This window comes from Ambystoma mexicanum, chromosome 1q (assembly GCF_040938575.1).
Source record: "Ambystoma mexicanum isolate Mex_15411 chromosome 1q, UKY_AmexF1_1, whole genome shotgun sequence".
NCBI lineage: Eukaryota > Metazoa > Chordata > Amphibia > Caudata > Ambystomatidae > Ambystoma > Ambystoma mexicanum.
Genome location: NC_090922.1, coordinates 468,750,138 through 468,822,226, shown reverse-complemented (window position 1 = coordinate 468,822,226; position 72,089 = coordinate 468,750,138). Strand labels below are relative to the sequence as shown.

General features: G+C 49.5%; 1 long non-coding RNA gene across 1 annotated transcript; it reads right to left on the bottom strand.

Annotated features, from left to right (window-relative positions):
* Positions 1-20,354: 20,354 nt before the first annotated feature.
* On the bottom strand, positions 20,355-60,605 carry LOC138521504 (uncharacterized). Its single transcript, XR_011283065.1, has 2 exons — positions 60,504-60,605; positions 20,355-22,142 (listed from the first exon to the last, which is right to left on the bottom strand). It is a non-coding gene; the product is annotated as an uncharacterized lncRNA (long non-coding RNA).
* Between the last annotated feature and the right edge of the window lie 11,484 nt (positions 60,606-72,089).

Genomic DNA, 72,089 nt, shown 5'->3' with positions numbered 1-72,089 from the left:
CTCACCGCTCGACTCCAGACGGGTCTGCTTCTCTAGGACCTGGACGTGGAGCACTGGGGATATGCGTTCCAGGACCCCCATCTGTTCTTCCGACAAGTGGCCCCGGCGCCCCTTGGCATCCGCTGCCTTCAAGAGGCGCCGGGCCTTGTTCAGGGTCCTGGACCTGAAGTTCTCCCAGCGCTTCCTGACATGTTGTAAGTCCCGGACTGCCACCCCCTCCGCGTTGATGGCAGTCACGATGTCAGTCCAGATCCGAGTCCGTCCTTCCTTGTCGGCGCGGGAACATCCGAAGAGGGCATCATACTGCCCCAGGACTTGCTCCACCAGGACACCAACTTCGGTGGCACTGAAGCTGGTGCCCCTCTGCCTCTCTGGCCGGGGGTTGTCAGTGGTCACAGATGGTGTTTGCCCCGACATGACAACCCCAGAGGCAGGAGTGGGTGGGCAACTGGGTCCTGGGGCTGGGCTGTGGAGCGATGGAATTCCAGTCGTGAGTCTTCGGTTACAGCAGGGGTGGTCACAGCAACAGCACCCCTGGCTGATGTGCAGGCAGCAAATGGCAGTGCACGTGGGCAGCAGGCAGTCAGGCAGCAGCAGATGGCAGGTGGGAGCGTGCTCGGGGCTCTGGGGGGCAGTAGTTCGGCCTTCTGGGCAGGAGCGTGGTCTTCCGTGTGCTTACGCGTGGCCAGCTTGGTACGGAGTGATTTGGCACGTGAAAATCCTGCACGTCAGCGTGGAAATCGAGGAAAGGCCCTTAGTGCGTAAGCGCGTCAGCACGCATACGCGATTCTATTGGACCAAAGGCCCTCAGCGCGTAAGCGCGTCTGTGACGTGACCCGCACGGGTGTTTCCCACACTGCACGTGATGACAGAGCACACGTGGAAAGACTGCACGTCAGAGTGTCATCGCGTGTAATTGTACAGCACGTCAGAGTCTCATCGCGTGTGATTGGTGGAAATGGCCCTACACGCATAAGTGACAAAGCGTGTAATTGGTGGAAATGGCCCTAGCGCATACACGCCGCGTAAGTGACGCCGGACGTGTGGGCCTGTATAAAAGGTACGTGTAGAACACCATTTCCTTGTACGTGCTTTTCGTGGAGAGCGAGTGGGTGAATTCTGTACTTCTTGTCGTTTCACACGCGATTTACTTCACAGCGTTTCAAGTTCGTATTCCCTGTTACCTCTGACAGCTTTTTCTCTTTTTTCTCTTTTACTGGTTTACCTGGGCCTGTTCCCTCAAACAGTGTTCCCTTCTACTGTTGTCCTGTCTCCTCAGACAGCGTACAAATCTTCTTTTGGCGGGGGTGTTGCCAACCAAACGCGCTCCTTTTTCACGCTCTTTTACCTGGCAGACGGTGAGTCACGCACGTATCTAACATCTGTGCTTGCCCCGTGTGTAGCCTACCCCTTCAGAGGTCATTCTAGGCTGCGTGTGACACGCATACGTTCATTCTTGTGTTACTGGGTGCCACAGCGTAGTGCAGGTTTTTCTTTCTGCACACGTGGTCTAGGAGGGGTTGCGTGCACGTCATCTCCCTTTTTTGGGGCTCCTGTGCGTAGCGTGACCCGTCATCTTTCCCCAGGGGTTACAATCAGCCTTGCAAGAGCACTAGGGTACAATTACCATCTGGTACCCAACCCCTTTGACCCCCAATTGCCCAGGACAATAGTTTACAGCCACTCCCATACGCACATTTACATCAGTGCCATGGCTGGGAGGCGAGGATTCCGTAAGGGTGGCAAAGGTGGAAGAGCCACAAGTGGTGGCCGTGGTGGATCCGGTAGGGGACGTGGTCGTTACTTGCAGGGTGAGCCTGTCCCCCCATGTGTGGAGGACCAGTCAAGGGCACCCATAATCCCCCAACCGCCCCCTGTTGAGGCTGATGTGGCCGACACCATTCATGCTCAGCCCTTGTTGGACCAGCCCATTGTGGCACCAGACCTGGCTGACTCCAGGGCTGACTTCCAGGTCAGCAGGCCTATGACACGTGCGCTGGTGCACGTTGATGTCACCATGCCACGTGCATCTGGGGCAGCAAGGTCATCTGCTGCACCAAGTAGGCAGGGCGGAGAGGCTGCAGGGGCAGCTGCGGCTCCATCCACCCCAGCCCTCACACACCCAGCCAGGACAGTGTCGGTCCTAGTCCATGCTGCTGACATTCCCCCTGACACCATCACACTAGAGCCAATGCCTGCACCAACTCCCATGCTGAGTGTGCAATCCCACACTCCTGATACAGAGTCCACCAGGGCTCCTGCCCCTAGTGTCCAGAGCGGCGCAGAACACTCAGGATCACCACCACCTTCCAAGCGGAAGAGGAAGAGTGCTCGTCCGGCACAGGCTGATGCCCCAGACACGGCTACACAGTCCGGCCCGTCCAGGAAGCCCAGCTTCACGGATGACGAACTGAATGCACTTGTCGAGTATGTGTCCGCACATGACAACGAGATGGTCATTGTTGCAGGATCCAAGACCACACCTGCACAACGCCAGGCACACTGGCAGACCGTTGCGGACATCGTAAGTGCCCTTGGAATCGTGAGGCGCACAGCCAATGATTGCTATAAGCGCTGGAATGACCTAAAGCGCAGGGCAAAGAGTAAGCTGGCCTCAAGTCATGCCGCAACTCTAGTGACTGGAGGTGGGTCTCCAGTAGTAGACATGGAACTCACTCCACATGAGTCAGTCGCTGGGACCTACGTCACGGAGGAACAGATCCAAGGCGTGGGAGATCTGCCTGATTACGAGGCATTGTCCGGTGAGTGCACATGCATGTGTGTGTCATCCATGTGCATGGTGTGTGTGTGAGGGCTTCTGTTCGTGTGCCAGGTGAGAGTGTGTGCGCCTGAGTTGTATGGGTCAGCCATGTGCTTCATGCAATACATCCTGCGCAGCTGCATTTGGCCATAGCAGTATCCCTTCTGCCAACAGTAGACATCTAGCCCAACTGCACGCCAGTTGCCCTTGAAGTGTCACCTTGCCACAACATTGTTGCTTATTTTTCACTGTTCATTCAGTCAGATTGTTTGCATTCCACCACCTTTACTAGGCATGTTGCAGTCCACTAGTCACATGTCTGACATGGCTATGGTAAAGTGGAGTGACTTTGTTACCTGGATATCATTTGTTCACACATGTCCCTGTGCAATTGGACCATTTCAGACTGGCAGCTCCAGGTGAAAAATCTGACCTGTTAGAATTAGAAAAGCTATTACATGCGGGAACTGGACTGAATGAATAGGTGCTGCCCTCCTCTCCATCTTCACTCAATAGCAATGTTACATGCCATCTGTGTGATGGCATGTGTGTTTCACCTGGCAATCACAGGCCAATGTGTGATGCCACTGCCAGGCAGCATGCAGAAAATGTGTTCATCTTCCATCTTGGTGTCATCAGTGTGTGCCATTTGCGTGCCCTTCATATGCAGTGAGGGTGCATGCATGGGAGGGTTTTAGTCATGTGGGACATGTGTCAATCAAGTACTGGTTCTCTTGCTTCTCAGCCCTCATTGTGTGCCATGGTGCTAATGCCTGTTTCCATTTCTTTGTTTGTATGTCTTTGCAGGGGAAGACGCACCTGATACTGCTGGGGTTGTGGAGATGGTGCAGACCCAGGAGGGGTCCGAGGGCCGACCAACCACCAGTGAGGGACGTGGTGTGGTGGTGGGTGAGAACCCACAAGTGCTGCAGGTGGTGCTCTCAAGGGGTGTCTCTGGCTGCACCTCCCCCGAGCTGTACTCAGGTGTTGATTTGGATGAGACCTACGTGCCGTCGCAGGTGAGTGTTCCAGGGAGGGATTCTGTTCTGTCCCACCCACCTGCACCAGGGTCAGAACCCTCAATGGGGATGTCAGTGTTGGCAGCTACGCCTTTGGTGGTTACAGATGCAGGGTCACACTCTGCGACATCTGATCCTGTTCCTGGGCCAGCAGATCAGAGGGGGAATGCAGTCCTGCAGCCTCAGGCAGTGCCGGCACAGCAAGGCGCAGTTCGCCTTGCCCCAGACAGGTGTGGTGCCCGCCGACGTGGTGGCCGTACGCCACCTGGCAATACCGCATGGGAGCAATCCATTTACGGTATGGCAACACAACAGGCAGCATCATCCGAGATGATGGCTCAGGCCATGGATAGGGTGTCCACTTCCATTGTCCCCCCTGAAAGGCTGATGGAGCGACTAGAGCAGGCAACCGACTCCATCTGCCAGTCACACAGGGAGGACATGTTGGGGTCCAACAGGGACAGGCGGGCGGCACTGGCGACTCTGCAGGAGGCCATCTCCATTGAGTCCCAGGCCCACAGGGAAGCCCTGAGGCAGGAGCTCCTTCACCTCAGGACGACTCTTGTTGAGCTTGAGGCTTCAACACACCAAAGGACAGAACAGCAGCTGGAGCGTCTCACCCGTATGCTCTCAGCTGAGATGCAGGCAACGAGGGCGGAGGTCCGGGCATCCCGTGAGTTGTTGCATGGGGACCTCCGCACACTCATCCTCCAGAACCAGACCTACCACACCCGCATGCTTGCAGCCATGGAGGAGCAGACTAGGGCCTTGCGTGGGCTGCCTCCCATAGTGCAACCACCTCCGGATGCAGCTGCACAGGGTGATAATAGCGACAGCAGTGATACTCTCACAATAGGGTAGCCGTGTGGGCCATGAGCCCATGGAGGTGTTTTTTTTTCCCAGGACCCACACAGGTGGGTTTTGGTGTGCACCCTGTCCTCGGACCTCCTGGGTGGCCTCCCAAACCCCCCCGGGCCCATCAATGGCCATTTTTTATTTTTATTTTTATTTTTGATTTTTATTTTTATTTTTGATTTTTATTTATTTTTTTAATTTTTTATTTTTATTTTTAATTTTTATTTTTATTTTTGATTTTTATTTTTTTTAAAATTTTTTATTTTTATTTTTATTTTTATTTTTATTTTTAATTTCTAAATAATTTTTCCCAATTTTTTTGGGACAATTTGTTGGCTTCCATGGTTCCTGTGGGCATACGCAGCATTGTGGCTGGGCACATGCAGGCTTGTCATGTATTTGGTTCAGATGCTTGGGTTTGAGTCACACGCACCCCTCCTGCTTCCCGTTTCCATGGGCTTGCAAAGGGTGTGCCCAAGTGACATTGACGTACATGGTGACATTGGACTCCCACTACATGTGTGGGTAGTCTAGTCAATACTGTGTATACATTCCTAGTGCATATTGCTGTTGTGTTGTACACTGCATGTTGCATTGATGTGTAACTCATCATCTGTGTCTACCTCCCAATTTGCAGGTCCCTTCCTCATGTCTACACAAGGCCCTCTAGTCTGGAGATGGGGTCCATGTTGGCAGCAGTACACCTACAACTCTACATGGCGCCAACACTGCACAGTTGGTAGTGGTGGGAGTGCAGGCATTTCCAGGTGGTGAGACTACTAATATATAACATTTGTGATGTCATGTTAATGGTAGTACCTGCTCAAGTTTGTTGTTGGTCCTGCATTACTGTGAGCATTTCAGGTGTTGCAAGTTTCAATTAGGGACACTCTACATTGTGACACTAGTGTCATGTTGTGGGGATTACTTTGTTTACCTGCAAATAGCATGACATGGCACGGTGTGTCGTGTGGCGGTGCTGGGGATGGGTTGGCTGACATGGCACTGTCCTCTTGTTGCATTTTGCAAGTGGGTATTCATTTTAGCTGCTTGAATGTGTTACTTCACAAAACTGCATTGGTGGTGTCTGTGTGGGTAGGGATGCACACATTGTGACACTTCCAGGTGAACAATCTCAGGCTGATATGGTTTTCACGGTTCATTCTCCAGACATTCAGGATCAGTGTCAGGTTGAGTCATCATTGATTGTCAGATGGAATGTGCCAGGGCAGTGTGCACTCCACAGGGGTGTGATTTCTATGTGAAGTAATTAGCCACTAGCTGTGTACGGGCTGCCTCCCCCCGTGCCCTTTCCCCTCCCATGCGCAGCGGCTGTGCATGTGGTTGGGGATGTGGGGCCACCACCATGTCCACGGCCAGGCCCCGGCGTGTTGCAACGTTGTGCAGGACACATGCTGCCACTATGATCCTGCACACTACTGGGGGAGCGTACAACAGCTGCCCGCCAGAACGGTCAAGGGAGCGAAAGCGTGACTTTAGCACTCCGAATGTGCGCTCCACTATGCCCCGGGTTGTAATGTGGGCTGTGTTATATCTTACCTGGGGTGGCGTGGTGGGGTTCCGAATTGGCGTCATCATGTGGGGGCTGAGAGGGTAGGCACTGTCCCCTGTGGAGGTGGTGATTGGTATCATTGGTGGGGTTGTGACCTTGCTCAGTATCTGACATGCATGCATGTGCTGTGGCATTCATACTCACCAAGCAGTCATGTATCGCCATGCCGCCCAGCTTCTAGGTCCCGGCTTAGGGTGGACATTCGGTAAATGAAGCTGTCGTGGGTTGACCCGGGATAGTTGGCATATACTGAGGTGATGATTCCCTTGGCATTACATACTACCTGCACGTGATGGAATGCCAGTGCTTGCGGTTCCTATAGATGTGCTCAGATGCCCTGGGGGGACGTAGAGCCACATGGGTGCAGTCGATGGCACCTAGCACTTTGGGGAATCGTGCCACAGCGTAAAAATCCAGGGCGGCAGCATGCCTTTCTGCAGGTGTTCTGGGCAGGTATATGTGCCTGCGGACTGATGGGCGTGCAGTGATGATGTTCAAGACCTGGTGTAGGCAGCGTGACTGGGTGGCCTGTGATACACCACCCACAATGGCACTTGTCCGCTGAAATGATCCAGTGGCTAAGAAGTGCAGTACATTGAGGACCTTCTCCAGGGGGCTGAGTGCTTGGGAGCACAGGGTGGGTGATGTGAGGTCATCCTCCCACTCACTCACCAGGTCCAGTATAATGTGTGGTGGAAACCTGTACCTCCCATGCACCTGGTCATCAGGCATCCCGAAAAGGCTGGTTCTGGGTGTGAATATTCTGGCCCTGACTATCCTCCTCCTCCTCCTTTGGTAGGCCACGCCCACTGCTGCTAGGAACGGTATGTTCATCCTGGGTCTGAGCATGTTATTTTGTTAGCGCGCAAATTAATGCGTTGCGCGTGTTGTAGGTGAGCGTGTGACCCGCGCACCCCTGAAATCCAGTACCCAGTCCAATAGCGTGTGGAAATTCCCACGCACCCCGGGATACAGGTGCGCTGACGTACTTGCGTGTGTAAGTGGCCGCGCACCCCTGATATACACGTACATAGGCCAATCGCGTGTACGTGCACTTTTGTCCAATTACACGCGATGAGACTCTGATGTGCTGTCCAATTACACGCGATGACACTCTGACGTGCAGTCTTTCCACGTGTGATCTGTCATCACGTGCTGTGTGGGATACACCCGAGCGGGTCACGTCACAGACGCGTTTACGCGCTGAGGGCCTTTGGCCCAATAGAATCGCGTATGCGTGCTGACGCGCTTACGCGCTAAGGGCCTTTCCTCGATTTCCACGCTGACGTGCAGGATTTTCACGTGCCAAATCACTCCGTACCAGGCTGGCCACGCGTAAGCACACGGAAGACCACGCTCCTGCCCAGAAGGCCGAACTACTGCCCCCCAGAGCCCCGAGCACGCTCCCACCTGCCATCTGCTGCTGCCTGACTGCCTGCTGTTCACGTGCACTGCCATTTGCTGCCTGCACATCAGCCAGGGGTGCTGTTGCTGTGACCACCCCTGCTGGAACCGAAGACTCCCGACTGGAATTCCATCGCTCCACAGCCCAGCCCCAGGACCCAGTTGCCCACCCACTCCTGCCTCTGGGGTTGTCATGTCGGGGCAAACACCATCTGTGACCACTGACAACCCCCGGCCAGAGAGGCAGAGGGGCACCAGCTTCAGTGCCACCGAAGTTGGTGTCCTGGTGGAGCAAGTCCTGGGGCAGTATGATGCCCTCTTCGGAAGTTCCCGCGCTGACAAGGAAGGACGGACTCGGATCTGGACTGACATCGTGACTGCCATCAACGCGGAGGGGGTGGCAGTCCGGGACTTACAACATGTCAGGAAGCGCTGGGAGGACTTCAGGTCCAGGACCCTGAACAAGGCCCGGCGCCTCTTGAAGGCAGCGGATGCCAAGGGGCGCCGGGGCCACTTGTCGGAAGAACAGATGGGGGTCCTGGAACGCATATCCCCAGCGCTGCACGTCCAGGTCCTAGAGAAGCAGACCCGTCTGGAGTCGAGCGGTGAGTGTACATGCATCCTGATTGTGAGCAGTGCGTGTGGTGATTATTCGGTATTGTGCAGGTTGCACATCTGTTTGTATGGGGTCGAGTATGGGTGGGGGTGTACAGGGCCGTGGGGCTGACACATGCGAGGGCTGTAATGTGTGAGACATGGATGGTGCTTGTGTGTGTAGGCTTGCATGGCAAATGCAGTTGTGCGTGCACACATGTTTGGATGACTGTGTATGTAAGTAGACATGTCCGTGATGTCACGCATGTATGTTGTTTTCGGCTGCGTGTATGAGCACTGTGTACATGTGCATGTGTGTGTATTTGACAAGGGTGCAACAGTGATGCAACATGGATGCATGTGACAGCGGTATGTGGAAGCCTGATTGGCAGATGTGACATGGATGCCGTCTGAACAGTGCGACACTTGGCAGAGGTGTACACATGCATGCAAGTGTGGTGGTGTGTGTACATGTGTGGTGCACTTCCTGTGTTGCATGTGATGTCTGGCTCCCCTTTGGCTGCTGATGCTGTTGTATGTGTAGGGATGGTGCTGGTAGTTGCGATATGGCTGTGGTATGGCTCATGTGTGCGAGTTGCAATGACATGTGTGTTGGGGATTGTGATGACATGTCTGAGGTTTGCCAATGCCACACATGTGCAACTGTCATGTGTGTATGTGTCCATTGTACAGTGCCGTGATACCTGTGTTTTGTTTCTCCCTGTCTGCAGCGTCAACTGATGAAGAGGGCGGAGAAGGTGCTGTGGAGCACAGCGGCGGGGATCCGACCGCCAGCCGGAGACGCAAGGCCCGGCTCCCCTCCCGTGTTGTCATCTCGTCGGGGAGTGAGGAGTCCGGTGCCGCGTCCCAGGCCGCAGCTGCCGGGGGGAGGTCCAAGAGGCGGATGTTGCAGTTGGACTCCTCGGCAGCAGAAGGGGCAGCTGGGACCCCACAGGGCCCAACAGGGGAAGATGGCACGGAGTCATCCAGGTTGGTGGGGGGTTTGGTGGAGGAGGAGGCCGTGCAAGCATCAGAGAGGGGGTCTGGAGGTGGGGATCCCACTGGTGCTAGTGGTGCAGTGCAGGACCAGGGACAGGAGGCAGCACAGGCCGCCGCGGAGGTGCCTGTGTGCAATCCTGTCCCCGATCCTGTCCCTGCATCATCTTGCACCAGCAGGGATGCCTACGTCCAGACCCGTTTTCAGGCAGGGGATGAGCTGACGTCAACTGGCCTTCCTCTGCCTGCGGACGTGGCCATCCAGGTCCGGGTTGAGCCTGTCCTGGCTGGTGTGGCGTTGCGTCAACGGGCCATGCGAGGTGACCTGCAGTCTTTTCATGGAGAGATTGCACGTCATCTCGAATGGCTCGTTGACCATGTCAGCCTGCTGGGACAGGTCACCCAGGCCGGATTCCTCCGTCTGATGGGGCTTGCTCCGACCCCCTCCTCAACTGGACCCCCTACGCGCCAGTCGTCCTCTGTGCCAACCTCCCACCCATCAGTCACCTGGGTGCCCTGTGGAGCTGCCTCTGACGGTGCGGCCAGGCTGGTGGAGGAGGCATCCCTGCCACAGTCGGGAGTCGGAGGTCCAGCAGGGGTGGCCACATCAACAACTGCACCCCAGCCGGCGGAGGATGTGCAGGCAGCAGGAGGCAGTGCACGGGCAGAGGCAGAGCAGCAGCAGCAACATGGTGGGAGACATGAAGGCTCGGGGCTTTCGACATCGGAGGGGCAGGCATCGGCCGGAGGGCAGGGGGACCCAGGACAGAGAGTGTCTTCCGTGTGGCAGCGGTTGGGCCACGCCATAGGTGCGGAGCGGCGGCGGGCGGAAGAGGCGCGGCTCACAATGGTCAGGGTGGAGAACTCCATGCGGAGGGCCCTGAGGCGGGCCGAGTGCCTCGAGGCAATCCGCAGGGGGTTGGAGGAGGACACGGCGTCGTCCCTGCGGACCCTCGGGGCCATGGAACTGGACCACCTCCGGGACATCGAACAGAAGTTCGATGATGCCCTGGCCCGGGACACCACGGAGTGAGCCGCTGGACTTGCCCGCCGCCTTTGTATATAGTTCTTTAGTTTTAGGTTTCCTTTGTTTCTTATTATGATTTGGAGTCGACGGACACTGCTCCACTTTTTGTATATAGTTGATTTTTAGTTAGGATTTTTTAGTAGGTTTCCTTTGTTCAGTTGGGCTCATGGACCCTTGGTAGTTTTTTACATAGTTCTTTATTGCATAGAGATTTTTTTACATTTGACTTTGGACGACATTTTTTTGGATTCTGATTTGCAGTTTTTTTTTTTAATACGGACATGCAGCTTATTTTTTCTCATTCCCATTGTAGTTTGTTTCCTTTCTTTAGCATTCTTTATTTTTTTCAATACAATTTTGTTTTCATACTACACTGTGTGGTATCATCTCATTGGTTTCATGCATGTCATGTTGGGTGTTTTCCCATTCAATTGCAACCATTGTGTGTGACAGACATGGGTTCATTAGCTTCATGAACATTGGGGGTGTAACATGTGATTTCCATTTCCATGTGGGTGAATGGGTTACTTGGTAGGGCTTTTTGGCTGTGGAGGCTGACCATTACGCACATGATTGGGGATTGTGAGGACCTGGTGGAGGGTGCCCCTGGTGGCTGGGGGGTGGGGGTTGGGGAGACATGAGTGGGGGCCTGGTGGAGGGTGCCCCTGCACTGCTGGGGGGTGGGGGTGGTGGGAGACATGAGTGGGGGCCTGGTGGGGGCTGCCCATGGTGGCAGGGGGTGGGGGTGGTGGGAGACATGAGTGGGGGCCTGGTGGAGGGTGCCCCTGCACTGCTGGGGGGTGGGGGTGGTGGGAGACATGAGTGGGGCCCTGGTGGGGGCTGCCCATGGTGGCAGGGGGGTGGGGGTGGTGGGAGACATGAGTGGGGGCCTGGTGGAGGGTGCCCCTGGTGGCTGGGGGGTGGGGGTGGTGGGAGACATGGGTGGGGGCCTGGTGGAGGCTGCCCCTGCACTGCTGGGGGGTGGGGGCGGTGGGAGACATGAGTGGGGGCCTGGTGGAGGGTGCCCCTGCACTGCTGGGGGGTGGGGGTGGTGGGAGACATGAGTGGGGGCCTGGTGGGGGCTGCCCCTGCACTGCTGGGGGGTGGGGGTGGTGGGAGACATGAGTGGGGGCCTGGTGGGGGCTGCCCATGGTGGCAGGGGGGTGGGGGTGGTGGGAGACATGGGTGGGGGCCTGGTGGAGGCTGCCCCTGCACTGCTGGGGGGTGGGGGTGGTGGGAGACATGAGTGGGGGCCTGGTGGGGGCTGCCCATGGTGGCAGGGGGGTGGGGGTGGTGGGAGACATGGGTGGGGGCCTGGTGGAGGCTGCCCCTGCACTGCTGGGGGGTGGGGGTGGTGGGAGACATGAGTGGGGGCCTGGTGGAGGGTGACCCTGGATGCTGGGGGGTGGGGGTGCAGGGGGACATGAGTGGGGGCCTGGTGGAGGGTGCCCCTGCACTGCTGGGGGTCGGGGGTGGTGGGAGACATGGGTGGGGGCCTGGTGGGGGCTGCCCATGGTGGCAGGGGGGTGGGGGTGGTGGGAGACATGAGTGGGGGCCTGGTGGAGGGTGCCCCTGGTGGCTGGGGGGTGGGGGTGGTGGGAGACATGGGTGGGGGCCTGGTGGAGGCTGCCCCTGCACTGCAGGGGGGTGGGGGTGGTGGGAGACATGAGTGGGGGCCTGGTGGAGGGTGCCCCTGGTGGCTGGGGGGTGAGGGCGGGTGGGAGACATGGGTGGAGGCCTGGTGGAGGCTGCCCCTGCACTGCTGGGGGGTGGGGGTGGTGGGAGACATGAGTGGGGGCGTGGTGGGGGCTGCCCATGGTGTCTGGGGGGTGGGGGGGTGGGAGACATGGGTGGGGGCCTGGTGGAGGCTGCCCCTGGTGGCTGGGGGTGGGGGTGGTGGGAGACATGAGTGGGGGCCTGGTGGAGGCTGCCCCTGCACTGCTGGGGGGTGGGGGTGGTGGGAGACATGGGTGGGGGCCTGGTGGGGGCTGCCCATGGTGGCAGGGGGGTGGGGGTGGTGGGAGACATGAGTGGGGGCCTGGTGGAGGGTGCCCCTGCACTGCTGGGGGGTGGGGGTGGTGGGAGACATGAGTGGGGGCCTGGTGGGGGCTGCCCATGGTGGCAGGGGGGTGGGGGTGGTGAGAGCCATGAGTGGGGGCCTGGTGGAGGGTGCCCCTGCACTGCTGGGGGGTGGGGGTGGTGGGAGACATGAGTGGGGGCCTGGTGGGGGCTGCCCATGGTGGCAGGGGGGTGGGGGTGGTGGGAGACATGAGTGGGGGCCTGGTTGAGGGAGCCCCTGGTGGCTGGGGGGTGGGGGTGGTGGGAGACATGGGTGGGGGCCTGGTGGAGGCTGCCCCTGCACTGCTGGGGGGTGGGGGTGGTGGGAGACATGAGTGAGGGCCTGGTGGAGGGTGCCCCTGCACTGCTGGGGGGTGGGGGTGGTGGGAGACATGAGTGGGGGCCTGGTGGAGGGTGCCCCTGGTGGCTGGGGGGTGGGGGTGGTGGGAGACATGGGTGGGGGCCTGGTGGAGGCTGCCCCTGCACTGCTGGGGGGTGGGGGTGGTGGGAGACATGAGTGGGGGCCTGGTGGAGGGTGCCCCTGGTGGCTGGGGGGTGGGGGGGGGTGGGAGACATGAGTGGGGGCCTGGTGGAGGCTGCCCCTGCACTGCTGGGGGGTGGGGGTGGTGGGAGACATGGGTGGGGGCCTGTTGGGGGCTGCCCATGGTGGCAGGGGGGTGGGGGTGGTGGGAGACATGAGTGGGGGCCTGGTGGAGGCTGCCCCTGGTGGCTGGGGGGTGAGGGGGGAGGGAGACATGGGTGGGGGCCTAGTGGAGGCTGCCCCTGGTGGCTGGGGGGTGGGGGTGGTGGGAGACATGAGTGGGGGCCTGGTGGGGGCTGCCCATGGTGGCAGGGGGGTGGGGGTGGTGGGAGACATGAGTGGGGGCCTGGTGGAGGGTGCCCCTGCACTGCTGGGGGGTGGGGGTGGTGGGAGACATGAATGGGGGCCTGGTGGGGGCTGCCCATGGTGGCAGGGGGGTGGGGGTGGTGGGAGACATGAGTGGGGGCCTGGTGGAGGGTGCCCCTGGTGGCTGGGGGGTGGGGGTGGTTTGAGACATGGGTGGGGGCCTGGTGGAGGCTGCCCCTGCACTGCTGGGGGGTGGGGGTGGTGGGAGACATGAGTGGGGGCCTGGTGGAGGGTGCCCCTGGTGGCTGGGGGGTGGGGGGGGTGGGAGACATGGGTGGGGGCCTGGTGGAGGCTGCCCATGGTGGCAGGGGGGTGGGGGTGGTCGGAGACATGAGTGGGGGCCTGGTGGAGGGTGCCCCTGGTGGCTGGGGGGTGGGGGTGGTGGGAGACATGGGTGGGTGCCTGGTGGAGGATGCCCCTGCACTGCTGGGGGGTGGGGGTGGTGGGAGACATGAATGGGGGCCTGGTGGAGGGTGCCCCTGGTGGCTGGGGGGTGGGGGGGTGGGAGACATGGGTGGGGGCCTGGTGGAGGCTGCCCCTGCACTGCTGGGGGGTGGGGGTGGTGGGAGACATGAGTGGGGGCCTGGTGGGGGCTGCCCATGGTGGCTGGGGGGTGGGGGGGTGGGAGACATGAGTGGGGGCCTGGTGGAGGCTGCCCCTGGTGGCTGGGGGGTGGGGGTGGTGGGATACATGAGTGGGGGCCTGGTGGAGGCTGCCCCTGCACTGCTGGGGGGTGGGGGTGGTGGGAGACATGGGTGGGGGCCTGGTGGGGGCTGCCCATGGTGGCAGGGGGGTGGGGGTGGTGGGAGACATGAGTGGGGGCCTGGTGGAGGGTGCCCCTGCACTGCTGGGGGGTGGGGGTGGTGGGAGACATGAGTGGGGGCCTGGTGGGGGCTGCCTATGGTGGCAGGGGGGTGGGGGTGGTGGGAGACATGAGTGGGGGCCTGGTGGAGGGTGCCCCTGCACTACTGGGGGGTGGGGGTGGTGGGAGACATGAGTGGGGGCCTGGTGGGGGCTGCCCATGGTGGCAGGGGGGTGGGGGTGGTGGGAGACATGAGTGGGGGCCTGGTGGAGGGTGCCCCTGGTGGCTGGGGGATGGGGGTGGTGGGAGACATGGGTGCGGGCCTGGTGGAGGCTGCCCCTGCACTGCTGGGGGGTGGGGGTGGTGGGAGACATGAGTGGGGGCCTGGTGGAGGGTGCCCCTGCACTGCTGGGGGGTGGGGGTGGTGGGAGACATGAGAGGGGGCCTGGTGGAGGGTGCCCCTGGTGGCTGGGGGGTGGGGGTGGTGGGAGACATGGGTGGGGGCCTGGTGGAGGCTGCCCCTGCACTGCTGGGGGGGTGGGGGTGGTGGGAGACATGAGTGGGGGCCTGGTGGAGGGTACCCCTGGTGGCTGGGGGGTGGGGGGGTGGGAGACATGGGTGGGGGCCTGGTGGAGGCTGCCCCTGCACTGTTGGGGGGTGGGGGTGGTGGGAGACATGAGTGGGAGCCTTGGGGAGGATGCCCCTGCACTGCTGGGGGGTGGGGGTGGTGGGAGACATGAGTGGGGGCCTGGTGGGGGCTGCCCATGGTGGCTGGGGGGTGGGGGGGTGGGAGACATGGGTGGGGGCCTGGTGGAGGCTGCCCCTGGTGGCTGGGGGCTGGGGGTGGTGGGAGACATGAGTGGGGGCCTGGTGGAGGCTGCCCCTGCACTGCTGGGGGGTGGGGGTGGTGGGAGACATGGGTGGGGGCCTGGTGGGGGCTGCCCATGGTGGCAGGGGGGTGGGGGTGGTGGGAGACAGGAGTGGAGGCCTGGTGGAGGCTGCCCCTGGTGGCTGGGAGGTGGGGGGGGTGGGAGACATGGGTGGGGGCCTGGTGGAGGCTGCCCCTGGTGGCTGGGGGTGGGGGTGGTGGGAGACATGAGTGGGGGCCTGGTGGGGGCTGCCCATGGTGGCAGGGGGGTGGGGGTGGTGGGAGACATGAGTGGGGGCCTGGTGGAGGGTGCCCCTGCACTGCTGGGGGGTGGGGGTGGTTTGAGACATGGGTGGGGGCCTGGTGGAGGCTGCCCCTGCACTGCTGGGGGGTGGGGGTGATGGGAGACATGAGTGGGGGCCTGGTGGAGGGTGCCCCTGGTGGCTGGGGGGAGGGGGGGTGGGAGACATGGGTGGGGGCCTGGTGGAGGCTGCCCCTGCACTGTTGGGGGGTGGGGGTGGTGGGAGACATGAGTGGGAGCCTTGGGGAGGATGCCCCTGCACTGCTGGGGGGTGGGGGTGGTGGGAGACATGAGTGGGGGCCTGGTGGGGGCTGCCCATGGTGGCTGGGGGGTGGGGGGGTGGGAGACATGGGTGGGGGCCTGGTGGAGGCTGCCCCTGGTGGCTGGGGGGTGGGGGTGGTGGGAGACATGAGTGGGGGCCTGGTGGAGGCTGCCCCTGCACTGCTGGGGGGTGGGGGTGGTGGGAGACATGGGTGGGGGCCTGGTGGGGGCTGCCCATGGTGGCAGGGGGGTGGGGGTGGTGGGAGACAGGAGTGGAGGCCTGGTGGAGGCTGCCCCTGGTGGCTGGGAGGTGGGGGGGGTGGGAGACATGGGTGGGGGCCTGGTGGAGGCTGCCCCTGGTGGCTGGGGGTGGGGGTGGTGGGAGACATGAGTGGGGGCCTGGTGGGGGCTGCCCATGGTGGCAGGGGGGTGGGGGTGGTGGGAGACATGAGTGGGGGCCTGGTGGAGGGTGCCCCTGCACTGCTGGGGGGTGGGGGTGGTGGGAGACATGAGTGGGGTCTTGGTGGGGGCTGCCCATGGTGGCAGGGGGGTGGGGGTGGTGGGAGACATGAGTGGGGGCCTGGTGTAGGGTGCCCCTGGTGGCTGGGGGGAGGGGGGGTGGGAGACATGGGTGGGGGCCTGGTGGAGGCTGCCCCTGCACTGCTGGGGGGTGGGGGTGGTGGGGGACATGAGTGGGGGCCTGGTGGAGGCTGCCCCTGCACTGCTGGGGGGTGGAGGTGGTGGGAGACATGAGTGGGGGCCTGGTGGGGGCTGCCTATGGTGGCTGGGGGGTGGGGGGGGTGGTCGACATGGGTGGGGGCCTGGTGGAGGCTGCCCCTGGTGACTGGGGGGTGGGGGTGGTGGGAGACATGAGTGGGGGTCTGGTGGAGGTTGCCCCTGCACTGCTGGGGGGTGGGGGTGGTGGGAGACATGGGTGGGGGCCTGGTGGGGGCTGCCCATGGTGGCAGGGGGGTGGGGGTGGTGGGAGACATGAGTGGGGGCCTGGTGGAGGGTGCCCCTGCACTGCTGGGGGGTGGGGGTGGTGGGAGACATGAGTGGGGGCCTGGTGGGAGCTGCCCATGGTGGCAGGGGGGTGGGGGTGGTGGGAGACATGAGTGGGGGCCTGGTGGGGCTGCCCCTGGTGGCTGGGGGGTGGGGGTGGTGGGAGACATGAGTGGTGGCCTGGTGGAGGCTGACCCTGCACTGCTGGGGGGTGGGGGTGGTGGGAGACATGAGTGGGGGCCTGGTGGAGGGTGCCCCACAATGCTGGGGGGTGGGGGTGCAGGGGTACATGAGTTGGACATGGGTGGGGGCCTGCTGGCAGGTGCCCCACAGTGCAGGGGGGTGGGGGTGGTGGGAAACATGAGTTGGACATGAGTGGGGGCCTGCTGGCAGGTGCCCCACAGTGCTGGGGGGTGGGGGTGGTGGGAGACATGCATTGTTGATCAGTAGTGCAAGGTGACATGTGGGTTGGCTGGGGGGCATGCCCATGGTGGATGGGCTGCCTGCGGGACATGAGCAGGGGTGCAGGGTAGTCCCCCGTGGTGTGGGCTGCCTGCAGGGGCCGTCGAGGTTGTGGAGCGTACACCTGGGAGGACCCACACGGCCAATTCACGTGTAGTACTCCCCAGAACCCCTGAAATACACATTCCCTGCTGAAATCGCGTGTGGAACTTCCCGCGCACCCCTGAAATACACGTACCCTGCTCGCACTGGGACAATCGCGTGTGGAACTTCCCGCGCACCCCTGAAATACACGTACCCTGCTCGCACTGGGACAATCGCGTGTGGAACTTCCCGTGCACCCCTGAAATACACGTACCCTGCTCGCACTGGGACAATCGCGTGTGGAACTTCCCGCGCACCCCTGAAATACACGTACCCTGATGAAATCGCGTGTGGAACTTCCCGCGCACCCATGGAATACACGTACCCTGCTCGCACTGGCCCATTCGCGTGTGGAACTTCCCGCGCACCCCTGAAATACACGTACCCTGATGGAATCGCGTGTGGAACTTCCCGCGCACCCATGGAATAGACGTACCCTGCTCGCACTGGCCCATTCGCGTGTGGAACTTCCCGCGCACCCCTGAAATGCACGTACCCTGCTGAAATCGTGTGTGGAACTTCCCGCGCACCCCTGAAATACACGTACCCTGCTGAAATCGCGTGTGGAACTTCCCGCGCACCCCTGAAATACACGTACCCTGCTGAAATCGCGTGTGGAACTTCCCGCGCACCCCTGAAATACACGTACCCTGCTTGCACGGGGCCAGTCGCGTGTGGAACTTCCCGCGCACCCCTGCAATACACGTTCCCCGCTTGGCGTTTGCTGTTTGCCAGCCCGGTGAACTGTTCCAGGGTTAGCACAGCCCTTTGCGATGATTTAGCGATTTTGATGGCTTTTCCTTGCGCGAGGGCGTTCTTGGGGGCGTTACTGGCGCTGCTGCAGGGTCGCTGCGATTCTCTGCGCCACGGCTGGTTTGGAGGCCTAAAATCCATGAATACGCTGTGCGCGGAAATCGGTTTTAGCGCACGTGCCTGCCGCAGTCAATCGCACGCGGACACTCTGCCCCAGCCGCTTGCGACACTTTTCTGCGAAATTCTATGAATTACCCTCTCTGTTTCTTCTTCTTGATAGGACCCCATACATTCATGGTGCTACTTTCAGAGAGGTGTCTTTTGGCCTCATCATGAGTTGGGCTTTAGCTCCTAAATGCGGTGGTAACGCTATTACCGCTGCATTTACAGGCTGGCCCAATCACGAGTTGGGTGCTAAATGGGCTGTATTACCTACAGCTTCTTGCTGGAGGTAAAAATCCCATTTAGCGCCTGATTTCAGCACTAATAGCACAGGCTCAATTAGCGCTGTTGCTAATAGCGCCCTGCAGCCCCATTGGGGCCAGGCAAACCTAATGGGGAATGGGGATTTCGCGCCTTACTGCTACTTGTGATCTGGCACTATTAGCGCCGGACCGAGTAGCAGCAACGCTATCTGCATCGCACAGTATCCCAGCGGTTTTACTCCCAAGATACCGCCCAACTCGTGATCAGACCCATTTGTGTTTTGAAGTTGTAATACATCTACTACCGAGAGCATAGGGCTGACCAACATCTTTTGAAATAACCTCACTAAAATGGGCCTTTGTTGCTGTTTTGAGAAGTTCAGGTCCATTATAAGAAAATGGATGTCAAATGGATTTAAGATCAATATGCAATTTATTTATTGAAGTTTCCTCCCTGTTTACAGCTTCCTAACAACTGTAATAATATTTGTGTGAAGCTGCATGCTCTGGTATACATGACACGCTCAATGTCCGTGTAGGTACTTGGCCATACATATATGTATTAAAAATAATGTCTAAGTGCCCTGGGGTGTTGTGTTATGCCTACTATATGGCCAGTAAACCTCAAAACTTTCTGCTGATGTTTAAGTATTTGATCAGCTTTAAGAGCTGAGAATGGAGTATTTGTTTTCCCCCGGCCAGTTTCCTTTTTCAAACTCTTCCTGCATTGCAGGATCGGACTCTTTCAATCACTAATTTCTTCAAGATAGCATGTCATCAGCCAGAGTTCACCCAGTCGGTGGAGACTGGGGTCAGTGCAGAGAGATGACACTCTCTTAGGTCAATTGAACAAGTGCAGTGATGATGGGCCGAGTGCAGGGCCCAGAGGTGAGTGCGAGAAGACTGGCGGGGGTGCCATGGGCCTGTGAGACCCTGGGGTACACCAGGCGGCCAGTCAGCAAACTGTACGAAAAAGGAGGGAGAGGGAGAAAAAAGCAGAGGGATAGGTTAGCAGGGTAGAGGAAGAGAGAAGGAAGAGGAGAAGCGGGAAGTCTTCAGGAGTTTCCAGAATTTAAGGAGATCAGGCTCTAGATGGAGGGCGGCAAGGAGGCTATTCCAGAGGGAGGCCCCTGCTGAGGATAACGATCTCCCTCCAAATCTCTGCTTGTAGAACCGGCTTACTCGCAGAAGGTTGGAGGTAGATGAGAGGAGGGCTCGGGAGGGACAGTATTTAGGTAGGCATTGTTGCAGATAGGTAGGTAACAGGCCCCAGAAAGCCTTGTGGACAATGCAGAGGGTCTTAAACTTGATGCTTGCAGCCATGGGGAGCCAGTGGAGGCATTTCAGTGCCGGAGAGATGCAATCCCTGTGCTTGAGGCCAAGGGTAAGGCTTGCAGTTCTGTTCTGGATGAGTTGCAGAGGGCGCAGAGCAGAAGCAGGGAGGTTGAGGAAAAGGCTGTTGCAGTAGTCCAGCCTAGAGAGAACCAGAGCTCTGGAGACAGTGAGCTGCTGGGGGAAGGTGAGGAAAGGTAGAGTACCTCTGAGGAGGTGTAGCTGATAGTTGGACTTTTTAGAGATGTCCAAAATGTGAGAGGAGACGGAGAGAGTGGAGTCGAAGATGACCACAAGGTTTTTAGCCTCACCAGTGGGTGCGTGCGCAGGGCCAAGGGAGGCCAGCCAGAGTGAAAGTGGGAAAGCGGGAGCAGTGGTCCCAATGCAAATGATCTCAGTCTTACTGGCATTGAGGCAGAGGTTGTTTGCAGCACACCATGACTAGTAGCGGACAGACAGTCAGATATGAGCGAGGAAGAGGAGGCGGCTGAGGGTAGCCTGAAAGATAGTTGCGTGTCATCTGCATAACACTTCAAGTTAGAGGTGAAAGTGGCAATCACATGTGCAAAGGCAGCCATGTAGACGTTGAAGAACCAGGGGAATAGGTTAGATCCCTGGGGAACGCCAAAGGTTGAAAGAGCGATAGTAGAGAGAAAGGCTCTGAGTTCCACCTGGGATGGACGGTCGGAGGAAAAGGAGGTTAACCATGCCAGAGGCTGACCTGTGATTCCCAGGGAGTCACGGAGACGTGCGATCAGGATGTTTTAGTATCCTGTGGTAAATTATGAAAGTTGAATGTCACACAAGATGCAGACTTTGACACCTTTTATTGGACCCTTCTGCAAGAAGCATTTGCAGGAGTGTGGTAAATTGGTTGTCTCATCTCTTCCTGTTGGAGCAAATGCATTGGTATAGGATGGCTTAGCTGTAGATAATGGACCGTTTTGATGGTTGTATCCAGGAACTATATGTTGTTCTTGGAGTGTTCCCTGGTGAACCTTATGCATTAGTGAAAGCCATTCAGTGAGTCATGGAAATTTTTAAGAGTGTCTTCACCTTCTTTCCAAATCAAGAAGGTGTCATCAATATAACACAGGTATGTTTAGTGGTTTCAGGAATTGTTGTAAGAACTCTAGTAAGAGGTTCTCCATGAAAGAGGTTCACCATGAAAAGGTTAGCAGACTGAGTAGTCATTTTTGTGCAAATGGCTATTATGATCTCTTGTAGAAGGTGTCTTCCATTGACGCCAAATGTGTTGTGTGTGAATATAAATCTTGTGAGATCTTAGATAGATGTGATTGGGGTATATATATTGTTGTTTGCTTTTTGAAGGAATTTGTGGCATGAAGGAAGTCCATCTTAATTTTCAATGTTGTAGTAAAGTGCAGCAACATCCAAAGTGTATCTCTTGAATCTTTCTAAAGAAGTGTGTTGTGTCTTGTACAAAGCGTTCTGTGTCCATCACCAGAGGATTTCGGATTGGAATCAACATTATCCAGAAATGGCTTTGGTTAATGTATTTACTCCAGAGATGACCGGTGGCCCACATTACCTTGCTTGTGGATTTTTGGGAGCAAATAAATAGTCCCTGAAGTTGGATTGTTTGTTGTCAGATGCTGGAGGTGTTCCCCAATGCTACTCGGCATGGATTACTCTATGGTGGGGTCATCACTAAGTTCCTGCTAGTAGTTATTGTCAAGAAGTTGTCTTCATTATGGTTCTATTTTGTGTTTCTGTGTATCCATGACCACAACCCCACCAACTTTGTCAGCTGGTTTTATTATGATTTTCAGGTGTTTTTGGAGACTTCTTATTGCTCTTCCCTGCTGGGTTGTGAGACAGTAGGTGTATGCTTATGTTTTAAGCTACTGCCGCATGGCAGTGTCCAGTTTCAGCACTTTTTCCATGCCTTCATATTTTGGGCAGCACTTTGATCATTGTTTGGCCTGTGAAAGAATTCTTCAATTAACCTAGAGAGTTGGATTTTGTCTAGTTCCTGGATGGGGGCGTAGGTCAATCCCTTGGAGAGTGCAGAACGTTCAGAATTGGGAAGTGCAGAGGTTCATGACTGATAGTTGATTGGTGGAGAGGTCACGCGTGGGGCCCTCAGTGTTGCTCCTGTTTATTGATAGCTGACTGGTGGGATGCTCTCCAGTCGGATCTTCAGTGGTGGTCTTGTTTGGTGTGAGGATAACTGTGTCAGGGGGATCAGTGACCCTTCCACGTCCCTGAACAGTAGTTTGTCTCATTCCTTGTATATCCTGCAGTTTCTTGTTCTTTGAATTAGTAAATAATTCAGTGTCTTTGGATAGTTCTTTTGGAGCTCATGCTCAAGTTGTATTGCTGGGTCATGCATTTGCTCTTTCAGTCTTGTTGTAAAGATGTTTATCTCCTTCATCAGCCTTGTCTTGGAGTAGAGAAGGTGTACAAAGTTATTCCTTATTTGCTCGTGTTAATTCCTGCAAACCTGCTCCATATGTACCATGTTATGAATAGTCCTCAGTGGGTTTACAATCCTAAGACCTTTTGTTATCAGGTTTTGTCTGTTGCAGACAGTCAGGATGAAAGATCACTGTCCGGCACATTTTGGTATCCATTCTGAAATGCAAAGAAAAAAGTTCAATGCCATGTTAGTCCAGTTTTAATTTCACACAAGAGACAGGTTTTGATACCTTTTATTGGACTTTCACAGTCCCACAGACAGGCTTGGAATGCCGCAAAGGACAATATGAAAATGTGTGAAGTGCCAGCCCCTGATTCAAGGATGGGCCATTTTGTTTTACAGAATTAACCACTTTGTTGGCCACAGTGGGACAGTTTCATAAGTTACTACACTACTTTTAACCAATTTTACTAAGTAAATATGTTTTCAGATGCATCATTTGCAACATGTTTTACCAACCCACCCTTGCCCTGGATAGTCCCCAAACAGTTTGTTCTGGATATAAAAGACCATAACACTCTTGGAAGCAGGGAAAAGCTCTATCTAAAAGTTGAATTTAATTAAAAAAAGGAAAATCAAATCCTGTTCACATGTAATGGTGAGGTAGGCCAGGCAGTGTTAAAGTGGGCCCGGTAGTTACTTAAAATTACTGATGGTATTTTAAAAGGAATAATGAAATGAGAGATTTAAAAATACATAATTAACAAATACGGTTAGTATTGCATTTTCCCCACACTAAAAATGTGTTCTTAAGCCTCTGGTGTCAGGACATTGTAGTGATTCCACTGCAGCTTCTTATGTTCCCTGGCTGCAGAGGCGTTGCTGGGGGGGGGGCTGGGGAGGAGAGGGCTATAGCCCTGGGTCTTTTGGTTCTAGCCTCAGATAGAAGCTCTAGGGCTACAACCAAAAGGCTAGCTAGCCCCCAGTCCCGACAGTCCTGACATTAGACCTAGCAACACCCCTATCTGGCTGGCATAAAGTGTGCAAGAGCTACACGTTGATTGCTTCCATGGGGTGCATTTCATCCATCACATGTAACATAGGTTATTACTTGCAACAGTTTTACCAATGCCATGTAATCCCACTTTCTTTTCAAATGTTGGGTATGACTACCCTTGAACATTGTCATGGTCTTTCATTTTTCACACATATTGGATTTTTCAATGGTTGCTAACAGCTCTCGGATATTGCAGCTCTTGATACATTTTGCTTGTAATTCTTCTACTTTATTTAAGCAATAATCCTGCGTTCTGCAGGCTTCTGCCCAAGTTATAGACTGAAGCAAAGCGAGGGCTTTAACGCTGGGCCCCGGTGCTGTTACCGGGCCAGTGAAGCCTGTAGAACATAGGATTATTGCTATTAACACCTTGAGGTGCTAATAGCAATAGAAAAGAAAATGACTGCGCTCCTTTGTTCGCAGCAGTGGCTGGGGAGAGTCATGGTTGCCATGGAAATGGAAGGCAGGGCTCTGCTCGGAGCCCCTATTCCATTTCCATGGCTTCATCAGGAAGCCGTGCGGCCCGGGCAGAGAAGCGCTTAAGACAGTGGTCTGCAACCTGCGACTGTCCAGATATTTTGGAATACAACTTCCATGATCCCTCACTATTGACTGTGCTGGTTGGGGCAGATGGGAGTTGTAGTCCAAAATATCTGGCTAGCCAAAGGTTGCAGATCCATGGCTTAAGAGGTAAGGAGATTTGAAAGCAGGGATAGATTGGTTGGGCGGATGTGGAAGGGCTGGATTTGGTGGTGGGAGGCAACGAAGGACGAAAAACAGCAGCATCGGGTGTGGCATCCACTCAGGTAGATCCGAACCCAGTCTTGCATGAGTAGATTCAGCCTGGGTATGGAGCAACCCGATTGGATGACACACCCGCTGAGGCTGCTAAGAAGAATCTTTGCACATGGATACTTCTTGAAGAACAGAGTTAGCAGGCATACAATGCAACAAGTGTGTTTGTGTGCTTCTTCAGCATGTCGAATATGTTTGACCGTTGTGTTTTTTGTGCACAAAGTACTGCCATACATATCAGACAATTCGATCACAAAGACACTGTTCCCTGGAAAACCATTTGGTGTTCAGATGCAGATTAAAGCCCTTCCTGTTCCCCCAATAATCTATTGTGAGAAGGAACAAACCGAGATTGCTTAGCATCTAATAACCTTTTACAGTGTATACCAATGCATTGGTTTGCTAAAAGAATGTAATATTGACCTTTTTAAAGTGGTTGCTGCACTATACACATTCCTATAATATTCCATACCATACCATATAATACCACACCACACCACACCATACCACACTACAACATACCATACCACTGTTGAGACATTCTTAGTTGCTGAACAGGATGCTAGAGACCCATATCTAATGTCACAGCACATTTGAAATCTGTTCCACAATGTTCCAGAGTTAATCCTTCCAACTGCAAAGGAGATTATTAGCTGGAAAAACTAGTTAAACTATGCACACCTGCGCTAACACCAATCATCACCAAATTTGTCAACAACTCCTTCTTTTCTTATGTTGTACCGGCCAGGATTAAAGAAGCAATGGTCACCCCACTGCTCAAAAAACCATCACTAGACCCCTCGGTACCCAAAAGTTAGTGCCCCATAACCGTTGTTCCTTTTTTGCTTTAAATAATCGGCAAAATTGCATACTCCCAAATACAAAACTATCTGGAGCAGAACCATCTCTTAGGCGCTAGACAATCTGGGTTCTGGCCAATTCACAGCACCGAAACAGCACTGTTAGATCTAAAAATCCAAGTGGACTCCATAAGAGATTCCGGTAACTTGTGCATCTTACTATTATTAGATTTGGCAGCCGCTTTCGATTTGATGGACCATAACAAACTATGTAATACACTGATAGTTAACTTCAAATTCTCACAGGAAGCCACCCTCTTGGATAAATCCTTTCTCTCAGAACGTACCTCAAGAGTCACCATTGGCAAGGATGCTACAGACCCCATACTAGTCCCTATAGGAGTGCCACAAGGCTCTTGTCTCTCGCCCACTCTCTATAATGCCCATACAAAGCTACTATTTGCAGCCTTAGACGCAAAGGGTGTTATCTATACTGACTTTGCGGATGACAGCCAGATACGGTTATAGGTCAAATGTTTGAAAACAAAAGGCTTGAATGCCTTTTTTTCGACAGTAAAAGGACCGAAAAAAAGGATTGAATTCTATTTATTTTTTATGGGGGGGTTCCCCTCCAGCCCCCTGTTTTCCTTTTATAAACACGTTTTTTACACATGCTAAACTAAAAAAATATTTAAATAAATTTAAAACATTTAAAAATCCTTTTTTTTCGGTCCTTTTACTGTCGATCAAAAAGTCATTCAATCCTTTTGATTCGAACATTTGACCGGACACCGCCAGATACTCATCCCCATTATTGGTAACCAGGAGCAAGACTTAATCATGGTAAATAAAATCTATGCCATCATCCAAAATTGGATGGCTAATAACAGTCTCTGTCTCAACGATGAAAAGACGGAGATTCTCATTATTGGTTCACCAGCCAAAATCAAATCTCTTCACTCAGACTACTCCACCATCATAATTGACGGTACTCCCTTTCCTATAGTCAAACAGGTTAAAACAATAGGCATCCACGCTAGGCATCCACCTAACATTGATCAAACATGTGAGTGCACTTTCATCAGCCACATTCTATACCTTCAAACTTATTGCGCTAAGCTGCCAATTCTTGACCCCACAAAACTGTATTACTCTCGCCCGGGTGCTCCTACTGTCTAAATTAGACTATTGTAATATGCTACTGTTAGGTGCTTTAAACACAAACCTGGCCAAACTCCAACTCCTGCAAAACAAAGCGCTGCGAGCAGCCTTGGGCATAAAGAAATGCGACCACATCTCAAAGACTAGAAGGGAAGCTAATTGGCTCCCAGTCAAAGCCAGAATTATCTTCAAAACACTTTGTATTACCCATAAATGTCTCAACAAAACAGCTCCCACCTCCCTCAACAATGACATTGCCTGTAAGGAGACCACAAAATCTCTGAGATCCACAACAACTCTCAACTTTTTGTCCCACGGTACCAACTCACAAGGGTGGGAGGAAACAGCTTTCCGGTATTGGCCCCCAAAATATGGAACTTCCTACCTTCTAATACCAGAAACGAACCTCCCCACCAGAAATTCAAGAGGATGTTAAAAACCTGGCTTTTCAACAAATACTAAATCCAGAATAGCCCATCTTCCACACAAGTCTTTACAGTATTATATCTGTGCTCCATGCGAACAAAGCTGCACCAACTTAAGTACGATTCAGATTCTCCTCTATAACCAGAGAATCTTTTAAGTAACTATGCATTGACTATGCTTCCTATTGTATGACCTGTAACTACTCTCTCCTTGTAACCAGATACTTAAGCATTCTGTAACCTACCCCGTGATACCACAGGGTTGGGCGTATAACAAATGAAATAAATAAATAAATAAAAAATAAAAATAACTTGTTAACTGATTTCAAAGAAATACATTGTGATTGGTCCTTGGAGGCATTGTTGAACACTATGTCCATATGAAAAAATAACTTTCAATAAGTGTCTTAGGGATTTTTCAATATGAAATGTGACAGGACCTTTTTCCAGGCCCTGTCAGGGCAGCGAGGTGGGACCCAACCCCTGCAGCTCTTGGGATGCCAGGATGTCTCGTTTCAAGCCCCCTCCTAACCCTTTCTTACCTGGCGTTCTCAGCCCAACGGAGAGTAAGAGCTGTGGCGAGGAGCTACAGAGAGAGGGGATTGTTCTTATTAAAAATAGGCCTACGGGAAGGCCATAACAACGGAGGACAACAGTCCCTTATGGACTATCTTTCTGTACATGAGTGGAATGTGGCAAGCCACACTGATCAAAGGGGTTGAGGCATAGGCCCTTTTTTGAAGTTTCCTTTTGCCCTCCCCTCACCTACCCCTCAAGAATAGATAAGTGGATTTTCTATGGACAGCTAACAACTCCTAGGAGAGGAAATTTAATTTAAAGAGGAGACCGGAAATTGGAAGTTGGTAGGTTACAAGAGTAAGGTCAGAAAGTGGCAGGAGGAGGAACAAGAGACCAGCAGGAGGATGAAGAGAAGAAGTGTGGAGGGGGTTGGAGAGAGGAATACAGTAGTGTGGTTGTGTGTGAGTGGAGAGATTGAAGTAGTGGTAGTTCGTGGTTGTGGTAGTAGGAAGAGGAGAGGTAGTTGTAGTCAATGGTAGGGTTAAGGACACCTGGGCTAGAGTGGCGGCAGCCCAAACGAGACACGAGAGGGATGGCCCTAGCTCCAAATACTACAAGGCACCTTGAATATCTTAAAATAACGCAGTTTGGTCCAAACGTACCTCTGTACAAATCCAAATAAACACCCTTGAACCTTCTGTAGGAGTCAGTGCAGGTTTTCTCTGACACTCCATCACACATCCTTTTCTCCTTAATACTTTTTGAGTATCAGATGTATTTGTAGTGCCGTTTAACGTCTTCCTTTGTGACAACCTTAACTTTCCAAAGGGCCTCTGGTAAAAAGTCAATTGATTCTGCCTTACTTGCACTTTCTGGCTCATTCAATGGTGTTGCAGGAGATTTTTCTGCACTTCGAATGACATGATGTAACTTTTTCACATCACATTCTTTGTGATACACAATGTCATGTGCGTGATCATCTCATGGAATGATATACCCTGGCAACTTCATTTTCCATTGCCTGTTTTCCCTCAACCGAACAGAATCATACTCTTCTGACTTGCATCGTCAGGGCAATACAATGGGCAATCGATGCCCCCCAGCTTCAGGTCTATCGCAAAGGCTGCAGGCATTATTTGTTATGGCATCCCAGTACTTTGGGATCTTGTACTGGGACGCTCCTTCCTGCTCACTGAGCTGTCACCAGAATGCCCATGTTCTGCCATTTGTTTTTGTATCTGGCATGTGGTCTATCAAGATTACCTTTGTGTGTCCACCTCTCGTCATAGGACATGCCACATTGCGTTAGTTAATTTGCTCTACAGTTGTATTTTTTATTTTTATTTTTTATTTTTTATTGTATGTAATCAACTAGTGATTTTTACATAGTCAATTTACTTCCTGTGAATTCTGAAGATTTCTAAAAGATGAATCAAACACGCAAAAACACAATTTCTGCACATGACTGGGTGAGAGTGTTGAGTCCTGTTGTTGCACCCTACTGTGTTTCATGTTTCGTGTTCTTTCATTTTGGCAAAACTGATTGTTAGACGTTTTGTTGTTGCGATAGTCCCTTTTGACTTTTCGCCTGATATCAGTCTGTTCCACCATACATTTTCATCTAGAACTGAAACTGACATCCCAAGAGGCGAAACGTATGCACTTCTTTCGTAGCTAAGCGCCTTGAAGTGCAACAATAGATGTTTGAAATTTTCTGGTTCGTCTGTTGCTTTGCATAATCTACATTCTTTGGAGGTTGCCTGGACTCTAATGCAGAGGATTTCCCGTGTGGGCATTAGGTTCAGACGGGCTCGCAGAATGCTCCTCATTAATTTTTTGTCCGGGAACTGTTGACAATATGGCAGAGGAGATTTAAGTTTGTTGAAGGATGGAGGGAGATGTACAGTTAGTTTGTTTGACTGTGCTTTATCCACTGTGTCGATCCAGTCCATGTGCACCATTTTACTTTTTCTTTTTTCAGGGTTTCCGATCAGTTCAGCTTCAGTGCAGGCTATTTTCTTCAATTTTGCTATCTGCATTAGCGACCATTTTGTTAGGCTATGTAAACGGCCAGTAGAGAGTTCTTCAGCTATCTATTTGAATAGTGGAAGTGTGTCTGGAAGGATGATTTTTCTGTAGGTTTGCATAGCATTTTGTTCCACAACTCCCAGTAAAGACTGAAGGCCTAAGTCACGCCTGATGTTAGCTATGGCCGGCGAGTTTCGTAAGCCCAAAACAGATTGCCATAGTAAGCCTTCAATTTTTGACCAGATTGAAGTTGGCATTGATAGGGTTGCACCCATTCCATAAAACAGCGCCGGGGCAACTTTGCCCCTATAAAATTGGATTACAGGCTCCGGTGAGAATTTACCATACTTCTTGTCAATTGATCTCATCTGGGCTGCTAAGTTCCTAGCCTTGCCCAAAGAGTAGTTTGCATACATGATTCCCGAGCTGAGCTGTCATTCATTATTCCCAAGTATTTGTAGCAGTCGAAATTTTCGATCTTAATATTTTCCAGGAACCATCCTCTGTTGCGGGACTTGATGGAATCGTTTTTTGCCAGAATCAAAATTTTCGTTTTAGATTTATTGATTTCGAGATTGTTTGCTTTTATGTAATTTGCCAGGTTGGTCAATTGGCTCTGTAGACCTTTTTCGGTTTGATCTAAAAGAATTAGGTCATCTGCATAAAGAAGGCGAGATATGTTGGTATTGCCTATTTTCGTCGGAAAGGCTCGAACCGTGACTTCCGAGTCCTTGAAGTCTCCAAGGAAACTTATGAACAGAGCCGGAGCAAGGGGACATCCCTGATTTAACCCTCTCTCTGCCGGAATCTCTTCTGATAACGTTCCTTGTTTGTCCAGTCTGACGCGCAATGTATTTGCTGTGTGTAAGGCTTTTATTGGGTGTAGTATTTCGTTCGGGCATTTCCATCTGTGCAGTTTGGACCAAAGAAGACTCTGATCTACTCTATCAAAGGCCTGTGTAAGATCTATAAAGGCCAGGAACACCGGTGGAGAGCCCTGCTTTACCTTGGCTTTAATTAAATTTAGCATCAGGATGTTTGCCGTGGTTCCACTGTTTTTAAGGAAACCCATCTGAAAGGGTTCATGTGCTGCAGACGACTTTGCCCAAGTTTGGAATGTTTTCAGCAGGAGCGTTGCAAATATTTTGCCGATAGATAATATCAAGCAAAGAAATTGGCCTGTAATTCTGTGGGTCTTCCCTGTTGCCGCGTTTAAATAGCGGAACAATTATTGAGTGCGTCCAAGTAATGGTTCTGGCTGATTCGCAATGCCGGAATATGATGCTTATAAATTTGGCCCAGGCTTCCGGATGTTGCTTCAGGTCGATGTTGCTCAAACCGTCGGGACCCAGGGCTCTCGAGGAATTCAGATGTTGAATGACGTTTAAGATGTCTTCTTCGTCGGAGAGGGTAGCCCATTTGCCACTAGACGGTTCTGAATTGCTTTCCCTCTGGTCCTTCGGTGGGGCAAACATGTTCTTAAAGAAATGTGTCCATTTTTCCTCCGTGACAGCGTTTACCAGATCACTTTCCTGTCTGGATGTTGTTGATTTAATCAAGGCCCATAATTCGCTAGATTTTTTAGAGCTAGGTATCTTGAGCATTTGTTCTGCATCATTTTGTTACATTTCCCTCCTGCGACACCGGAACCACGATTTATAGCTGTTGATTTCCGCTAAACACTCTGACCTGGCCAAGTCGGATTTGTCCATAGCTGCTAATCTATTAGCTCTCCTGAGGAGTTTTCTTCTGTCGACTAGATCCTGGTCGAACACATGCAGATGATTTCTGCTAGGCCCATTGACTTTCTTTGGTTCAGTCCTGAACTGTAATAGCAAAGGAAGATAGTCTGGACTCTCACATTCAATGCTATTGAGTACTATTTTTTCGCCGTAGATAGCTGAAATGGTCTTGCTGTTTGTGGCTGATAAGCGAAGTCTAGTTCGCTGAATGTTGGCTTCTAAAGCGGGCAGGCGAAGCTTATTTGTGTGATGTGGCGATGACCAGGTTATCGAAAGCAGGTTATGGTCGCTTTCTTTTGTCCGTGTGACTTTAAATTTTAATCAGTCGTAATAGATTTTCTGATGCAAAAATGTAGTGAAGCGTGGCCCCTGAATTGTCCCTTTCCCACGTAGGTAGAATGTTCTCCCAAGATTTTAGCCAGGCCAGATTATGAAATTTTCTTGAGTTCATCGCGATCATCCATGCTTTACCTCTCTCTTCCGACGATGATTTGGGTCTGTTATTGGGAACGTTAGCATACTCTTGTACACAGGTTGCATTTAAATCTCTGCAGATGATGATATAATGTGTATGGGCGTCAATTTTGATGTTGTCTATTGCTTTTGTTACTTCATTACAAAAGTTTATGATTGAAGTTTGTTGCGGGTTCCAGTACAAGTTTAGTATCGCCAGATCGATGGTGTTAATTTTTTTGGACTTTGGATCCTCAAACGACCAAGACGTCAGGACTGCTAATGTTCCATAGCTCTCTGAAAGCTTTTCCCTGATTTTAATGCCTGATCCTATTTTCACTGCAACTAGTAGACCGGATGATGGACGTCCAAATAGGCCACGTTTGGCGGGAGAGAGTTCGATCTCATAGCCATCTAGAGATGGTTTCTCAGTCAGCCAGGTTTCCTGGAGGCATATGATGTCAAAACCCAATAAGGACCGGTTGTTGCTGCTTGTTAGGTGAGCATGGCTTCTGGTGTTCCAAGAGGCCATAGAAATTGATCGCATCTCCAGTGTGTCTAGGGCTGGCGTTATGTTAGCCCATCTTGGTTGCTATTTACTGGTCTTGCCATTAACTGTGGATTTTAGCCATTCCCAAGGGCCTTTCGGGTGGCGTGTTGCATCACAAGTTGGGGACAGATCTTTACTGTCAAGATGTTCCTCCGAAGTCAATCTTGTTGGGGTCCTGTCAAATCTGGTTCGTCGTTTGTTTTCCATTTGACTGGGCCTGTGGGGTGCATAAGGGCCATCCGTTTTCCTCGAGGTATCTGTTTTTGTATTCCAAGCGTGCTCCCTCTGAAGGTCTCTGAATGATCTGAGTTTTGGTCTTGCGTTACTTGATTTTTGCAGTCGCATAGGCTCCAGCTTGCTGGTCGATGGTTCCTCCGACGGTATTTTTAGTTTGGTTAATAAGAGGCCAATTTTTCACAGTTCTTTATACGCCTCTTCCTTTCCTGTCTGCAACACCCTTGCTTTTATGTGCAGTAATGCCATAGCCCTCTGTTCTCTTCGCTAGTTGATAGTGACCTTAGTGATTTGGTGTTGTTCAGAATTTTTAGCAGCGTTTTCCTGTTCAGGATCATGTATCCTGAGTTGTGCGAAGTTTGTTCTAGCTTAAAATGTCTGGTGCCCTGTTGATCGCTACGCGAGTTTCTTCGAGAGGATTTCTCTTGTTATGTATACTTGATTGCTTCTGCTGAGGAGTTAGGTTGTTTATTCGTCGTTGTTCTAACCTGTGTCTCTTTTTGTGAAGCTTCTGGGTTTTGGTACTTCCCAACTTCTGCTCTGTCAGTCACTGTTCTTGCTTTTCTCTCAGGACTGGAGCGACTGTAGTTTCTAGATTTAATTTTTTTAGACACAGGAGTCGGGTCTTGTTGAATTTCCAGATTTACCCTCAGAACTGATTTTGGACTGCTTTGATTTGTCTTGGTCAAGGAGAAATCTTCATCGTCCATATGTTGAGATAAATTCATAAGGCTGCTAGACGCCTGGAAGTCCGCTGCTGTCTTCGGGGAATTGCTTAGATCGATGAACACTGAAGCCTTCGTTTGGTCTTTTGATTTTTGAGATTTATTTAGATGAATTTCCGGCTAAGCTTGGTTCTCTTTAACAGCCAGGTTGCACGGGCCAAAAGCCTTCGTATTTTTCTCAGACCTTGAATTCCCACTTGGTAGTTGAAAGGCCGGATTTAGTGTTCGTAAGGGGCCGGCACCCGTCTTTTCTGCAGCTGTTTCAGTTGGAGCGATATTGACCGCCTTCAGAGGTTTATTGTGTTGGTTGTGAAAGACAGGTGCTATTTTGTCCTGGTTGATGCAGATTGGCGATTGAGATGCCTTCTCTAGCTCTGTTTTTTCTGTACAACCGGTTGATCCTTGTTTAGTTGCATTTCTATCCGGGATAGCTTATCCTCAAGGATTACTTGCTTTGCCGCCTCTTTTGTTTCAACGGCTGTTATGTAGCCTTCTAAGAAAGTCAATTTCGACTGCCAGGATAGAGGTGTTGTCTTTTGCAGAGTCATTTAAGGCCTCGTAGAGTTTACAAAAGGGAGATAGAGCGATGGTGAGCGCAGACATTATTGTAGTTAGATCAGGCCTATTCTTAGCCGATCCTTTGCTCGACTCTCCTAAGTCCTCTAAGGAAGGTCTTTTATTTGATGTCGCTTCTCTTGAATCTCTCGATTGGGACTGAGTGTCAGGTGTATTTTCAAATGAAAAGGAATAGCCGGAAGTGATTTTTATTACTCTTAGTGACCTCGGTAAATCTTCCCTGCTAAAGTTGAGAGAACCAGAATAAGGATTCGCTGGTAGGGACAGGCGGCCCAGACGGTGGTTGTCCAGGTGGACATTGACCCATGATTGTGAGTTCCTTTGCAATTTTGAAGTATCCTTGTCTTGGCTTATGGCAGGTGAAATCTGAGCCGGAATAGCCAACATCACTTTTTCTAACGCCCTAGGAGGGCTAGTCCCGTTTTTAGTCTGTTGTTTGGTTTCAGGAATACTGGGCACTGACGGAACTGTTTTCACTGCAAGCTGCTCAGAGCAAATCGAGTCAAGGAGCTTTTTACGCTGCACAGTTGTCGTTGCCGTCGCTCCCGGACTAGATGTGGGCAAATTTGTTGGCTTCGAAGTTTCTGATGGCTGAGCCCCCAGATCCGAATTGCATAGTGTGCTCGACTGAGCCAGACAGGGCGTAGCGCTTGTGGAAGCAAGCCCTGAAGGCGCTACCGCTGGTTGGATTGAAGAATTCAGTAATGGTTCGGTGGTAACTGGGTTACTTGTTTCGCTGTTCTCTGATGGAGTTTTGTATGAGGACAATGGCATGTTTTCTTGTCCTAGTGCGCCCTTTGCGGTTTTATTTTTCTGGCTGGGTTCCAAGGAAGATTTTTCCAGAACTTACAAAATTTTCCCATCCGATAGTTCCATTACCGCGTTGTGTTTGCGTTTACATTGGTGTTTTTAAATAAGTTGAAGATAGCTTTTGGAGTAGGGTTCTTGGGGTTATTTTGGGTACCCATGTCGTTTTTTCTTGCTGCGTTTTGATTTAAGAGGCTTAAATTGGGTATCGGAACTTTTTTACTAGCTTTGATTTTCATGCCAGCCTCTGCTGTCGATCTTTTACCTGTTTGTTTTTTTTTGTAGATGATCTTTTTTAACGGCAGGGTACGGCCAAGCAGTGCTCTGGGGCTTTGAATATCTGGTCTTCTGTTTGCAAAGTCCTCCAAATCAGTTCTTACTGGAGCGGGAGAGCCACTCTTTTCAGATTAATTTGGCGCTGGCTGGCGGTTTCCCTGTGGTTGAAGCTCGATTCCAGAACAATCACGTCTTGAAGATAAGTCGGTGCACTCCATTTGGTCGATGGACTCTGCATGCACCAAAGCCACGATCTTTAGACAGTGTGTGTGCAGGTCAGGGGAGTCGTCGAACTGCTCTGTATGTCCAACAGCTACCGCATCTCCCCCTCCACCAAAGCTCCCCTGCGGAACAGGAGGAGGGGCCGGAAAAAGGGCCCTCCCAGGCCGTCCTCCGACGGCCACGGAGGGAATCCCTCTCGCCGAAGCGGGACTCCGGCCCGAACTCCAAGCTACGTCCCGCGATGATCTGGAGCAGCAGGGGGAGGAGAAGGGAGAGACAAGGCCTCCAACGGCTTCCATGTGCACCTCGGGGTCCTCTGTGGGTGACTCCTCCCTGGGCGCCACGCCACCCTCCAGCGGCTCATCCTGCGGAACTGGGGGTTGTGGAAGTGTACCAGCTGTGGGCTGACTCTCGCAGAGCGCCACTGAGGAGGAGCCTCCCGTTTCATTGGTAAGTGCCATGGTCTTGTTAGATTTACTTTTTGGCCTGTTTGGTGACAAAGCTGTGACGGAACGTAGCTTTTCCTGTCGAGAAGTCCTTAGCATATTACTGCTGCGGAGAATCCATTTCGAGTCCGGGTCTGGAACCGCAGGCAGAGAAAGGAAGGGACGTGGGGGGGAACCCATGATGCTCACACCCAGCGGCCCCTGCAGCCCTGCGGACTGCAGACTGCTTCTACTCTGCGTCCTACTCCGCGTTCCGCTCCGCGGAAAGACGTAGGGGTAATGTTGATCCGCCTCCAGTAGCAGCAATGGAGGAGAGACTGCAAGGAGTTCAGGGATTGCAGACTGCTTCTACTCTGCGTCCTACTCTGCGTTCCGCTCCGCAGAAAGACGTGGGGGTAATGTTGATCCGCCTCCAGTAGCAGCAATGGAGGAGAGACTGCAAGGAGTTCAGGGACTGCAGACTGCTTCTACTCTGCGTCCTACTCCACGTTCCGCTCCGTGGAAAGACGTGGGGGTAATGTTGATCCGCCTCCAGTAGCAGCAATGGAGGAGAGACTGCAGTTGTATTTTCAAAGTGTTCTACAAGGTGTTTACAATTACTAATTTTGAATTATTTTGAACAAGCAAATAGTTTAACAGTAGATTTTGAGTTTTGAACTAAATCCTCTTTTTGTTGGCATTGACTAAATAAAACAAAAATGAAAGCCAATACCACTTTACCCAATTCACTTCCTGGCTTCTCTTTACAATGCACTTCATTTGCTCCTATATTAAATGTGAGTATTTTATATATCTGAGAAATTAAGTGATCGTTCGTATTACCATTAGGCAATGGTATATTCCTTCTGACCAACTAGGCTGTGCCAATGCTCATTATGGAGGAGGAAAATTCACAGAAAGTTGTGGTGATCAAATAATTCTGCAGGAAACATGCGATGAAAGGGAAGAAGGCACTGATTCCTGTTAATGTGAATGAGCCAAACAGTCGCGAAATAGACAAAAACAACAGACGAAAGGGAGAACAGGGACATAGTGACATTTAAAGCAGGGACACCATTTCACCAAAATGCCAGGGGTAGAGGAAGGGACATCACACGACCATTGACCTCTGATCACATCACAGGAAGTTATGTCATTTGACCCCACGCCAAAGTGATATCACGGGAAGCAATGGAACACGGCCGTTCACCTCTTGACAAAACAGGAAGTGCTATCACATAGCATTGTTCCTAAGTACAGTATGAAAAATAGGGTTACGATAGCACTATAATGTAATATACATTTCATACAAGAATGGATCGCTATAGTTATCGTTAAGTACAGTGTGTATAGGCCCATATTACCAAATTACTGTGAATACAAGCAGACGTCCATGGCCAAATGATAATGATGTGTTATTATATAGCACTTACGCTTAAGCGTTTTATATAGAATACATACAATATCACCCAACCTGTGTTGGTACACATGTATCGACCTCAGAAGGATGAAAGGCTCAGTTGAGGTATTTAAGAACAGACTAAATCAGTGACTCACCCCTTGAAGTGTGCCTGAAATAAACCTTTAATGAGTATCGCAATTATTGAATAGGATTCCAGAAAGACAAATTATTTGATATTCCTATTCCTTCTTATTTAGGGTCACTGCTTAAAGTGTTAGACTTGTTGAACCCCTGTTCTTTTTTTGACTTTTTTTAAGAGGCCTGAACACGAAAGCCAGCTACTCCAGAAGCAAAGAGCCACATGGTGCTGGCCACAGCCCAGGAGTTTGCATTTAAAAAGAATTAAAAAGAGGGCTTTTTTTCTTTGTTTTTTAGGGGTAGCAAGGGAGACCTCCAGGGTCGCAACTGCGACCCCTCGCAACCCCTAAATGACGTCCTTGATTAGCAGTGAGATAGAGAGAAAAGAATCTGTGCAAATATGGGTCCCGCAGCCGGTTGATACAAGCTTTCAGGTCACCATAGCTGCCATACACCCACAGGTTGGTGGTAGTCCTCATTTTATTAACAGTCGACTGCCTCTGCCAGGCCACAAATCTATCTGCTCCTACAGCAGAGCCTGGATGTAGTTGTTGTTGGCCTTGCACTTATTTATTTTTATTTATTTGAATTTGTATAGTGCACATCTGCCCGTGGGCATCGTGGCGCTGTTACAGTATGCTCAATTGGTACAAAGGTACATTACAGCAGGTAAGTACATTAAATACAATATTTGGTACACAAATACATTATAGCGGTAGGAATTCCATACGGTAAAACGGTGTAATGGAGATGATGAGACAGGTTAGTTGAATAGAAGGGTTTTGAGTTGTTTGCGGAATGTGAAGTAGGATTTTTCATTTCTTAAGGCAGTGGGTAGCGCGTTCCAGTTTTTGGCTGCTAAGTGTTGGAAGCTGGATCCGCTGGCTTTACTTCTTTTGAAGATGGGTACATAGATCTGGTTGGTCAGATGGGATCTAGTGGGTCTAGTGGATGAGTTGATGGTGATCTTTTCGGATAAGTAGGGAGGGGCGTCATGGGATAGGCATCTATGTGTGATGGCCATGGTTTTGAAAAAGATACAATCTTTTACTGGTAGCCAATGGGCCTCTTTCCTGGCCTGTGAGATGTGTTCCCTTTTGGGAATACTCAAGGCAGCTCTTAATGCATTATTCTGTGTGATTTGCATCTTGTTTATATTTTTGGCAGAGGTGCCGAGGAATAGGGCATTGCAGTAGTTGAGTTTAGTGCCCACTGTTGCTCTGGCTATTGATAGGCAGTTTTTGGTGGAGAGGAACGGTTTAACCGCATTGATAACCTTGGTGGTGAGTGCGGCAGAGGAGACTATGGCGTTGACCTGGCGTGACATTGACATTGTTGAATCAAGTTAAACTCCTAGGGTTTTTACTGATGAGGAGACTGTGAATGGTGGAGTTGTCGATATTGAAGGTTTTGTATTGAGGTGAGAGTTTGTTTAAGGTTTCTTTAGTTCCTACTATGAGGATCTCTGTTTTGTCTCTGTTTAAACAGAGGCCATTGGCTGCCATCAAAGTTTGGATGGCTGTGTAGATCTTGGTAAGCGCCGCAGAGTCATGTCCATAGGTGCCTGTGAGAGGGAGTAGGACTTATGTGTCGTCGGCATAGTTGGTGTAGGCTATGTCGTGACGATCAAGATCATTGAAAAGAGGGAGGGTGAATATATTGTACAGTGTAAGAGCTCTACATGTCCCTTGTGGGACTCCACAATGGGTGGTGGTTGGGGTGGCGCAGGAGGAGTCTGAGAAGACTTTCATGAGTCAGCCCTTGAGGAAAGAGGTAACCCATAAGATGGCTTGGGGAGAGAAGTGGGCTTCGTTTTGTAGTTGTATGCCTAGGATGTTGTGATTGACCAGGTCAAAGGAAGCGGACAGGTCCAGCAAGAGCAGAAGTGCTGGTTTGCCTTTGTCCATGATGTCGCCGAGTTGTATTTTGAGATCGAGTAAGGATGCCAGTACTTCGCATGCCAGGGCAGAACACTGCAGCAAATGAAGAAAAGAGACAACTTGCCGCCTTGCTGGCGAGGGGCAGGTGGGCCGGTGTCACCTGGGGATCAATAGTAGGATAGTCCTGGCAACCTGAGCATAACATGGAAGGGGTCTTCACCATAGTGTTGAGCGGTCTTAGGTGCTTGGCAGATGCAGGTGGAGCAGAGGCTCTTTTGCTGTTGGAACGCTAGATGCTCCCTACTCGGTGGTTCAAGGTAGGAACCTGGCAAACGGCCCTAGCATGGATGGCCTCCTTTCTTCCTGAGAGCAATGCGGGAGCCAAAGCTAACAGCCTGGGAATTACTATGGATAAGCAACCATCTTAAACCAATATGGCAGAAGCAGTTTTTTAAAAAAGTTTCTTCTGTTAAAAAATAAAAGATATATTTTGCACTAATTAATTTTCCTGTGTCAAGTACAAGCTGTTCTTACATTAGGATTGCCTCAGGTTGTTTATGCTATAGCATCTATCTGGGCTTACCAAAGTATCTGATATGCCACCGTCAGCAGATACAAAAAAATAGCAGCTCGTAAACACTTGAATGTCCGGCTGAGAGAGCATATTCCCCCCCTAACTGGCTTCTGTTCACCAAGGCATCCATGACAGGTTTAACACATCTTTCCTAAGAGCCTGATTTAAACAATATGTACTTCCCTACCCAGCTGGCTCTCACTCACACACTTCCAAATGCTTCCTAAAGTCTACAGAGTTTGGATAAGAGGGTTTTTTATTCTCATACACAGTTTTAACGCTGTGGAACTCCGTCCTGCTTGAATTGAGGTTGACTCAGTTTTGGAACATAAACATAATATGCGTTATGTACCAATAAAATCCGTGTTCACTTCAATGTGATTGGTCAGAGGGCCCAGTCAATCCTATTGAATAGATTATCATTGATTGTTTGATGCTATTGCAGCTGCAAATTCACCAAGGTTTCAGGTCCTCTCTCAATTCCCGCAGCCTCTGCTTGGTGAATCCCAGAAATTAGTCAGCACAGAAGCTAGCCCTGAGCCTGGTATGCACTCCAGCAGGGCTGGTCCTAAGATTATTGGGGCTCTGTGTAGCTGAGCCTGCTGGGCCTAGAGACCAAAGCAACTCCTCATGGATGACGCCCAATGTGGCTGAAACATGTATGGGGATGATTGTGGTCTTGTGCAGAAAACATGTGACCTAGCAGTTCTGGCTGGTCTGCCCCCGTTAGGGCGACAAAGCCTGATTTGCATATTATTTTTCCTTTTCATGTAATGGCTTGGCAGGCGAAGAAAGATGGTATGGTGGGTTGCCTAGAGCTGCACCAGAGATTAACAATGTCTAAACCTTCCAGCCATAACCATTTGTTTTGTCTGTGTAGCAAAAGACATCAGAAGCATGCACATTTCCATATGTATTGGCATGGTCAGAAGTGAAATGAAAGAAAATGTCATCAGAATGAGTGACAGTTCGATACACAGGCATCATGAAAAGTGACATTAGAAGAAGATGAATTATAGCACGAGTCATCACTATACTGTATAAAAATGCAGAGCATGTGTGTTGGAGTAGCATCAATACAGTATTAATAAGAATAATTAAAGTCAATGGGTCTCATTATGAGTATGCCGGTCCGGAAACAATGGTGACGGTAAGCTACCAGCACCGTTGTTACCGGACCGGCATACTCCGAGTTCTGCGGGTGGGTGCCATCCCGCCCGCCAGGTCTGACCTGGCGGGCAGAATTGCACCTGCTCGCAGACTTTGAGGTTATTAGCGGTGCCGGTGCTTCCGTCCTCCTCTTCCCATTGAGTCTAATGGGACTCGAATGGGAATGGGGAGTAATTTTTTCCGGCGCCTGGCTTCTGGAAAAAAACACTACTCCGGCGGCAGTTGTGCCATTTTTTACTGGGGCGGCTTCCGCTGGTGTTGTAATGATGCTCAATGACTTTCATTATTTCTCTTCCAATAAAAGTTCTCGATCTCATATGAAATTGTTCCCAGTATGCAAAGTCTTTATCTTGGTGAAAGAGGGGGTCATTATGAGTTTGGAGGCAGCCATGGCGCTACTAGCGCCATGGCTGCCTCCAAACCGGTGTCCGGGTAGTCGGAATGGGGATTTACCGGGTCATTCCAACCTTGGAGGACCCGGTAAGTCCCCATTCTGAAAACCATTCTCTATTCCCATCTGAAAACCATTCTCTATTCCCATTCGAGCCCCCATAGGGCTCAATGGGAATGGGAAAGGAGCTAATAACTGGCCCGCAAATAGCAGGCCCGTTATAAGCTCCCTGGTCCCTTAGCGGCTCCCACTAAGGGCGGCTGGTAAAACCAGCTGACCTTAGTGGGACCCGCTAAGGGACCTCGGAATGCGGCGGTAGGGGGTTAACAGCAGCGGCATCCTTACCGGTGCCGTTAACCCCTTACCGCCGGCCTCGTAATGAGGCCCAGAGTCTCTTAGAGACTTGTCTTCAGCCTCAGTTTTTCTCAAGTTTCACAGCCTCTCTCCCGTTCCTTCCAGGCTCACTGTATCTTTTAGGGATTCACTGCACTTCTCAAGTTATCTGTGCTTCTGAAGCTTCTCAGCGATCCTCCTGCTCTGAGTGCGTTAGAGGGTTTTCAGTTCCCCTCTGGATCTAGGAATTTTCCAGGGTTCTCACCACATCTCAGATTCTAGACACTTTTCAGTGTTCCCAGCACCTCTAAGTGTCAAACAGGAAATTATATTGTGCCTCCTATTGCAAATGAATATATGTATATTGGCCTACGCCAAGCTGCTTATAAGCCACTTGCGAAGAAATTAGTGTTACAGGGTCCTGACCTTAGAATCAATGTAAGCCGCCATTTTAGGCCAAATCCGCCATTTTAGGTTCTCTCTGTAAAGTCACTCTGTGAGTTAAAATGGTGTGCAATGTCATTACGAAATACAACGTGGCCGTCTTGACCTCTGTGTGTAATCAATATGTAACTTGCCTACAGGCCACTTGTTGGGGTCGTGAACTGAGACCTTGTCCTTCGCTGACCTGTGTGTAAAGGATTACTCGTGCCAATGAAACGAATCCGCGAGCATATGTTAAGAACAATGTATTCAAATACTGAACTGAGAACACTTGTTTATCTACATTGTATTAATGTTTGAGAAGACCTTTATGAGAAATCCTAAAATACACTGTTGGCGTGTAGGCTTGTTGACGTATGTATTAAAGGCAAACCTGTTGCGTGTAGATGTGCGGACTTGGAATGAACCCTAGATCAGTAATGTATTAGAGGAATATTAACCTTCAGTAGGGTTGGACATCATGTTTGCAAATGGTATAAAAGAGCGACAAATTCGAATGTACAGCGCCACTCACTGAGCACACTGAACCACGCTGGAGTTTGTTGTGTTGAGGGCCAATAGCTATCTGTTACTTTTCTTTGAAACTGTTCAGTATAAAATAAAGATCTTTGTATGTTCCTTTGTAACCTGTGTTCAGTATATTTCCTTTTGGGGTACTCAGCCTCGATATTTTGACTTTGTTTTCACAGTTGGCGCCCGAATAGGGACCCTGAAGCGATATTTTGACTTTGTTTTCACAGTTGGTGTCAGAATAGGGACCCTCAAGATTGATGCCAAATTGTCGAAGGTTGACACACGCTATCGGACCTGGACCGTATGGTGTGACAAAATAAGGGGCCCCTTCTGAATGAGACGTGACTCCTCAGCAGCGCTGCACGACCCGATCCCTGGACGATTAGCTTGTGGTCCGAGACGGCATCTTGACGAGGGTCCACTTATCAAGGCGGGCAGATTTGCCGAAATCACCAAACACGAGGTAAGATTAGTTAGGTAAGATTCTTTGTAATCCTATCAGACCTCTTTAGGATTGATCAGGTGAGTCGTGACCCGATTCTTAAATATCCTGATAATTTGATTTTGGCGTATTGTATCTGCAGACACAATTATTGACCAGGTAACACCAATAATTTGATATGCCTGGGAAATTGTCTACCTGCTTCAGGGCGTTATTCCGCAGCGATAGACAATCTTTGGAATTTAGCCATCCAGCACCACAGGAGGGGTCGGCATTTTGTACTATGTACTGTAAGCATGGCATTGGAAGTATAGTGTTTAATGATATTTGGCACAGACAAACCAGACATGCCTCCGAACTTCAGTGGCCAATCAATGGTAGTTTTGAAATCCCTCGTATTGAGCATTTAGAGTCAATTCTATTAAAGAAAAAGGCTAGACCTGCACCATTTGATGTTTTGCAGAATTGGAAAAAAGAAGCGTTACAGCAACTCAAAAGTAGGGAAAAACATGCGTGTCGTCATAAGACAAACGCCGAAAAAGCATTGTTGTATGACCAAGATAAACAGTCTGAGTCAACTAGGAATATGGATAGGGCTTTCTCACTTGGCATTCAGAAAATGTATCCTTCTAAAGATTTCCATGTTTCTGATGAATTCATTGACAAATTGTTCAATGAGCGAAGGCCTGGTGCCTCTGCGCCACCTCCGTGTGTTCCTCTTCCTGCTGTTGTGCCTCTTCCTGCTGTTATTCCTGCTCTTCCTGCTGTCGTTCCTGTTGTTCCTGCTCCTCCTAATATTCCTCTTCCTCCAGTTGTTGTTCTTCCACCTATTCCTCCACCTCTTCCTATTGCGCCAGTAACAGTACCTCCATTGAATTTGCCTGCTCCCCCTCTTCCAAGTGGACTCGTACCGCTCATAGTCGATCAGGGTGCAGGGTCAAGGGTTGTCACTCGCAATAGTGTACCGCCAGAGAAGAAACGTGATTTGATTGCATGGGCTAAGCATTGTATGGAGAGAGATGATCAAGCTAATGTTTTTGCCACACTTTTTAATATGGATAATTTTCCTGAGAAAAATGTTTTTATTGAAGGTTTAGGGATTCATTTATGTGTAATGTGGGGCAAATTAAATAATACAGATCTCCCGCAAGGGTTAAGGGATCTAAACACTTTAGCGTTTTCAAGAGACACTGGAGAAAGTAAATGAGCGTGTCGAGAGGTTATTTGAGTATAGAAAGGAGTTGGAAAGGTTACAGAATAAGGATGACGATGGGGAAAGTATGTATGTACAGAAACGGTTCCTTCCTTGTCGAAAATCAATATCTGAGGAAGCACGAATTTGTACGAAAGACACGCTTAGATGGATTTCAGATACGTCGATAACTCCAGTTGAGGTATATGACACATACAGTCAGTATAAGCCAGAAATGCAGAGGAAAGTGATCCAGGTAATGATAGAGTACCTACAGGATGATTGTGTAAAGAGAAAGAGTAGTTGTCCCACAGAGATATTGAGTATTTATAAGAGAGCTTTTTCACTTGACACTTCTTCAACTGCTTTAGTGCTCGACTTGGCTCTGCTGCTTAGTAAGCGTAAGGAATTGCCTACTTCTCAGTTGCCTATGAGAGAGGTTCCTCCAAAATTTGTCCCGAAGGTTGAGATTGCGGCCGATGCTGCGGCGGGTGTAGTTGCTGTGAACATTCCTGCACATTATGTATCACAGTTTGTTCACGTCCCGTTCTCAAGACAGGAAATGAATACTATTAGACAATCTATTCCTGACATTAGGAAAAATCCGACAGGATTCTACAAAGAAATAGAGTCTTGCAGTCCTCAGTAGTCACCTTAGGTGATATTGATTTGTTATTTCCTGTAAACCTGCCCGTAGATTTGTGGAAACAAGTTAGGACTATAGACGATGTACCAGGGTTGGGAGATACATGGGCTAACATAACTAGACTCGATGGAGAAAGGCCAGCTGGTGAAAGACCGCCCCAGGTGATACTAACTTTGCCTTATAGAATCATTGCAAAATTGAAAACCATAATTCCCGAAAAAAGAATTATTTGGGACAAGCTTACGGCCTGTGTCCAAGGGAAGTCTGAGGGTGCTACCGAGTTCTTTAATCGGTTCGAACAGGTATTCTCGGATTTCAGCGGACAAGACTTAGGTACAGAGTCTGGGAAAAGATTATTTGTGGACAAATTTGTGCGTGGATTGCTGTCTGACATCCAGTCACAAATGATGTCTTCTGAGAGTGCTTGGCAGGCGAAGTCCCAATCAGAAGTACTGCACATGGCTCAGTACTACGAGAATCGTGTCAACAATGAAAAAGATAGAGTTGAGAAGCGAAAAGGTGATTTAAAGACTAAAGTACTATTACAGCAAATTGCTAGAGGCCCCAGAGGGGGTAGTTCGCAGATTAGAGGTCAGTATGTTCCACAAGGGAATGTGCCCTTGGGTCCTGTGAACATTAACCAGTGTGCCTATTGTCGACAAGAGGGTCATTGGCGAGCACAATGCCCCGTCCTTCGACAAAGGTCGAATAATACATCTGGAAATATGGGTAGACGATCCAGAGGTCGCCCGGGTGTGGGGGGCCCTGGTAGAGGTCAGTTTGCACAGGATCCTCAGCAACCTTTTTCACAGGATAATCAGACTCTGAGTGTGGATACTAGAAATGTATTTGATCATCCTTCTGCTGCATATCTATCTGAAGACCTTCCTTTTGATGACATTCTGTTTCGTTAGGATTGCCCGAAGCAGGGTTTGGAACCTACACCTATTCCCGTCAGTCAGAAAGGTCCCTAAGTTGAAATGGTGGTGGGAAATAGGAAACATCTGTTTTTGATAGATAGTGGAACACAGAAGTGTTCCATTGATTATTCTCGTGTTCCAAACATTCCACTGTCAGGGCAAACCAATGTTTCTGTAGGGTTTTCTGGCACACCAGTTGTCTGTCCGGTACCTATCTCTTTGGGTCCCTTTACGGACCACTGTCCATTCCTTTTGACTTCGAATTGTGGAGAGAATTTGCTGGGATTTAATCTATTGAAAGAATTAAATGCACTATTTATTGTTCTCCTGATGGAGTGTGTTTGCCGATTTCACCATAGCAAATTTCTGTCTCTCCTTTCTTGACTAGACCTTTGCCGCCAGAATTCAGTGATATACCAGATTGCTTATGGGCAGTTGACGACAATGATGTTAGTGTTCTACAGATTGAGCCTATTAAAATAGTCTTGAAACATGGAATTGAGCTGCCACGCATTCCACAGTATAAGATTTCAGTTGAGGGCGAGCGAGCTTTGAAATGCATTGTTTCCGATTTTGTGCATTGCGAGATGATTGAGGAAATTTCAGGTAGTTTGTGTAATAGTCCGATTTTACCCGTGTACAAAAAAGGCGATAATACAATTCCATTCCGTTTCATAATTGATTTATGTGCCATTAATAAAGTTCTTGCTCCGCAATTTCCAATTGTGCCTGATGTAACGACAATATTAACTATGACTCCAGCTACAGCTACTTACTTTAGTGTTGTGGATCTGAAGAATGCTTTCTTTAGTATTCCTATACACAAGGATAGTAGATACTTGTTCGCGTTCACCTTAGGGGGACGCTTGTTCACATTTACTTGTGCACCTCAAGGTTACACAGAGAGTCCTAGCATCTACAGTAGGGCTTTGAAAGAACAGCTTGATATCCTTGAATTGCCCTCTACTTGTACATTGCTCCAGTAGGCTGATGATTTGCTTTTAGCTGCTGACTCTGAGAGCGCCTGCAAGGAGGGCACTGTGTTGTTGCTTATTCATCTAGCTAAACATGGTCACAAAGCTTTGCTTAAAAAGTTTCAATATTGTTGCCAGGAGGTCGCCTATTTAGGTTATCTCCTGTCAAAGAAGGGAAGAAGATTGACACCTGAAAGAATAAAACACAATTCTGACATGTCTGTCCCAAATACACAGAAGGAAGTTAGAGCCTTGATAGGTATGGCTTCTTACTGTAGGTTGTGGATCCCAAACTTCTCACTAGTGATTAAACCGATGTTGGCTTTGACAAAGAAGGGCATTTCTACGCCATTGCTGTGGAACACGGAGCACCAGCAATCATTTGATATGCTCAAGACTGCATTATGCTCGGCACCAGTTTTGGGCACACCAAACTACGAAAAGGCCTTTGTGTTGTTTGTGCATGAATGTGATGGATGTGCTTTGGCTGTATTAACGCAGGAACATGGAGGGAAGAATAGGCTGTGCGGTTACTTTTCTTCCGCCCTTGATCCTGTAGCATGCGCTTTGCCAAGATGTTTGCGAGCTGTCGCTGCTGCTGCTGCGTCTGTAAAACAGAGTGAGGGAATGGTCCTAGGCCATGATCTAACCCTGATGGTGCCTCACTCTATAGATATTCTACTGAACAGAACCCAAACGCAACACCTCACTTCCGCACGGTTGACGAGATATGAATTGATATTGTTTGCTCCTCACATCCAAATTAAGAGGTGTTGTGTTCTTAATCTGGCTGAACTCCTACCTTTCCCGCAAGGTACTGCTTGCGGCGACGAAGAGTCACATGACTGTCTGTATACTACAGAACAAGAGACAAAGGGTAGAATTGATCTAAAAGACACTCCTTTGAACAATCCGCAAGAAGAGCTGTTTTGTGATGGCTCCTGCTTCAAACCTCCGGATGGTACATCCACAGCTGCTTATGCAATCACCACATTAAGCACGGTCGTGGAAACCAAGAGAATCATGCATAATTCTGCGCAGGCCGCAGAGATTATAGCATTGACCCGAGCATGTGAACTTTCCGAAGGGCTCACACTAAACATATATACTGATAGTCAGTATGCCTTTGGGGTGGTTCACAACTTTGGGAGACTTTGGTCAGAGAGAGGGTCCTTAACTTCACATGGCACAAACATCCAGCATGGCTCCCTAATAGTACAACTGCTCTCAGCGCTTGCGCTCCCTACTCAGTTAGCTGTCATAAAATGTGCAGCACATCAAAAGATTACAGATGACATAGGAAAAGGGAATGCATTCACTGATCAGATAGCTAGACAAACTGCTACCGATCTCTTTATGGAGATGTATGTTTCAAGGAAGACTGTAAATGCCTATGCAATGGATGAGGGTGTTGGATCTGTACGGGATATCCAAGCCGATGCCAAGCTAGATAGAATCCAAGAGGTGGGCTGAAGGCTTGGGGAAACCCGATGATGATGGGTGTTGGGTGGACATGGTTGAAGGGAAATGGCTACTCCCTGACGCTTATGTAATGATGATGGTCGTCATGCCCCATGATTCCTACGCATATATGTGCCCAGAAAGTTACGAAAATGTTAGAGAAAGTTTGGGCAAATGGCAACATTTTGAAAATTGCCCAGCGCTATGTTCAGAACTGCATGATTTGCCTGCAACACAATGTGGAAAAGGGGACATCAACTCCAAGGGGAAGTTTTGGGCCACCTTCTGTCACCTTCGAAGTCATTCACTTCGATTTTATTGAAATGGAACGGTGCAATGGCTTTCCCTGTCAAAGATGCTACAGCCATGACTACTGCGAAAACCATGTTAAAGGAGTATTTTCCGCGATTCGGGCTACCAAGAGTCATCTGGTCGGACAATGGTCCACATTTTGTCGCTGCTGTAATTCTGCAGATATGTGAGGCATTACAGATCGACAAACGGTTCCACTCGGCCAGACACGCTCAGAGCACCGGACTAGTAGAAAGACACAATGGTATCATCAAGAACAAGCTCGCTAAGACGTGTGCCGGCACCAAACTAAAATGGCCGGACGCCTTACCGATCGTGTTATTAGCCATGCGTACAAACCCTCAAACTAAGACTGGGCTCTCTCCATTTGATGTGGTAATGGGGAGACCTGCCAATATCTGCAATATTCCTAAATGTAGATCTTTGAAAAATGTTGAAAATGTACTTCTTTCAGATTGTTGCAGCCTGTTGACTAAAAACCTGTATTTGATTTATCACCAGGTGCGAGAGGCTTTACCTGTGCGATACGAGGGCCTGGGCCACAGCATACGGCCTGGGAACTGGGTGCTCATCAAGGCATTTGAGCGTTCTTCCTGCCTTGCACCTCGTTGGCGGGGCCCATTCCAGGTCCTGTTGGTCACACAAACAGCGGTGCGTGTCTCAGGCCGAAAAAACGGGATCCACGCGACGCAAGTCAAGAAACTTCCTCACCCAGTGCCACACGATACAGAAGAAACAGAACCCCTCGCTAACGCTGTAACCAATGATCCCAAAGCAGTAAATAGCATTGAGGGTGTATCGGAGAATCTTTCTGAGCCTGATGAGGCTTGGGGAACCTGCCATTCTGTCTCCACACTCTCCAAAGGTTCTGCTTCCGGAAACTGTAGTTTCGAATTCTGCATCTTCACTTGCTTCTGATACGTTGCTTCCAACGGAAAGTGACGACACATTGTTTCCGGATCAATCAGTACAGGGAAAAGCAAGGTACAATTTGCGTCCAAGAAGATAGACTTACGGCACGGTTTTGCTGTTCATCTGATAGACTTACGCACGGTTCGGCTGTGCATTCGGAGAAGGAAAGGATCATCGAGGGCTTGTTTTTGCCCAAATTTGAGAAAGGGGATTCTGTTGGCTAGGGTTGTGGAAGGACTAAGAAGTCGCGCGGCCAGGAGGTCGCCAGCTAAAAACACTGGGGTTTGTCGTTTGAAGACTACAATGCCTGCCACCGCTCCGCTCGTATGGGACGTGTAAATGATCGTGTGACCAGCCGGGATAATGGATAAAGCACTTGGGCCCCGAAAACATATTGCTGTGTTTTTATAATAATATTTGGTTTTATAATAGTCACTGTTTTAGACCTCGAGGAAACTCATCCTTTAGAGTCCTTGTTACCGACTGAGAATGTACCCACTGTTCCTACTCCCTTCGTACATCTGCATACTCTGTCCCCTAGGGAATCTCAGCATAGACAAAGGTACCATAATAATACTCTGTTACTAATCATGAATGCTACGCATGCCATTTTTAATAGGTCCAACTGTTGGGTCTGCTCACATTTACCGCAACACGGGGATAAGGGGCTAGGCTGGTATATTCATCCATTACCTTTAACAACTGCTTGCTATGCTTCTCTTAGAGCACTGTTCTTTGGCCGTTGGAACGATAGCATCTCAGGGAATTTTGATGGTACTAATTTGAATAGTTTCGAGAAACGCATTCTGAATCCCCTGGGATGCTCGCTTTTCGCAAATAGGAGTAAGCTTAACGTTGCTTCTATTAGGCCTTCTGATAGACTGTCTCGTCCTTTCCAATCTTTGATTTCCTTCAAAATGGCTCCGATAGGCAATAAGGATGCCATGCCTCCTTCTTACACTGTTACCCATAGCCCCGATTCAGTTTCTTTCTGCATACAAAGGAATGGTACTCAGTCAATGGGAGATTTTAAAGGTTGTGCCAATGTTGCAAATTTGACTGGGGAAGACAGACCTTTGTATGTATGCAAACCTGTCTACTTTGTTTGTGGTAATGTAGCATTTCCATGGTTACCCAGGGATTGGCAGGGAACTTGTTATTTAGGGATCCTGTTACCTGGGGTGTATATAGCTAGTACAGTAGAGGTTTCAAAGGCTCGTCCATGGCGGGACGAGAACGGTGACACTCCAGCACAGGTCTTGGGAGATGTAGCAAAATCATTTGTGCCATTTTGGGGGCAGATAGCGAATTCCGAAGATATCAGAAGACTAGAGAGAGTACTGGAGAGAACCGTCAACCGGACCACAGATATACTCTATAATATGACATTAGAGCAGAAAGCAATAAGATTAGTAGCGCTTCAGAACCGGATGGCATTAGATGTCATTCTGGCTGAACGTGGTGGAGTGTGTAAATTAGTGGGATCCGCTTGCTGTGTTTTCGTGCCAGATTCCTCCCCAACTATCTTCAAGGCAATACAGAATCTGCACGTCCTTAGTTCAGAAGTGCATGTTCCCGAGGGAAACTGTGATCTTAGCGCTTGGTTCTGGGACATCTTGAGATCTTGGGGTTGGAAGGTATTTTCGGTCTTACTGATCATTTTGGGAATTCGGTTGTTCCTTTGTTGTTGTATCCAGTGTCTACCTAGTATATGTTCGATGCTAGGGGGATGTTGCGCACAAGCGATAGGTACAATGGGACGTAACGTGTATGCCCCACCTAAAAATTCCAAGGAATATGTGTTAAAAGAAATTTTAGCGAATGACCTGATGGCAATAGATATTTCTGACAGTGATTCAGGGTGCATGGACGATGATGCATGGAGTTGTTTGCAAGGAGATCAGAAGTAGTTTAGCACTTGGCATAGGCCAAAAGGAGGGTTTGTCAAACGGGAAATTATATTGTGCCTCCTATTGCAAATGAATAGCATGCATATTGGCCTACGCCAAGCTGCTTATAAGCCACTTGCGAAGAAATTCGTGTTACAAGGTCCTGACCTTAGAAGCAATGTAAGCCGCCATTTTAGGTAAAATCCGCCATTTTAGGTTCTCTCTGTAAAGTCACCCTGTGAGTTAAAATGGTGGACGATGTCATTCCGAAATACAACATGGCCATCTTGACCTCTGTGTGTAATCAATATGTAACTTGCCTACAGGCCACTTGTTGGGGTCATGAACTGAGACCTTGTCCTTGGCTGACCTGTGTGTAAAGAATTACTCGTGCCAATGAAACTAATCCGCGAGCATATGTTAAGAACAATGTATTCAAATACTGAACTGAGAACACTTGTTTATCTACATTGTATTAATGTTTGAGAAGGCCTTTATGAGAAATCCTAAAATACACTGTTGCCGTGCAGGCTTGTTGACGTATGTATTAAAGGCAAACCTGTTGCATTTAGATGTGCGAACTTGGAATGAACTTGGAATGAACCCTAGATCAGTAATGTATTAGAGGAATTTTAACCCGCAGTAGGGTTCGACATCATGTTCGCAAATGGTATAAAAGAGCGACGAATTCTAATGTACAGGGCCACTCACTGAGCACACTGAACCACGCTGGAGTTCGTTGTGTTGTACTGAGGGTCGATAGCTATCTGTTACTTTTCTTTGAAACTGTTCAGTATAAAATAAAGATCTTTGTATGTTCCTTTGTAACCCATGTTCGGTATAGTTTCTTTTGGGGTACTCAGCCTCGATATTTTGACTTTGTTTGACTTGAGAGGGGGAAGGTCATGTGTATAAACCTGTTCTACGAGTTTCGATTTTGTCAGTCACTCTTTGTTTGTTGAAGCCACTGCAGGCAACTGGTACACTGTGGAGAAAAAAGGTGGTGAAATCTTCAGGTTTTAAGGCAACCCATTGCTTTTGCTCTTGACGTAATTGGAGATTCTCTATGCGTGCGAACAGTGAATTTCAACATTAAGGGGCTCATTATGAGCCTGGAGGTATAAGGTAAAAGTGGCAGTAACGGAATGACCACCACTTTTACAATACTGGCGAATCATGCATCAGCCCTGTAACCCTGCCGGTGGACTTAGCCCATGTTGGAATTAGCCCTGGCAAAATTACTGCTAGCAGAATCACTGCCAACATATAGTGGAATTACCCCCGGCACTAATTCTGCCGGCGACATTACAGCTGAGATACAAAGCAGTATTTCTGCCGTATTCCAAGTTGAAATAATACTGAAATACCTCTGAAAATGGGCAATAATTTGGCCAAAACCACAGTGCAGTTACCTCCACCTAAAAGGTAGAGGTAAAGGCATGCAGGTGATGGAAACCAGTTATAGGTGCACCCAATCCACTCAGGTGGAGTACACAAGTCGCACGCCTTCCTCAAACACACTTTCCAGCACCATATTGCCAGTAACTGTTGTAGATTTGGACATTGAGCTGCTCCTGCTATGCATTGAGGCACAGGTGAATGCCATGAAGGCACGTTTTTATGCAGTAGACCACATGACCAACATGATTATTGCTCTGAACTACACCCATGTGGCCTTGGTGTGCCCCCAGGCATATGAAGAGGTATACCGCAATTGGAAGCAGTATCACTCTCTCAATGTACAGGTTGCCTACAATCCTAACCTCCTGCTGTGCCCGCTTCCTGGTTCCACCCACGATGCCATGATTCTGCTGGACAGCACATTGCCTGGATACATGGAGAGGCACAGAGTGTAACAAACGTGTATATTGGGCGAGTACAAGTGCCAACACAAAAACAAATCTTGTAGAACTAGTGAAATGCCATGTGAAAGGGGGGCGGGGGCATTGCCACAACTGAAGAATGCATGCCCTGTCAAGACCATGGAGAAGGGGAGGGGGACTACCAATGGGACTTGGACAGGAATGACAATGCTGTAGTAAGTCGCCAATACATACTGTACAGAGATAAAGGGGAGCAGAGTCAGCGGTTACCCAGGCCGAAGGCGTGACAGGGGGTCACAATACTCCTTGCAGGAGAGCTAGGAGAATGCTAGCTTGAAAAAGAGATCACCATAAGGTACAAAAAACAAGAAGATTTATTTTGACAAGAAGACATATTTACAGAATTCTTTATGTGCCGTGGCACATAATATATGCATACTGAAGTACATTTATAGTCTGCATAGGGGTGGGTTAGTAATAAATAAATAGTGACAAACTATTCCATGTATTGTTTACATTCATAATACATTAACATTGTCGACACATTAATTGGTGTTTCTGGTTCGGTAGATTACAAAGGGCAGTGGCTGGATGAAATGGAGCAGCGCTGCAAAGTTGTACCGAACTGTCTTCAGGACATCAAGTCGTGGTCGGACTTAGTTAAGTAAGATGGGCGTCATCCTATAGTTTAAGAATGGAGAACGCATTTAGATACGGTGATGCAAGAATTGCCAGATAATGAAAGTAGAGCTGCAAGGAGTCGACCTACCATGTGCAAGTAAATTGACGCCATGGCGGTGGTCTTGATTACCCAGCTGTTGATTTTTACGGCTGGGGGGGCAGTCTGCGGAAGTCAGATGGCCAAATCTAATTGGAAGGGGTGAAATAACCCCCTAGCACCTGATGTGCACATGCCACCCCCAGAAAAGGAGGACTCACTGCCTGCGGGTGCTATGCTGCCACCCACTGAGCGTGAAGAGGGTAGGGATGGATGGCTTGTCTGGCAAGAACTGATTGACAATTTATTTTAAGTACATTTAAATCCACATGCTACGCACCTCTCTAACTTTAGTTATGGTACCATTTAAACACATGTACACAACGAGGAATGCCCCAGCATTGCTTCATGTGAACTATTGTTTTAATTAAGATAGTGAACACACCCTCCCCACCCACCTCTCCTTCCCCACAACATCATCCCCAACACACCCTCTTCACCCACATCCCCCGTCCCACAACACCACACCCAGCGCACCTACCCCACCCACCTCCCTTTTCCCACAACATCATCCCCAACACACCCTCCCCAATCCACACAACACCACACCCAACACACCCATCCCACCCCCACAACACCACCCCCAACACACACCTCCCGCCTACCTCTGCGTCCCTGCAACACCCTCCCCAACACACCCTCCCCACCCACCTCCCCTTCCCCACAACATCATCCCCAATACACCCTCTTCACCCATACCCCCTTCCCACAACACCACGCCCAGCGCACCTTCCCCACCCACCTCCCTTTTCCCACAACATCATCCCCAACACACCCTCCCCAATCCCCTTCCCCACAACACCACACCCAACACACCCATCCCACCCCCACAACACCACCCCAACACACACCTCCCACCACCTCCTCGTCCCCATAACACCCTCCCCAGCACACCCTTTCCAGCTACTTCCCTTGTGCCTATATACACAGTGCTATGTACTGTCACCAGCACCTTTGGAGCCAGATGGCGTGCAAAACGGTGCCTTGGGGTGCTGGGCAGAAACCCCACTGTGGGGGTAATGTACGTGGACTGGTCTGACTCTGGACCATGGATGCGTTTGCAGTTTTAGTAGCATGCTGGCCTGCATTGCTTCTGCAAAAGCTGAGATGCTCACAGTCATGTACCTCACCCTCTGTCCCAAAACAGTCAGAGCAACAGACGTGACAGCCTGCAAGTGTTGGACTTGTGTATCTCCCAGGGTTTCTAACTGCACCTGTTACTGTTAGATGGTGTCCAACCTCCTCCACATGGCATCATGTGACACCTATACCCTGGGGAGGGCTGGTGCTGAAGCAGGGTGAGCCATATGACCTTCCACCCACACTACCATCCGTGTCACAGTGAGACTCCAGACCCCACTGACCATGTCACTGGTCATCCCACTCAGGTGACGAGGGGGTGTCATGGGGCAGTTTGTTGGATGCAGCCGCGTCTCCATGTGTGTGCCTGCCGGCATCTGGCTCCCCTGTCACTATCACAGTGGCTGGTTGCTGGGTGACAGTTGGCAGGTGTGCAGTACCTGAAGCTGTGCCGGCATCGCTGCCATCAGGTTCTGTGCCGGCGCTGGTATTTGTGACACTGGTGGTCCGTGGTGTCCCACTCCTGCCCTTACTCCTTCCCTTCTGTAAAGACTGGAGGGGGGGTCTGTACTTCCGCTCTCTATATGGCAGAGGAGAGACACAGAGGACCCCAGCCAAGAGTCTCTATAGGGTAGCGCTGGTCGAGCAAGCAAGGCCTAGCTTCTCAGGAGGTGATGCAGGTTGGTTCTTAAGTACAGTGTAGACCACAAGCCCCCACAAAGGAATGTCCACACACTGTATTAGTTAAAACACAGTCTTTATATAATTAAGTTCAAGGTTATGTACACAATCACAATAACTCACTTTGTGCTCAGTAAGTCTACAATGGCAAATATATACAGTTCAAAGTGGTACCACAATTAGTATTAGATTCCATTAAAGTGCATCAACTGTACTCTGGTTAAATGTCACACAAATCAATTAATAAAGGTAACCAACAATAGACATATGAGGAAAGCAGTTGGTTAGAACATTTGGCAGAATCACACCTTCACATTGCTGGGCGGTGCAGGGGTGGTGGTTGTTGGCGTTGCTCTTTAGGCCAGGCCATGGTAGGTAGATGGGCCTGAATCCTCCTCCTCCTGAGTCACCTGTGATCCTTTATGGTGGACAAAGGCATGCACACTTTTGCGTGGGCTTGCTAGTTGCACATGCTTTATGGTGGTGGGACATAATGCACATGGGGTCTGATGGGTAGGGTCGATTGTAGCCCAATGCATATGGCCAATGCAAGGTGGGGGTAGTGTCTGCTGTGGTGTACACCCCATTGGCATGTGCCCTTTGCCTCTTGTGCTGCCAATGTGGCCTGTGCATGCGGATGTGCTGGGGGTTCATTTTGGCACTTGGCCTTTCTCAGCACACATGGGTGTTGCACTTAGTTGCATATGCTCACATGCTTATTCATACTGCTGTGCATGGGTGCACCAGTACCCCTGGCAGCGCAGGGGGAAGACCGATATTGGGCACAGCCTCAGCAAGGTGGAGGCACAAAACATGGGGTTGCTGTACCACACCAGCATGGGGCAGCCTTGCAGACCCATGTTGGTGTAGCTGCGGTGCTGTATTTCAATAGAATGCACCAGTTCCTGTGCTGGAATGGGGAGTTAATCATTTCAACTGAGCACCGCTGCCATACCAGCATGGGGGGAACATGCTCGTATGGCAGCAGTTCTCTGTTGAAATGATTGACTCCCTGCTCCAGCATGGGAGCTGGGAGCTTTCCATTGTTATAGGCCATCAAAATGCCAGCAAGGGGGAGCCCTTGTAAGAGTCCTCCAAGCTGGTGTATCGAGGGGGGGCTGATGTGGCGCCCTGGGCGACCACCAGATCACCTATGCCTGAACCCGGCTCTGCATGCATACACATAGAATGACATTCCCCTTTGGTGCATTGCCATGTAATGGCACCTTCCCCTGTCCATTGGGCCCACCTGTGCTGAGGGAGACAGGCTTGAATTGGTCATTTGGCCAGTGCATTGTCAAGGGAAGGAGTGGACATTCAGACTCATCAGAATATCCTTGGCTGATGGCTCCGACCTCAGTGCTCCCAAGTGCCTCGATCCCCTCCACGTGGAGGATGGAGCTGGCCTTCTCCTCCCATGGGGTCAGGACATGGTGCTGCATCCTGTGGCCGATTAATCCTGCCGGTGTTTGGACAGAGGCTGAGTACCCTGAACATCAAGTTGTTCTACTGCGTCCTGCAGTCCTCACAATCCTGTGGAACTGCTCCCACAGCCATCACCTTGTCGCATATGGCAGACCAGATGGCTGCCTCCCCTTGGCCAGATGTTTTTTGATGCCAGGAGCCATGCAACTCCTCAGCATGGGCCTCCACCTTGTCAGTGAGGACCTGCAGCTCGGCCTCACTGAACTTTGTCTTCCTTAGCCTCAGGTCAGGCACCATTGCTTTGGATATCTCCTGAGACATGTTTTCCATGACCTTTGGTTCTGGATGACTACAGGAAATGGTGGTTTCAGGGCGGATTGAGTTTTTTTTAAATGGCAGTGGCCGTGCTTCCCGCTCCGGCGATGACTCAATTTCTGCTGACGGTAATTCCGTCAACAGAATTACAGCTGAGTATATGGTGTCAACAGTAATTCCCCCAAAAATAGGTGGAATTACTGTCTTGGAATATGTTTCGGCAGTAATTTTTTGGGACGGAATTACTGTTACTCCCAGTGGTGAGTGTGCGCTCCTGCCAAGTTGTAATACGGCGGTGATTCCACCAGGCACCACAGCAGTAAAGGTAATGTTGCATTGGCAACTGATTCTGAACACTAAATGTGCATACACCTCTCCTTTATCTGTTATCTATGGACACTGGGTTGCAAGTGCAAGCTAATGTGCTGAAGGCACTGTATATACTATTGGAAAACTGATAAGATCTCTGTGGACTGTGACCAAGTCCTGGGTTATATGCTCAGTGATGGGACTGGGGTGACCTTGGGGGACAGGAGCCACCACACTTTCTGTGATGGAGTCCTTGGAGATGGTACATGGAGAATTTGTCAAGGTCCTTAGTCCATCACTTAGTTCAGGTCGGGCTTCCCATTCTGAGAATAATGGTGTAACTCAAGGGAAGAATCGACCTTCTAACCTGTGTAACGGACAAAACTCAGACTAGAAGAGTATAGCTGACAGGGCAAAGATTCAGGTACGAACAAGATTCCTCCTTTAGTTTCCAAGGCAGGTGACAGCTCCCTCAGATTCTCCAAGAAATATAAAGTCTGAGCCGAGACCCCCTTGTATCAAGGAGGGACGCCCAATCCATGTAGGTGCCCACGCAGCACTGGTGGACCCCTTCCCAGATGTTGGGGAGGTCTTGTATGCCACCTGTGGAGAATATGTTGCTTCTTCTGAAGGATAATGAGCTTTGGATATCAAGGAGGACATGTGACCGCCGTGAGAACTTGTTAAGGACCTGGAAAAGAAAACATCTGTTTTGTAATTCTTTGGGTTTGGTGGACCATGGACCAGGTCACACGGTTGTCCACAGAACTCAGTACCTACATCTGGAAGAATAATTTCAGGAAAGGAAACAATGAGCAGCATTTGTCTACCGCTCATGCCCATGCAAACCAAAAGTGCCAGAGATCAAATGTGTTGGCACAAGGAAAGAAACCCTAAAAAAGCCTGATGCAGGCAAAGAGGAGACCAGAAATGTTCAGGGCAGCCACAGAAGCTACAGTGAAGAGTGTACATCCAAGGTGGCAGACGGCACTGATGTAACCTCAACTTGCACAGCCATGCACTGCCCCTGTCACCAATTAAACTTTGCTGGGACTCTGCAGTTTGTGGACAGGTGCTTTAATCCCAGTGCTCGCTTATTGCATGTTCCGAGCCAAAACCAGTTACCAAAGGAGTGACCTCAATGGCAATTCTGTAAAAGTACAAACGGGTAGACCCAAGGCAGGAGTTTGAGCCAAGAGGTGTCCGATGGTGCATGGCAAGATGGCCAGGAGGAAAACTAAAGGCAGAGGGCAGCTAAGGATAATAGCAGCTGTAAGAAGATGACGGAGTTCAAGAGGCGAGGAAGAAGTAAGAACACAAGTGATAGAGGGAGGAGAGGAGGAGAAGAAAGTAAAGGAGGGGAAGAGGAGTGCAACACCAGAGACTGGTACAGTAGATGTGAAGAAGGTAGAGAGGGGGATGAGGACAGAGTACCTGATACAGGGGGAGGAGAGGAGGTCAAGGAAGAAAAGTAAATACTTTAGTGTTGTCCACCTCCTGGCTCTGGGGACCACCAAGGTGGTGATTCAGGGATGGGTGCCACTCGGCTCCACTTGTTTTTGGGCCCAGCTGAGGTATGGTGAGGATCAGCTGGTTATCCTACCTTGGACCCCATTGCATGGCAGGGGACAATCACAGTGCCATGCCTCAGGCCACTTGTGGTACCTTCTGCCCTCCAATGGCCTGGTAGGAGAGGCCAGTCCTGACAGCTCTGCTCCTAGCCAAACCCCCTGTAGATTTTTGCAGGGCAAGAATAGCACACACCCGTCCCTATTGCGAGAGCATAAACAACACGATATGATGATAAAAGCCATGAATGTGGAAATCCACAGGTTCCCCTTCAAGGGAAATGTTTCCTTTGCTCCTGATGCCGGTAGCAGAAATTTTGTTATGGATGCAATCCAACCTGGCAGATGAAAGAGACACGTTCCAGAGTTATGTGTGGGCGAACTCTGCAGTTTCGTGGACACAGTTACCAAGGATTTCTTCCGTGGCAAAAGGTTCATACAATGTTGTTTGAAAGGCAAACCCCTGTGTTTCCACCTTCTAATACAAATGCCTACAGTACAGCACAACCACCACTATGGAGGGTAACAGAGGGAAAACAAGGTGAAGGACAGGCCTCTTACAGATTTGGTCCAACCTCTTGAGCCCAAAGCAGTCCCAGGTACACTCAGGGAGAACAGCTAACCACAGTTCTTACCAAATTGGATGTAAAAGGTGCACCCTCTCGTGAAAGTCCCACACAGGGGTCGGGAGAGGGAAAACAGTATAAAAGCACCCTGCCCAGATTGCTCAGTGTAGGTTGCTGAAGAAAGTTGTGAAAACAGTGAAATAGGGTTGCTGTGTGATAGGACTAGCAAGCATGAAGTGCTGGAGATGGGAAGAAGACAGAGGATGGGGTTGTAGTAATATCAGAGGAGGCAAGGAGGAGGTGGCAATAGCAATGCAGAAGTTAGTTTTGAGGGAAGCGGAGTCAGTGCCAATGTCTGAGGGGCAGCATGAGGGCAACGCCTTATCTAATATGGACAGGAAGGTATGAGGGGGCTAGGCACGCCCAAGACAGTTTGAGGAGGCAAGAGGAGTAACAAGAGCGAGACAGGGAGGAGTAGTCATGGCGGTAGGAAGGAAACCCTCAGACCTTTGGGAAAGGAAATCCCAGAAGTTAGTAACAGATGGTAACAACCTTAGGATCACCCTTTCCTCCAGAAATACACACTGGCTGTATTAACTGCTGGAACACCGGGAAACCCACACCACCACTGGGGGCGAGACCATAGCAGTCCAAGTGTGAGAGACTTGGTGCTTGATTTAGTATATGTCATTTGATGGACCTTTATATCAGTAATGGACTATGAACATTCCCTTCTGTGTTTAGTCTTCAGCGCATCCCACATTGGCCTTCTGACAGTATAGTAGCAAAGTGGAGGAGGAGGGGTGAAAACCAGAGACAGAAGGAGGAATCGGGTCAAAGAAGGGGAAGAAGGAAAGGAAGCATACTTAAGGGTGAGACATGTTGGAACACCAGGAGGAAGGAGGAGGAGTCAAAAAAGACCAGAGAGGGATGGGGGTGGACTGACAAGACCATGGCATAATATTGAGGAAGGAAGGGGAAATTCAAGACGGGAGAGAAATTGAGGTCCCAGAGGCGAGGGTCTGTGTGAGAGGGAGCTTATTCTGAATTTGGCTCCTCGGGTGAGTTCTAGCCTTGTGGAGGGGTACTATCCAGGAAGTTCCTGCCCAGCTAACCTAAGGTATCTGGTCTTTCCATCTAATGCCATTCCATCAAATGTTTTCCATCTAAAAACTTTGCAACTAATGCATTTTTGGGGGGTAAAGGGTTAATTTGTGTTTAGGTGCATTATAAAGGGTAAAAGACGGTTGGGGAGGGGGGCACCCCCAAAAGGAAAACAAAAAAAGAGGAAAAAAAATGCATTAGATGCAAAGTTTTTAGATGGAAATAATTAGATGGAATGGCATCAGATGCAATGGCATTAGATGGAAAGACCATAAACCTAACCTAAGGACCCAATGCAATCATGGAGAAGATCTGATGTATGAATGAAGTTAGGATGACCCAGCACAGCAGGGATGGTGTTGCCAAGGTTTCCAGGATGAAAACCACACAAGTGGCATCCTGTCAAGGAAGACAGAAGCCCCCACCAGGAAGGCGAGAGATGCAAGGACAGAGGACCAAGGTCTAGCACAGAAAATGTGATTTTCTAATCTTCTGTTTGTGTTCCCACAACGAATTGTCAGTAAAATATAAGCCCTTACCTTTCAGTTTGTCATCTATCGATCCATTAGCCACGACCAAGCTCAGCACAAAAATGCAGGAAACAACTTTAAATCTTGAATGGATAATCCTTTAATGCGTCTATGATCGATAAAGTGAGGGTTAATGTGAATGGTGGAAGCACATTATTCAAACAATTAGAGACAATTCTGTGTGTTTGTGCTTTTCAAAAGGACCTCGTGCATAGTACCTCCCCAGGAATGCCGCTTTGGGACTAGGAGGCCTTCCTTGGTGCTCCTGGGCTTCCTGTCCACCATCTAAAATGAGCTGGCAATGGGGCTATCAGCCAATCAGAGCACCGTATCCTGCCTCCATCAATAGATAGTAACCACCCAGCCTCCCATCTATTCATCATCTTTAGTAAAGGGCCAACAAGTGGGAGAAAACAAACACAACTAGGGGCCACAACCAAGAAAGATGGATGCCACAGTGTAAAACAATGCTGCCACTAACCAGTCCTTTATGTAAGTAATTTCACTTTTCACTCAGAAGACAGCTGGGGTTTCAAGTGCTAATGCCAAAAGGAAGCAAAGAAACAAGTAACCTTGTCGGGTCCAGTATATGCATGCCCACTTTTATATGGAGCAATATTATAATCATTTGACCCTTGAATGATTATTTTTAAATAGCGTATACTGTGAACTGAATCCCTTTAAGGAGCTCTGCATTTTGATTGAGAAGACATAGTGAAATTAAATGATTTACACAGGATCCCACCCTTAACTTAAATGGCGAAGCTCGAATATGAGCACATTCTGCACTTTCAGCACGTTGCCACATATCTTTCCAGCTGTAATTGGTAGAAATATGTGTTCATTTTTGGCTTTCAACAGCTAAATTAACACTCTGTAGAGATGATTTGAAAAGTACACATCACATAATCAACCAACATGACAATATGTAATTAATCATCACACAACCATGATAGAATCAAGTATAATTGTAGCTTTCTTTTTCCCATCCCGAATGGAGTAGAACACGTATCAGACTGTAAAGTTACACGAGCCTAAAACATCTTATCTGGGTTCTACAACTATAACGTCGCCTGTGGTGTCAAGATTGCAGACAGCATGAAAATGAACTGAAACTAGACTGTTTAAAAAAGGTTAATTTTATGACCCAGTTTGTTTTGAAAGAAAGCACAGATTGTGTGAATCTCTTTTATGGCTGTCAGATCCCCGTGCATCAAGATTCAATCACCCAAACATTCACAGTTATAAGTGAACCTTTTCAAAGACTATGGTCATTCCCAATGCTCCATTGCCCTTTCACTGTTGTGTCTGGAGCCCCCCAACATTAATGAAGAGCTTCCAATTTTAAATGTGCTACTGATAACAACAAGATATGCAAGTGAGGACCCAGTGCAAGGCTATTTCTATGGTTCTGAGGCAGCATTATTCAAGTCTCTATCACTGACACTCATATGCGGCGGGTCAGAAGAAGGATGAAGACTCTTGTAAGACATTTCAAGTATGTATTTATTAATAGAAATGAAAATCTTACCCACCACGTCGATACTCAGGGAAAAGGAACATCATGTCTACCCGTATCTGGATGACTGGCTGGTCAGGGCTACGTCTCCAGAGGAAGCGCAACACACTAGACAGTGTCTCATACAGATGTTGTATGAGCTGGGATTTTTGATCAACCAGCACAAATCAGAGCTCACACTGTCCCAGTCCCTAATCTTTCTAGGATTACGTTGGGACACAGAGGAATAAAGGACTTTCCCTACACAGGAGAAAGTCCGTTCCATAAGGGTGGCGGTGGAACACTTTCTCAGCAGGACGGTGACAACTGCATAGTTGTTCCAACAGACCAACATGAGATGCCGCGAGGGCAGGAGGCCCCCTTCCACTTGGATAGCTGCAGGAGCAGCCTCCCTTACTACTCCCACTAAGCCCGCTTTGTGACCGCTTAGAGGAAAATCTGAACACAGACCGTGAAGGACTATCGCAATAAGCGAATACACTATGCAGCCACCCTGAGGCAGCTCATCTTGGCAGAAGACTTCAAAAAGATCCAACAGATCCGAGCCATGTTTTGATTGACCACCTTTTGGCCGTATTTGTTATTTCCAAAATGGCCGGCGCATCGGCGATGCTCAGCGCTGCATTTGCCTTGTTTATCATGGTTGCCTAGCAACACACAGCGCTATAAACCAATAGCATCCCGCCAGCAGGCGGAAGTCAGCCCCTTATCTCAAGGCTCCCTGTCTGTGCCCAGACCAACACGAGACACTGCGAGGGCAGGAGGCACCCTTCCACCTGGAGAGCTGCAGAAGCAGCCTCCCCTCCTATGCCCACTCAGCCCGCTCCAAGGCCGCTTAGAAGTAAATCTGAATGCAGACCCCAAAGGACTATCGCAATAAGCAAAAACACTGCACAGCCACCCGAGGCAGCTCACCTTGGCAGAAGACTACAAAAAGGATCCAACAGACCCGAGCCATCGCCTGATTGACATCCTTTTGCCCGCATTTGTGATTTCCACAATGGCCGGCGCATCAGCGATGTACGGCCCTGCATTTGCCTTGTTTATCATGGTTGCCTAGCAACAAACAACGCTATAAACCAATAGCGTCCCGCCGGCCCCTTATCCAAAGGGCCCGTTCCCAAGGCCCTCCTGTCTGTGCCCAGACCAACACGAGCCGCTGCGAGGGCAGGAGGCCCCCTTCCACCTGGAGAGCTGCAGGAGCAGCCTCCCCCACTCCGCCCACTCACCCCACTTCGTGGCTGCTTAGAAGTAAATCTGTATGCAGACCGCAAAGGACAATCGCAATAAGCGAATACATTGTGGAGCCACCCCGAGGCAGCTTATCTTGGCAGAAGACTGTAAAAAGGATCCAACAGACCGAGCCATCTCCTTATTGACCTCCTTTTGGCTGCATTTGTAATTTTCAAAATGGCCGGTGCATCAGTGATGCGCGGCCCGGCATTTGCCTTGTTTATCATGGTTGCCTAGCAACATACAGCGCTATAAGCCAACATCATTCCGCCCGCAGGTGGAAGCCGGCCCCTTATCCAAAGACCCTGTTCTCAAGGCCTCCCTGTATGTGCCTGTCGGTGCCGAAAGGGCGGCAGGGCGCACCCCCCTGCCGTACCCGGTTCACCTGAACATTACTTATGCTCATCCACAAGCCTGCCTCTACATGTCCAATTGCCCTCTTTTGTCCATAGACTCTGACCTCCGATATATTATGAGCGCCAGCCAGACTGAGACCTGAACTTGTGCAGTACATCTAGGGCATTCACTATATATGAAAGAGGTCTGGAGTCCCATAACACTGATCTACATTAACTATATTATGCTAACCTCTGTCTAGATTACAGCTAATCTCGTTAACCGATGCTGACTTTACGTGTCATATCGGCTAATTTTTAGTACAAAGTAAAGCAGCCTGCAAATTAAAGTTACCATAGATAGGTACTGCCGCTGCCTATCTTCATGTATATGTCTTCTAACCTGCAGCCAAGCTCTTAATGTACAAATGTTTCTCTGTTATGCCTGACGCACACAACGCTTAGCGACGAGTGCTCCTGCTCATAGATCACTACTGAATTAGCGTAGGACATATCTGTTTCAAGAATTTATCTTTTCTCAGAACCCCATGCTCAACTATTCTAGCCATTCTAAGAATTCCCTTTCCTTGACGTCTCATTGCACACGCGGATATGCACTAGTGTAGCAGCACACGCCCACGCGCCTCCTAGCGTGTCAACAGACAAGACATACTTGCCTCCCTCTCACTGCAGCCAGGGGATTGGTACCTCACACCTGGCAAACCTGCAAATCTACTAGGGGAGCCCACCTCCTCTTATTTTCCCAGTCCTCATCACGAGCGCACTGGCCCAGGATAAACCTGGACCCATTGGGATCACCTTGTACATTACTACATCGCTCCCCACGAAGCTAGTACCACCTAATGCCGCCACACCTACACCCTGACTGCCAAGAACATCCAGCACTCACCAGGGACAACCTTAAATAGCGCCGCATTCTTTCCCCTACCGAGTGGATAAAGAAATCCACCTCCCGGCCTACTCCAAATATCCCTTGCCCACCGAGCATTAGGAACCTCAGACTTAGATGTAGAGGAACTATGACCCCAGACATCCACCCCATCACTCCCTATTACAAAAATAAACCCCTCAGGAATCGCAACAAACTCCCCAAATGCAAATCACTGAAAGGCCAACATTGCAGAAACATGCCGTCGCATGATCAGTCTTGCCCTACTCCCAAAACTCCTTATAAACCAGCGGCAGATCACACTAAAACGGATTCACTTCAAGCTATGCATCCGCCCATTACGTGTGCGCTGGATATTGCCGACCTCATCTTGACCAGCAATCTCGACCTCATAGCAGTTTCAGAAACTTGGTTGCACGTGGCAGCTGGGCCCTCTCTTTCACTGGCCGTTCCCGATAACTACATGATTTTAAGGACAGACAGGGAAACTGCTAGAGGTGGCGGTGTACCACCTATCGCCAAAAAACATCTAGCGAAATACCTACACTTCAAACCTTCAACTCAGGGGATCTTCTCATGATAAAAATACCCTTTTCCAACAAAAGCACAGTGACCGTACATATTCTATACTGACCGCCCGGTCCATTATCCTCGCTAGAAGAAGAGATCACCCTACTACTTACGAATGACGTCAAACCAGTATCCAAGATATCCTTTTAGGTAACTTCAACTTGGGCCTTAATGACCCTAAAGATAAAAACGCCTTGGCGATAGCTAATATGATAAGAGAACTGTGTTTTCTGAATCGCATCACTAGCCCCACACATAATAAGTGTAGAACCCTTGATTGGGTTGCAGATCTCAACTGTGACATCAAGGTCCTCTCTAACACACCTTGTTCTTGGTCAGACCTCCATGTGATCACCTTCAAAATTCAGGACCTATCCACTACATGATCCAGCCCCAGCATGGCCCCCTCAGCCCTAACCAGAAATAAAAAGAATATTACAGTAGAAAAGATGCTTATCAATCCTATCACTAACCTGCAGAACTGCAATAACTTACATCCGCAAAAGTTGGTAGACCTGTACAATCTCATCCTTTCTCGGGCCATAGACAAGGTAGCCCCACTAAAAATGAGAAAAGCCAAACAATCAGCCCACCTCAAAACTTGGTACACCATAAGCCTAAAAAAATAAGCTACGGAGTACTAAGAGAGTAGCTGAAGGGAATGGAAAAAAAACACCAACTTCAACAAAGAGAAATTCGCACTAGCATCAACCAATTACAAAAATTCCATCCACCAAACGAAACGCAATACTTATAATGAGAGAATCTGTAACATGAAATTAGGAACTAAAGAACTCTTCTCTATCCTCCGTGAACTGGAAACACCTGTTGTACCCAATGAACAATGTTTCAAAGACACCACATGGTGCTCTAACATCCAAAAAGCTCTACTAGACAAAATTACTTTCCTCCAAACCAAAATTGACTTAAAAAAACACAGCCCGTCGATTGACGCTCAACTCTTCAACCATACTAACATCATTACAAACCAGGCGACTCAATTCCAGTTCACTTCGGTATCAGTACCAGAAGTTCTAAATATAATCGAAAGCCTTAAACCTTCAAGATGTCAGGGAGATACCTGCCCGCCTAAATGGCAGCAGATTTTGCGCCTTTCCTCACAACCTTCATAAATTCCTCATTTGAAACTAGCACAGTCCCAACAAACCTCAAAGATGCATGGGTCCGCCCACTTCCAAAAAAAACCTTCATTAGATCCCACCAATTATCAGCCTATTATCACGGGCCTCATTCCGAGGTTGAAGGTAGCCATGGTGCCATTAGCACCATGGCTACCCCCTTACCGCATACCGGGTCCGGGTTCCCTGAATGGGGACTTACCGGGTCATTTCAACCTTGGAGGACCCAGTATTTCCCCATTCAGGGTACCCATCCCCATTACCATTCGAGCCCCCATTGAGCTCAATGGGAATGGGAAGGGAGCTAACAACAGGCCCGTTAATACCGGGCCTGTTGTTAGCTCCCTGGTTTTACCAGCTGCCCTTAGCGGGACCCGCTAAAGGACCTTGTAATGCGGCAGTAAGGGGTTAACGGCACCGGCATCCTTGCCGGCGCCTTAACCCCTTACCGCCAACCTCGTAATGAGGCCAAAAATCTTGGACAGGACAGCGTACCTCCAAATTCAAAATTACCTCGAAAAAAACAACCTCCTTGGCCTCTGCTAATCGGGCTTTAGACCAGGTCATGGCACAGAAACAGCTCTCACTGATCTCGAAATTCAAATGGATGAGCTAAGGGACAAAGGGAACATAGCTCTAGTCCTCCTGTTAGACCTTTCTGTGGCCTTCTATCTGGTCAGCCATATTGTCCTATGCAAGCACCTGACATCTGCTGCACATTTCTTCAGACAAAGCCACCACCTGGATTAAATCCTTTCTCTCAATTAGACTAGAGAGTATTCTCAACCACAACAACTGCCGATCCAGCCCCAGTCATATGTGGAGTTCCTCAAGGCTTGTGTGTCCCTCCCACTTCATACAATATCTTTACAAAGCCACTATTTGACCACTTAGATTGCTTGGGTAACACCTACACTAATTATGCAGATGATACCCAGATACTCATTCCCCTCACAGGCACCTACATCCCTGACTCTAAACTCTTGAACAATATCTACCAAATCATTCAGGAATCGATGTCCGTTCATGGTCTCTGTCTGAATGATGACAAAACCGAACTACTATTGATCGGCTCTTAAATCCGACTGAACAAACTGCCCTCTCAATTCAAATCCTTCATCAATGATGACAATACCATCCAAGTTGCTAAAGCAGTCAAAACACTTGGAATATACCTGGATTCTAACATTAGCCTTACTAAACAAATCAATGCCACTGCTTCCTCAGTAGCCTACACAGCTAAACTTACAACCGCCTGCAGACCTTTCCTGTCAACTGACAGCTGTATTATCTTAGCCACAGCACTTATCTTATCTAAACTGGACTATTGCAATACCTAAAGCCAACCACATCTCAGCCTCAAGACAACACATCCAGTGGCTTCCAGTGAAGAACCAAATCATGTACAAAACGCTATCCCTTACCTATAAGTGTTTCGCTAACTTAGCCCCTATATACCTAAACTGCAGGTTCTCTAAAAATCTATCTGACAGACCCACCAGAACCGCCCAGCTGAACCAACTCATGATACCAAGATATAAACTTGAAAAATCTGGTGGCAAGAGCTTTCCCGTTCTAGCCGCCAAACTGTGGAATGCTCTGCCATCTGACATCAGAACGGAGACAGTGTACTGGTCTTTTAGTGAAAAACTAAAAACCTGGCTAGTCGCACAAGAACAATCTCAGCCCTAGAGTCAGAACCCACCCTTTAGCGTTCCACTCCTGACTTTTTTCCACTCACTGATAAATGAACCTGACGATTGTATCTCTTGGTCTAACCATTGCAACATTCATCACCACGATAGGCTCTCCTGCAAATCCTATCAGCATCGATATCTCTATAAAACAGGCAATCTTGTATTTCACCACTTTGTCCATAGCCACATAACAATTGTAAATGTGATATAATTTACATGACAAACTGTAATGGACATAACTTGTATATCAACTGTAACCTGTAAATTGAGTGCACTTAAATGCAACATGTTAACTGTAACATAAATTACCTGTATCGCAACTGTAACATGTAAAAACGGTGTATTCTCAACTGTACCATGTAAACTTGTGCCCAGATACCTTTGGGTTTGGAGCGCCATATAAATAAATAAACTAAGCACCTGTTGGGGATTATGCCAGATTGGCTCCTAGCGGTTTCTATCGCCAGACTGAAAATGAGGAGACTACAGTTGCATCTAGCAAACTGCTGGAATCATGAAAGGGACTCACATGCCAGCAAAGTCCCTATAACAGGGTAGAAGGATGAGCGCAACCTTACGGGGGAATGCCTTTTGCCCAGCGAGTTGCTTCTGTGATAATCACGACTGCCTCGTCCTTGGAGGATTGGGGGGGCACCCTCAACACCTACTCTGTCCATGGGCTGTGGTCATCCCGGGACAAGGAAAAACACATAAAAGTTATGGTGCTTAGTGCCATTCAGTTAGTGCGAAAGGCATTTCTTCCACAAATCCAGAACAGGGCAGTCCTTAGCGGAACAGCGCCACATCCATGTATTATATCAACGAGAAGGGAGGGGCAAGGTGGTCCCCCCTGTGCAGGCTAACTGTACAGATCTGGAACTGGGCCATCGTTCACAATAGTCACCTGTCAGCCATTCACCTCACCACAGGAGCCACGCCCACTACAAACCTTTGCCGCCCTACCAAGTACCCTCTCCTTTCCGCGCATACTCCGCCTTTGCACTACACCTCCACCTGTTCATATGCAGAGAATGACCGTCACCCCCACTCCTCCACATACCGTGCTACCTTAAACTCCCAAGCCAGAGGAGCACTCTGGCGCTCCAAACACAACCTCCAAGCCATCACGACAACATCTGCACCTCTCCCCATAAACTCCACCCCCAACTCCTCAGCCCCATCAGATCCGCTGCCTTCATCCCTGCCCACAGCAGCCAGAACCCCACACCGCGCTACATCCGATTCCCAAGCCAGAGGAGCATGCTGGTGCTCCATACACAACCCCTTGCCACCTCCATTTCATCTGCCCCTGCCCGCAGAACATCACCACGTAGATCATCTTCACCGCCCATCACCCTCAAAGCCTTAGCCAGAGCCCTGCAGTGCCCCGCCTCCCCTCACGCCACACCAATCACTCATTCAGTGCCCCCCCTCCACCCCCACCCTCTCTCACACACCTTGTTGGGGAGAATTTTAATTTATGTGTCAATTCCCTTTAACCTTAGAGACATCCAGCTCTTTTGCTTTTTACATTTTTACTGCTGAGTGAGGGCGACTTTCTTCTCACTTTCTCATGTATTTTCCTGACTATGATTTTCTGTGTTTCTTACTGTTTTATGGAATCTGTAAAACCACATAGGCATCTGCTTTTGCATTGTGACACACAGTCCTTTGGACTTCTCTTAATGTTTGACTACATTTTATATGGGTGAACTACCGTTCCCAAGAATAGTAAGATGTCCCCTATCTTACTTACCTTTACTTTATGGGTCCAGCACACACCACCCTATGTTGAGTGCTGGGTGGGGGCGGGGGGTAGCCCTATAACTCCTTTATCTCCTTCCTCATGTAACATTTTGTTACACTTACTCACTTGAATGGCTGTTGGCAGTGGTTTCTTATTTTTACTACCTAGTGACAAGTATATGTAAGCTGATACCTCAGGCACAGTGCTGCACCCAAGGGTGACAATGTTTTGCAAAATGGCCTCTGTCCTCTTTTTTGCCATTTGTTGTCAGTTAGTTTCTTCTGGGCTTTTGTTTAAATCAGGTTTGAGTCCACTGTGTGTTTTGTCTTTGGCTGGCTTCAGCCCTGAAGCCTGCCCAGGTTCTAGTGTGTCTGGAAAGGCAGGAAGTGAGTGAGGGTCCCGAAACCTCCCTGTCCTCTGTCTCTAGGTGTGCCTGAGTGAAACCAGTTCCTATTGGCCTGCTGTGTGATTGACAACCTAGGGCTTTGAATGAAAGGGAGCATAAAAAGCAAGGTCTTTGGGATTAGAAGCAGAGTTGACCACTGGAAGGCAACATCCTAAGCAGAAGATGAGAGAAGACGCCAGCATCACCCTCTTGGATCGTGAAGCGCCCGGTGAAGCCCTGCAGCTGTGCTGACCCTGTTTTCGAATTGACAGGAAGACCTGTATGGGACGACTTCCTCCCTTAGGCTGGTGGGACCAACTAGCCTCAAGACAAACTCTATTTTGGCACAACTCCTGACTTTCTGCAACTTTCCAAGGCTGCAAAAGCCCAATAAGTGGGGCACCTCAACATCTTTGAGTGCATACTTGCCAACCCTACAGATTTAAGCAGTAGCTACTGCTTTTTAAGCAGTCCTACCGCCTACAGATTTCAGTCACAGATCCTACTGCTTTGTACAGTGGCAGGTAATGTATGTGACTCTAGGGCAGGCTTCAGGACAAAGCATGCAATACATTGATTAGTCTGTCTGTACAGTGGACTGGTAGGTCCTTACTTTGATTAGGCTCAGACTAATCCACTGACCTGACATCTACTCGACTCTGTCCTGCACTCTTGTCGGGACAACCCCTAGGTGAAACACCAGTGAAGGCAAGTGGCAGAGTGTAACACCATCACACAGCATCTGCCTATCAGACTGCGGGGGTATCATTCACCATGCCATTCAGTGTTCAACTTGCAATAAATATGTACTGCCTGGGCTGCTGCTACAGAGCAGTGGTAAACGTTGCCTACCAGCTCTGTGTGATTACCTTCTGTGAATTTAGGCAATTGAATTTGGTGTTAAGTTACCATTCAGAATGATACATTTTTAACATTTGAGCATCTTTCCATGTTGTGCTGTTTGATGGGTTGTGCATTTTAGAATGCTTCAATGGTGCCAACAATGTAGGTTTTGTATGTTCTTGTGGTGTCATTGTTATGGGAATTATTATTTTTGAAACTTGAAAAATCCTACATCTTTTTGGTCGCAGAATGTTGGCAAGTATGTGATTGCATTGTCTTCCGAAGTGTGAATCCGGCCATATCGTCATGGAATCCAGAGGACCCTACAGAAGCAGGAAATCTGTGTCCAGAGTCCCCTCACCAGAGTCCAGGACCGAGGGATCAAGGAACTTCTAACCAGAGCTGTTCGTTCTTCTTTGGGGCTGAGAAAAAGGTGCCAAAACCACAAAGAGCCGCTGAATCAACGGAAATCCATTGCTGCCAAGTCCCTCTCTCAAGTCCTGCTGCAGGAGCCCATCAGATATCCTCCCTTCCGTCACCACGACCAAGGACCAGGAGCAAGGGTCTCCTGCATTGCATCCAGAAGGCATCCAGCTGGAACAACTACTTCAGTTCAAAGGTACTGTGGGGCTTGGGGCATATTATCCTTTTGTCATTTGGGGTGCTTCCTACCTTTGGGACTGCTATTTAACCCTACTCTGAGTTGACCCCATCTAGCTTGCACTGACCTTTCAGCTTGTGCTTCTTGAAGGTGACTCCTCTTGAGTGGCTGCGATTTCTTTTTGAACACTGACTATTTAAGAAAACATTTTCTAAGAAGGAGAGCATCAGAACTTTGACTTTGCCCATTGACTTTGGCTGTCCTGGGTCCCTAAAGGCCTCCTTCTGAACCTATTGCTTTGGCAGTGCTTGTTCCTTTACAGGTTTTAATTGTTGAGCACTTTAATGCTGGGATAAACGACTGCCTGCATCCCTTTGGGAGAATCTAACAGTTTTTTAGAATATCAGTCTGCTCTGAGCTAACCCTAACCTTTCCCTCCTTAATAACTCAAAATTGCAAAGGTGATACATAATAAGTGTTATACTGACCTCAAATCACTACACCTCTGGGTGCTGGAACATGTGTAACATATGAATGAATTCCTCATCTGCTTTATTGTTCACTTTTTGAATTGAATCCTAACTTAGGATCCATGTTACTGCTAGTGACTGCTTTT